The sequence below is a fragment of the Simochromis diagramma genome, unplaced genomic scaffold (genome assembly GCF_900408965.1).
Source record: "Simochromis diagramma unplaced genomic scaffold, fSimDia1.1 OVJJ01000802.1, whole genome shotgun sequence".
NCBI classification, from domain to species: Eukaryota; Metazoa; Chordata; class Actinopteri; order Cichliformes; family Cichlidae; genus Simochromis; species Simochromis diagramma.
Window position 1 is genome coordinate 10,129,300 of NW_024387492.1, and position 62,249 is coordinate 10,191,548.

At 39.4% G+C, this 62,249-nt stretch overlaps 3 protein-coding genes across 5 annotated transcripts; 1 reads left to right on the forward strand and 2 right to left on the reverse strand.

Annotated features, from left to right (window-relative positions):
• The first annotated feature begins 9,037 nt into the window (after positions 1 to 9,037).
• si:ch211-225h24.2 lies at positions 9,038 to 23,564 on the forward strand. Its single transcript, XM_040017344.1, has 4 exons — positions 9,038 to 9,482; positions 15,770 to 15,826; positions 20,303 to 20,418; positions 21,681 to 23,564. Exons 1-4 carry the CDS (start codon positions 9,396 to 9,398, stop codon positions 22,132 to 22,134), a joined length of 714 nt encoding a protein of 237 aa, XP_039873278.1. The 5' UTR covers positions 9,038 to 9,395; the 3' UTR covers positions 22,135 to 23,564.
• A 373-nt stretch (positions 23,565 to 23,937) lies between these two features.
• Positions 23,938 to 40,322, reverse strand: fbxo25 (F-box protein 25). Of its 3 annotated transcripts, none has more exons than XM_040017340.1 (11): positions 40,196 to 40,322; positions 39,237 to 39,417; positions 31,722 to 31,825; positions 30,986 to 31,035; positions 30,773 to 30,865; positions 30,580 to 30,673; positions 29,822 to 30,003; positions 29,332 to 29,514; positions 28,671 to 28,814; positions 26,996 to 27,022; positions 23,938 to 26,364 (listed from the first exon to the last, which is right to left on the reverse strand). In XM_040017340.1, the coding sequence occupies exons 2-11, from the start codon at positions 39,362 to 39,364 to the stop codon at positions 26,275 to 26,277; spliced, it is 1,095 nt and encodes a 364-aa protein (XP_039873274.1). In that variant the 5' UTR covers positions 39,365 to 39,417; positions 40,196 to 40,322; the 3' UTR covers positions 23,938 to 26,274. The 3 variants fall into 3 exon arrangements, with proteins under 3 accessions (XP_039873274.1, XP_039873275.1, XP_039873276.1); XM_040017341.1 differs by lacking the exon at positions 40,196 to 40,322 and adding an exon at positions 39,989 to 40,167; XM_040017342.1 differs by lacking the exon at positions 26,996 to 27,022.
• A 4,147-nt stretch (positions 40,323 to 44,469) lies between these two features.
• Positions 44,470 to 48,029, reverse strand: fam110c (family with sequence similarity 110 member C). Its single transcript, XM_040017343.1, is given in 2 exon segments — positions 44,470 to 46,730; positions 46,732 to 48,029. Coding segments are annotated over 2 exon segments (1,035 nt in total). The 5' UTR covers positions 47,631 to 48,029; the 3' UTR covers positions 44,470 to 46,594.
• Between the last annotated feature and the right edge of the window lie 14,220 nt (positions 48,030 to 62,249).

Below are 62,249 nucleotides of genomic sequence, written 5' to 3' on the forward strand. Positions count from 1 at the left end.
GTGTGTCCTTCCGGGGTCAGAGGGCGCCCTGTGTGTTGTTGTTGTTGCTGTGCGGTTGCCGCGCTGAGCAGTTAGCTAGCGGCAGTGTTCTTCTGCAGATGTCAATAAACGGCTGTGCTCCCTGGCTAGCTCACGGGAAGCAAGACCAAACGACACCTCCGTCTCCTCCTTGTCTGAGCTCGCCACTTTGGTGTCAGAAGTGGGATGATGGTGGCAGCCCATGTTCTGACCCGCGTGACTTTTCCCCCGCCGGTCGTGACCGGCCGGTGCGCCAAAAGAAGGCACTTGGACATTTGCAGGACTTTGTGTGGGGTAATGGGGTCGTCGGGGACGACTGACCCCTTAGGTGGGGGCTATGTAGCGGGTCAGGGCTGTTCGGGGTTCTGTTTGTACAGTTATGTTTTGTTTATGTTGCCATAGTGACGGGTGACGCCTTCTCGGTGCGACGGTGTGTCCTTCCGGGGTCAGAGGGCGCTCTGTGTGTTGTTGCTGTGCGGTTGCTGCGCTGAGCAGTTAGCTAGCGGCAGTGTTCTTCTGCAGATGTCAATAAACGGCTGTGCTCCCTGGCTAGGGAAGCAAGACCAAACGACACCTCCGTCTCCTCCTTGTCTGAGCTCGCCACAATATTAAACATATCAGGTCCCCATAAGGAGAATCATGTGCTAACGGCTGTCTAAATGACCCGGGTAAAGTTTGTAACATGCATGCTTGTTGTTTTTGTCTGCTTCCACTTGTCTTTGCACTAGGATGATGTCGGCGTAAATGTGTTCCGTCTTTTTGTGTTCCCACTAGTGCTGTCAGCGTTAATCTCGTTGAAATGACGTTAACGCCACAACACGGCAAATCTCCGTTAACCAGCTACCCCTGCGTGGGGCTAGATGGCTAACACGTCAACGAGCTAACTGCGCGCTAACACACTAGTTCCCACCCATGTAATTGAGCATTGCGTGGCACATCCAACATACTGTTTTACTTTAGTCCATGACCAAAATAATTCCAAACGCCAGATCTGAATGAGGGTGGGGGAGGTTCAATTTGCCATGTTGCAAGGAGAGCTTAACTTCTGTCTCGCTAGCTTGCCCTGCTCTCTTCCTTCTGATGATGCTGTCTGTGTTGAGCGCTCAGTGGATCTGCGCTAGACAGTGCAGCCTAGGCGGAGTAGTCGAACGCAGATTCACTGAGCGCTCAACACAGACAGCATCGTCAGAAGGAAAGTTGATAAAATAAATTGCAAATGTTGTATTGTTCGATACATATGGTACCGAACCGAAAGCACTGTATGAACGGTTCAATATCGATACGAGTATCGTTGCACCCCCAGTATTTTCAGAGTTATTTCTCCCTTATAATCACCTAATACAAGCACATGTTAATGAAAAGAGGGAAATTGTAACAAGATGGCCTGACTTAATAATGTGCATTGTACAGCAGCACCTCCAGTGGGCTTTGTAACAAGAAACAGTCTGTCAATGTAGACAACAAAAAATTAAAGAGCCTCTGACCAACAGCAGGCCACAAGAAAAGCAAGCATTCCTCTCGTACTGTATGTCCCTTTCTTATAGCTTATATCCTCTTGTTGAATCAGTTCCACACATTATTAAAGAAAAAAAAGGTGGTTTTGCAAATTTGTGGTGCCAAAACGAGACCCACTAATGTCAGCAGTTATGCAAGGGCTTTCACAAGACATAACCAAACACCAGCACCAGCAGCATCAGCAGGGAGAGACTCCTACGCTTTAACTGTTGCTACTCATAGATATCTAATCTGTCTTTTCCCCTCAAATACACCAAGATAACTAGAATCAAAAATGTAGCTTTTCAAAATATTTTTTATTACATACTTTCCTGTTTCTATTCTGACTTTAGAACTGTCATTCAATTATGACTGGATTTTCATAGATGATTTATAGGCTGAAATGCAACTTTTCAGCAAATAGTTTCATACATCTGTGAAGAATAAAGAGGGAAATAAAGACATATTTCTCACAGATTCCCATGTACACACAGAAGCATAAACAGATTGATGTGAGAAAGCACTTTTCCTTTTTTAACCCTATGAATTTGTATGTTGTACTCACACGTTCTTTCTTCTTTTAAATACCTCATTAACAACAAAAGAGCTTAATTTTTTAAGTTATATTTTTGGCATTTAAAATAAAAAAAAGAACAAAATATAATGCTTTCAGAGTTTTTTCATTCATTCGTTTCATTTGTTTGCTTAAACAGTAAATGACTGGAACTATTAAAAGGAATAAATTGCTAGAAAAATACTAAAAGGAAAGTTTGCACATTTACTAAGTAAAAGAATAAATAGAACAATAAAATATGAACCTTATTAAAATGCAGCAGCTCATTATCTTTTCTACTGCACACCTATGCAAATACAGTCACGTGTTCCCAGATTCATTAGTCAAAAGAAAAAGAAATTCAATCAATGATCTTTAATTCTGTAGAAATGTATTTTTTTTGTCATGTTTTGTCCTTCCTGGGCTTATTTATAGACTTAAAGAGGAAACAGCAGCTTTGTGGGTGCGTGATTGTTCCCAAACACTAAGGGCGAGCTGTATATGCAAAGACACATCTAACCGGTGTTAGGCCTACACTTCAAAATTAACGAGGTGTGATCACGTAAATGTCTCCTCTCTTTGTGCTGAAGCAGTGAGTTACAAGTGTTTGATAACACTTATGTAGAAAATCCTCTGGCATATATAACAGTGCAGCTGAGCAACATTGCTACTGCCAAGTCATCTATCTTAGGGGAAATGCCCTCAGACATACAGCACAATTTGTGCAATTGCCTCTGAGACCAGTGAAAACATGATTTATATTTACGTTTAAAATCCCAAATGCAGGATTGAAAAAGCATGCATTTTCCAAGCTCTGGCCCTGATGGTGTCCAAAACCCCAAAAACCTGCTAAACAGCTTTAAATCATGCTGTTTCACTGACTTACCCTCACGGTTATGGTTTCTGACCTTTCCTTTTGTTTTCTGTCTTCACCTTTCAGTGTTTTACGTGCCCTTCATTGACAGTCCTTGAACATACAGGCAGGGCTTTTGTAAGGAAAGAGAGGAGGAAAACTATAATGACTTTAATGTTTATTGGAATACACAGAAGGAATGGCTGCATTTGAGTGAGAATGGTCTAGGTTTGAATTCTGAAACTTTACTTGATGCGTGAATGTACAACCTCATTTGGTATTTTGATGACGGTGATGGAGAGGGCTGCTGGGCTGAGATCTGATGATTGTTAAGGCCATGACATAAATTCATGTAATATTCATCTTCATGAGATCATTCAGTGCCCCATAAATACAGGCAGCAACACACCCATCAGGCTTTCCTTTAATTTCTCGTCCATTGATACTTTTAGGCACATATTGCCTGATTTTTATGAGTGTTTGGTGGTTTTACTCTTACCTAATGTTTAAATCAAACATATATATAATGTCCTGCAGTGTTCAGAGAGCAAACATTTGAGTTTAAGTCACTCTTTATGTGACAAAAGCACAGCTCAGCTCAGCAGATATTCTCTTAGGAACATCTTGGTGAGTTGGCCTGTGGACATACAGTAATTAAAGCTTTAATCTCTATTCTTGGCTAACATGTTCTGCTGCAGTGACCTGTGGATCTCATCAGATAGTTGCTGAGTCACAGTTAATCTCAGCCCGTCTCCTTCTGTTTGCTGAGCAACCACAGTGAGCATAAATACGGTGTAAAGACAATAAGGTGTTAAAAATAACTTGTTTTCCAACATTTATCAGACCGGGAAAATCTGAAAGATGATTTTAAAAGTTCTCTTTGCAACAACACACTGCTCAAGACAGGCTATAAGCAATCAGCAGTGGTTACAAAGATTTGTAATGTACACACAGCAAAATAAACAAAATAAGTAAACCAAGATAAAGAGTGAAAAGTAAAAAATTCCCAAATATCAACCACAAAGCTAAGGTAACTTAAAACTTTAGGATAAGCAGCAGTCTGTAAGTGAATGGAGCAGCAAATGTGAATGTGTTGTAGACACAAATAGTGCTTCGTAGTGTAGTGGGTTACACACCTTACAGGAGCAGATGCAACTTTGCAAACATGTTGTGGTGTCTCTCTCTTTAAGGGAGTATCTGAAAGTAGTAGATTTACGGATGTTGACAGAGGGAATAACTCTAAGACCCAAACTATTTTGTTGACGTATGTAGGACATTAAGGAAGATTGGAGCAGAATTGCTAAAATTGCTTTGTGGAAATGAATATACAGGTGACTGTGTCACGGCGGGGATCACCGGTGTGTTTATGGTGTGGACCCAAAAACAGACAAGGGAGAGGCAGAACTGAATCCTTACTAAAAAAGCAAGCCGTTTATTTCAGGTTCATGTTAAAAAACAGAAAACAAGACAAGGTGTACTGGGACAAATCAAAACTAGAAACTAAGCTGGGAGCAGCTAAGCTAACTATGAAAACTAAGACGTGAGAGACAGGAACATGGAACTGAACAGGAACATGCAAAACATGAACATGAAGAATCAAAAACATGAACATGAACCTGAGCAGTAGTAAGAAAAAAAAACAGCCAAAAAACTCTGTGACCAGATATGACTCGCTGCGAAGACAACAGACAACCCGACAAAGGACAGAGGAAGACAGAAGAACTAAATGCACAGAAGGATACTGAGGGAAGTGGAAACCCCTGGGGGACACAGCTGACACAAATGATCATGATGTCACAGGGAAAAGTAAAACTAAACACACTGAACATGGAAACACCAGAACTTTCAAAATAAAACAGAATAAAAATGGAGCGACATGAACTGGGACACGCAAGCTTGATACAAGAGGGAGAGGGACACAGAGGAGAGAGACACAAGGGGAACCTACATAGAAGAGGAGATAACACATGACAAACAGAAAAAGATTCAGAAAAAAGGAGACATAGGTGAAACATAAACTAGAGTAAAACTCAACTAAATCCAAGCTGGTAATAACCACACAAGAACTTAACGTATTTCCAATATAAGAATGTAAAATGTAAAATAAACTCAAAACGCTGGGTCGCAGACTCAGCCCTTGATAGACTGAGTCTAAAAGAAGGACTAGCATAACTCAAGCGTAAAATAGGCGGTAACCGTTAAATGCTTTAAGATTTGTGATGAATCTCAGTGCTCAGTAGATAGTGTAGCAGCATAACCATGCACTAATTCAAAAGTGGTAGCAAAAAATCTCCTACCTGCCTCAAATTAAAGGAAGTATTTGATTTAATTACAAAGTTTTAAAACAGAAAACCCAGACTCCAACTTTACTTTTTTTAAACCAGTTGCTGTCTGTGAGTCATAAAATTGACACTTACCAATTATAACTCCACACTATTTGTTGTGGGAAACTAACTCAGTCTTGGAGCCTGGTGCACAGTGATACATAAAAAAAGGAACATTGCATTCTTGACATTCCAGTAGGAGAGGTCCAAGGACTGATCCCTGTGGCACACCCACATCAAATAATTTTCAAACTATCACACATTTCTTCTCTGATATGTTGTGGGTTGTTTTCCCCCTTTAACATTGCATAATCCACAGCCTTTTTTTTTGCTATTTAATATTTTTCTCCTTCTTTCAGCTGCTCCCTTTTAGGGTTTTGCAGCAATGGATCATCCATTGCACCCTATCCCTTGTGTCCTCTTCTGTCCCATCAACCCTCTGTATGTCCTCCTTCACCACATCCATCTGCGGTCATCCTCCCCTCCTCCTGGCTGATCCATCGTGAAGATCTCTCAATGAGTATGAATGACTACAGTAACAGTTTTGGTTTGTTACTTAAATGCTATTAAAAATCAAGAAACTTCAGATTATCAGTATTTTCCTTTTCTTTGTTTAAAGTAAACCCAGAATGTTGAATTTTGACCACATGATGGTAGCAGAAATAAGTTGCAAAGATGACACTGGCATATTTATTTAAGTCAACAAAGTTTAAGTGTTGCTTATTTAATGATTAAGCATTATGAGGCAACATTGTTGTTCATTTCATGTTTCTATTCTCTGCCAGTTCCTGAGAGAAAAGTTCAGCTCTTTAACTGCAAAATTCTGCATTACACTCACTTAATAGTTGCTGACTTTGTCTATGTGTCATCCTCTGCTGGAAAGAGAGCATGTAATTCACTTTTAAAGCTTTTCCTCTTTGTTGAAGCCAAAATGATGGAGTGAAGGTGGTCAAAGGTAACAAAACCAAAGCTTTCACCTGAATGACACCAAAATGCTCTGCTACAAGACTTCCATTCTCTCAGTAGTACAGAGAGGTTATTAAAACAGCCTTAAAATGACAAGAAGCTGCAACGTCACCGCTGCATCACTTTTTAAACCACATGTAATTGTCTTAGTGTATTAGTGAAGCACAGGTACACAATTAACAGGTTAAGCATGCTTAACAAGCACTACAATGGCCCAAATCTCCTGTTTAAGCTCTGTACGTGTGTGTCCATGTCAGATGTTAAAAGCAGGCCGGATAATCCCCGTTGTGTCCCGCCACGACTGATTATACCTGACCCACTATCTCGTGGGTCAGGTATGATCAGTCGTGACTATGTACAGCAGCAGTTAGTCCACTAATGGGTATTGTTACCACAACATGAGTAATTAGTTTCTAGTAACTATGATACTTGACCTTCAAGCACTTCTCAAAGAATGAATTGTAAATATGTCAGTTAAACAGTATTATTGCTGTCATGTTTCCTGTCAGTGACCACAGTGAATAACATTCACTGATATTTTTGCTGAAACATTAAAAGTCTATTAGATATTAGACACTCAGTATTAGTAAACACTGTAGGTGCTTTCTAAAGCCTTGGGGGAAATTCATTAAATACAGGATTGTAATTCAGTAAGGATGCATTATGTTTCCCATTAGTTTGTACTCCAGCCTCGACATGTTAAAAACAAGAACTTCACTGTCTGAATTAAAATTATGTCATAAATGTCTAAATGAGAAAACACCACTGAGAATAAAAAGAACTCTTTCGAATGGGTTTCAATTTAAAAATGCTGTTTTTTTAAATGGTAAAACATAATTTTTCCCGTAAATAAAGGGAACACAAAAATGTACAGACGTCAATCAGGAGGTCCCAGTAAAGTATAAAAGAACACACGTCACTCCATCCTTTGAATTTCTAATTTGGGGGGCTGGTAATTGTGTGTGGGTAAAGACAATTAAGGGGATTGATTAGTGATGTGCCTGTTTGCATCAGAGCCACCTCGCCCGTAAATAACCTCTGTGTTGATACAGTAAGAATGTGTTGATGCATTTCCAAGAAATGGTCTCAGGTGAACAGTTGACCCTGTGATTAACTTTATTATCAAAGGTCACCGACCTGACTGAAGATGGATCCTGACGGCCAGTCGTGGCTTACGTCAGCTGACACTAAACTTTATATACGAGCAATAGAATAAACCGAAACAGGTTATTGGGGACATTTGTCTGTGATGTAACCCTGTTTTCGGTGTCGGCCGTGTAATGATTCTGTTTTGCACCTTATTGTGGCGTAAGTAGTAAAATTACCCCACTAATGAATTCAGAACACAACCTTAGTGAAGTGTTGCACAACAACTTGTTTGGGTTAAAACACCTGTGACCAAAAACATACACTATTCCAGGCGTTAGAAACACCCATAAAACCCACAAAAACACTCACTCTATGTGTGTGTGTGTGCTTTTCTAAAAAAAATAAATAAATCTGATAACATTTGTTTTTTCTCTCTTACATGTCTTACAACCTGGCTTGCATTTCCAGCTGGCTTACTGTATAATGAGGCATTGAGACAGGAATTTAAGGATCTTTGAATCAGGTGAATGGTCTTAAGCTACAGCTAAGCTAAACTGCAGCTATTTTAAGAGGCCAGCCCACCAGGATAATGTGTCATTTGTTTCCCCGAGCACCAGAGGTCTTTGAAAAAGAGATTTTTAAATGAATACACAGTGGCTCATGCTTAACCCAGCAGTCGCTGTCTATAGTAAACATGAGATCAGACTGTTAAAGATTTTGAGCATGTTTTTTTCTTGTTAATGAGTGACTCAGCAGCTTTTTATTGAAGTTTGAAGTTTAACTGCTAATAGTCAAGAGGAAAAAAACCCTTTGAACAGTTCAACACATCTTAAGAGACACTCTGATCTGAAACTGAGTAGCTAAAAATATTTAAACAATGGCTGTGAGAAAAAACAAAAATCAAACAGGGTCTGGATCACAGCTATGCCCCCAGAAGTACATTGTTGTTGTTATTTAATTTTTCTTTCTTCTGTGTGGTCATCAGAATTAAAATACTTTATGGATCCCAGGGGGGAAAATTGCTTTGTTACAGAAGCTCAGTTAAAATATAAAAACAAAAGTTTGGGACAGCGCAGTAGTCTGGTGGTTATCGGTGTTGCCGCTTAGCAAGAAGAAGTTTTTGGGTTCAAATGCAGGCTGGGGTCTCTCTGTGAGGAGTTTGCATGTCTGCGTGTGTTCCTTCCTGGTAATATGGATTTCCTCTACAGTCCAAAGACATGTGAGAGATTAGGTCAATTGGTGATTCTCCAAACTTTCTTTAAAAAGATAAATAAAGTGCAATGTTAAACTAAATATTTAAAAATTAAAGAATACTGTGTGCTCTTAAGGGTGAAAATAGCGTGTTGGTGCGTCTTTATACGAAACACATACACATAGAAATGTTAGTCTTGGTTATTTTCAAGACCAATAACATGTTATAAATTAATGTCCCCAATGACAAATAAATTATGACTGGTGCCACTTCAGAATAAACAACGCAGCAACATACTAATAAGAGCATGTTGAAGCTAATAGTTTTGACACTGTAGTTTTTCTTCTGCGCCTTTAATTCAAATACAAAACAGACTGATGTCGCTATTTATACATGTTGACTCCCTGGTAAGAGATAAAAAAAAAAGAGGGGGAGAGAGTGACAACAGCTATTCTTGGCGTATACTTGTATACTTCCTCTTCATTTATAGGTGAGTTGCGTTGTTATTGGCTGGAGATGAAACGTGTGACCTCTTCCTCTGTCTTCCATGGCAACTTCAAGCAGTCGGAGGAGCAGGGGGATATGGGAGGAGCGAGCGCTTGAGCTCCAGGTGGTCGCGCAGACTGCGTAAAAACGCACGACAAACTATTACGAAACGAATCGCGATCGTCACCTAGCTTCTGACACGTCTATGAATGAGCCGCTAACGGAGAAAGCGGTCTCGATTCTCGGCTGGAGAAACCACCGAGAGAGTTCAAAGGCTAGGGTGATGCGTCGCTGAAAGAGTTATCAAGAAAAGACGGACAAAGCGACGCAGGACAGTGCGGGGTCGACTTCAGAGTTTCTCATACAACTTTTTTTTTCTCTATAGGACCGACACGGTCCATTTCAGCGACAAGTGGAGATATGTTTAAGAAAACCAAGAGTAAAGTGCTGGTGGATTACGCGTCAGAGGAGGACGACATGTCCTGGCACTATCATCACTCCTACAAGGTAATGACACGGATAAAAAGCAAACAGAGGCATTCACTGCTAATAATGGTACGCTTATACTCTGATGAACTCGGGAAGCTGTAAAATTGTAGCAATACAAACATCGAAAACTGTATCAAAATGATTGATTTCACCTGTTCAGGCTTTTTAAAAATTACTTTAATAAACACAAATAAGAATATAAAGTAGCCTGAATAATTATACATCTGTTTAAATAATGACAAATCATAATTCTTCTATTTCTTATGTTTTCTTCTCATAAAAGTTGCCAAATAGACTTCAAACAAAGAAATGGAGGAGGTGCACAAGTGCTGAAACTCAGGTTAGAAAATGCAGCTTGGAGGTCAAAGAAGGGAGCCTGAATCTAAGAGCTAGAGTGTGTGGACTAATTTTGGCACAATACTGCTCAAGTATAAGAAATATAATTTAAATTAAAACGTAATAAAATAAAATACAGGAGGGTAAATTCAGCATGTTATTATAGAGATGGATATGATTTAATGTACAGTAGGTTAGGTTTTACATGCAACTTTGAATCTATTTGCAGTTTTCGTAAAGGTCAGAGGTGTGATTGGTACTTAAGAAGGCATGGTTCACAAATGCCTGTTTGTTGTGGGTTGTGTTTTTTTTCTTCTTCTTTTTTTGTTACCCATATTTTCCAGGTAAACAATAAGAGTGTGAGAGGTCTAAAGAACCTCCGTATCAGCACTTGTAAGCAGCTGGGCTCTGTCATGCTGATGGGAGCATGGGGGAGGATGCATACGCACCCACAGACACACAAGGATAGCCAGCCACGACTCATTGCTCATAAGAAATAGCAAGGTGACATGTTTATCAGTTGAGATTCTTGTGGTGGTGTTTTTAACCACTTGGATCAGGTTTTGAGTAAAAACCTACGTTGAGTGAGCATAAGGTGCTCACATCTAGTTGAATAGTGAAGCTCCAGTGAAAGAGGAGGAGGACGGGCGGCTTCCAAATCTCTGGATACATAGATAAATCTGTTAAAACTCATGGGATATTTTATTCCTCATAAAGGTTGGAGTCACAAAATAATGTGCTTTTGTCATGCTTGCGGTATGTAATCAGCTTACTGTATGCATGATCAAAGCTTCTTTAAAAGGCCAGCCATGATTTTAGGTTTCTTTTTGGTAGAGCGAGTAGTGAATCACATGTTTAAGGACATTTGCAACACCAATTACATAAAAATGCTCTCCTTAATCATAACAGTGTCATATTTTACTCACTGCCTGCACCTCCATCCCTGTATACACCTCAGACTACATGTATACATTTGTCATGCAGTACACAATTGGAAAAATCCACCAACACCATTTCCCAACATTTTTCATCTGCTGTTGTGACAGTGCTGATATCTGTGACCCTTGGCTTAGTTTTATCGACCTCCAGTTGGGAAATAACGCATGTTTCCCTTACATGTGTAGGGGACAGAGCTGCTCTGAGTTCACTTTGTGTCTCTGTCGCCAGTGGTCACAAAAAAAAAAACCTATAAACTGACCTAGGATCAGAGCAGCAGCTGCTCTTTAGAGCTCCTGGGAAAGCAATCAAGGAGGAGGTGGGTGGAGGGGGGGGTCTTGTCCCGTCTGCATGGCAGTAAAGTACATAAAAGGGTCAGGGGTCAGATCATAAAATGCTGTAAACACAGCAAAGACCCAACAGGATGAAGTCAGGATTAAAGTTATGATAACAAAGTCTGCAAAGGAAAGATTTTTTTCCTTCCAGTTATTCAAACTGACGTAGCTGCACTGTCTGATTTACCACATGCAGAGCAACCGAAGAGGAGAGCGAAGCGAATCTGCAGCATTTTTGTATCACAATGAAATTGCAGGGATAGCCTTTTGAATTCTTCTGTACTTTTTAAACAAAAAACAAGAAAGACCCCCCCCAAAAAGGATTAATCCACTTTAAAGCTACAAAAAGTACCAAATCTACTAATTATCTTGACAAATCGAGGACAGAAAATAGACGAGATGACAGCCTGTAAGCATAACATGGGAAAAACACATGACTACTTAAGTGATAATCATGAAGAAAACTAAAATGGTCTTGTTGAGGCTGTCGATTGAGCTCTGTCCTGAACTTTGTGCTGAGTCACACTGTATGGAGTTTTTTTTTTTTTTCTGTACCATTTTTCGGTATTAAGTGTAGCTTTCCTGAAAAAGAGAACATTGCTGGAAACTACTCAAAACAACAATAGTCTGATCTGTTGGCTACTGTGCGCCTACACTCAAACCATCAGGAGTCAAGTTTCTGCTTAGGAGAATCTGAAATCCTGCTCTTTAGCTTTCTCCACCCACATATATCCAGGTGGCCCAAGAGTCAGCCAGCGACCTTCATTGTGTTATATCTCACACCTCTTCCTCTGTTATTTTGTCTGACAAATATACTTCCACGTATTTAAATCTCCTGATCAAAATCTTATTTTTGCTTATCGTCATCACAAGACAGCAGATCTCTTTGGGTGTAATAGTGGAGAGACCTGCAGTCGGACAGATACGGACAAGTAAAACACAGAGACAGGGGAGGGAGAAAAGAGCAAGAGCAGAGAAATGCATAGCCTGAAGTTACTATCATTCCTTTTGTCTATGAACAGTGCACCGGGGTGACAGCAGGCCCTGTGCCTGCTTGCTTTTGCCACTCACTTCTATTGAAGTTCAACAAGTTGCAAGCAGCTGTCAGCTTGCAGAAGGTGTGTTTGCCTGTTTGTCTGTGGCTTACTGCAGTAACACTCCTAAATGCTTATATAAAACCACCATCACTGTGAAGTGGGGTAATAAGAGTATACATCACGTCTAGCGAACCTTTGAAGGCCTCACTTCTAAATCATTGAGTCATAAAGAGGATAGTAAAGGTAAAGGAAATGTGATCCCCTGCTGAAGGGAAGAGAGTTGAGTTCCTGGACCTCAGACACTTGTTTTGTCTCACAAGTTTGCCTCAGTCCAACACTAAAAATGTCATAAATAGGATCTGTCTGAATGCTTTCTACATTTAGCTGTTCAATACAGGGACCAGGAGATGGCTTGTTTAACTTGGGATGAAGAATGGGAACAGTGGGGGAGTCTATCGTATGAAGCCGTTTAGTATAAGGATATTAGTTGAATGGTTATTTAGTTTTTTTTGATGAATCTAGAAAGAAGGAGAGCCAGCAGAGAAAATATGGGGATTGCAAAAACAACCTGATAAAGACTACACGGATGGATAACAAGGAACAGGTGAGTTTAATCCGACACTTGGGAGAGTGGGAAACGATCAAAGGAGGGAAGTAAAAGCCACAAAAGGATCAAACCTTCAAAATAAAACAGGAAATAAACTGAAAGAGGTACATGTTAAGGAATCAACAGCACAAACAAAGAGAAAAGTAGGGGTAATGACAACTGGGATAAAATGCAGATGATGATAAGCCCAAAAAATGTAGGTATACATCAATTCAAATGATGTGGCTAGAGTGTTAATAGTGGTGCTCTGTTCATTCTGCTTCCATGAACAAGCATGTGGCCTTTCTCCCCATTTACAGGCTTTCTTTTAAGCCGCGCAAACTTGCTTGGTATTCAGTCTACAGGCGTGATACTGGCATGCATGCTCTCATTTAACCTTTGGCAAAAATGTAAATAAGCACATTTCCCAAGACATTAAAGTGTTTCCTTAAATGCTTTCTTTGTCCCTGGGTTTGGAGAATGTGGAGTATAAATACTGCTTCTTTGGTATTGGAATTCAGAGTGGTTCTTTATCGCCCGGCAAGCTCGGTTGTGAAACACTGCGCTTAAATTTACACACTTGTGTGCAGACACAAAGAGGGAAAGTGAGAATGCAAAAAAGGCCGCCCTGGGGGTGCGAAATAAGAACTCCTGATCTCTGTTGTTAGGAGGATTTTTTTCCAAAACACTACTCCCCCTTGCCCCGAATCTCCTCCCCCCCCTCACACTCTCTGTTCTGAAGTTGTTAATGCTTTTTACGCTCAAACAGTAGTCAGCGATTGTGTGAGACTGTATCTTTGATCAGCTCAGGTGGCGGAGACCCAGCAGACTTTGCTCAGACATGTCCAACCACCATCTCTCCTCCTCTGTCCCATAGAGTTTGGAGATGTTAAAAGTTAATGCAGCTTTGATCATTTAGCAGGAATTCTGGCGCCGCTCCTATAGAGGCTTGGCTGCACAATTAATGACTTCAATCCACCTACTTATCATGATTTAATATCCTTAAGTCTTCTGGGGCAAGTTAAGTAATAAAACTGCAAGATATGGATGATGGGATGTGTCATTTAAAATTCTGAAGGAGTCTGAAGTTTATCAAACTGTAAAGTATTTTCAAGTGCAAATATCGCTTTTGAAAAATGCTTTTGCTTATTTTCACATTTGGCATCTTGGTGTAGAAGTTGAGACAGTTAGAATCTAAGAAGAGATACAAGTTAGATGTAAATACAGCTGAAATAAAACGATGGCGTGAAATAACACTGACGATCTGTAAGCCGAAATAATGGCTGGTATAAATACTATGCCATGATTTGGAAGAGATGACAGAGGTGTCAGGTGACTGAAACTGGTGGGCAGGTGGTAAAAGAAAAGGACCTGGAAATGTCCACAAGAATTCCAGGAAAAAGTGAGGTGGAAAAAGTGTCGTAAGGGAATGACTGAGGTAGTGACAAAGATAATGATCCTCAATATATTTTGTAGTGGTTTGTATTTAGGTGTGATGTTTTACTAGGAGTGTACTTCCACAAAAAACATAAAAAAGTGTATTTCAAATTTAATATGAAAGAATGCAGATTTTATTTACCCACCTCTGTTTGAATACATTAAACTATACTTGTTCATTCAGTTATTGTGGTAATTTTATGACGCTAACAAATGAAAACACTCTTGTAGCATGTAACTAAATGATTACTGTTCTGATAAAAACTCCATTAGGTTTACAGTAAACTTTAGTACTTCTACTTTCAGAGCAAGTGCTTTCTTACTGCAGGCCTAATTCATCCATTTCACACAAATGCCCTTTTTAAGCACTTTTAAGCTAATGTTCACGCATCAGGGGCAACTCTGGGTTTGGGATGATTGCCATGGATACTTCAAATTGTAGACTAGAGGAGCTTTGTGGAAGTGCAAATATAACTGTCTTGGAAAAAAAATTAAAATTTAGTGAACTGTTATTGTTTGCTTCTTTCTGTTCCTTGCATATTTCTTGTGGGTGTGCAACTATAGTTAAACCCTACAATAATAAAGTGAAAACAGAGAAAACCCCTGACAATCAGATGAACCCCTATGAGCAAGCGACTTGGCAACAATGGAAAGGAAAAAACTCCCTTTTAACAGGAAGAAACCTCCAGCATGCTGGAGGTTTCAGGGAGCCTGGTTCTGCATCCCAGTCTGCTTTTAAATACTCTAGAAAACATGTATGCTATGCCTTCTAAGGATGCTGCCTAAGGGAAGCATATGTAATGTAAACAGAATTGGTCCTAGGAAAGAACCCTGTGGAACTCCATAGTTAAAGTATTTGAAGAAGCCTCCCCATTTACATGAAGAAATTGGAGTCTATTAGATAGATATGAGTCAAACCATTGCAGCGCAGTGCTTTTATTACCTACAGCTTGCTCTAATCACTATAATATTCCTTTAACAATGTATATAACCTACTACAGTCTTGAGGAGTCACTGTGGAATAAAAGTGGATAAACATGCAAGTATTAAAGCAGACCATAAAAATTGCTTATATAAATAATAAGAGGTAGAATATTGGTGAATGGAGTTATTTACATGGTTAAACAAAATGCACAAGCCCATTGGCAATTATATAAAAGCCAAAACAAAGGGTGTCACATAATAACACAAATAACCCAAATATTATACAACGTCTATATTAAAAACAAAGTCTGCAGACTGAAACACAATGAGACCAAAATAGCTCTGTTCAGTCCACATATTGTTGAGGACCATTAAGGGAAGAGGTCATGGGTTTGTTTTCTCTCCCTTTTGTTTAAATCTGCCCTCAGAGCTTAGTGGTTTCCCCCCGTCTCTCCCAGCTCTCTATCCATCCATCCATCCATTCTTCCCTCCATCCCTCTATCTCGCACTCCAAATACGGTGTGTTTGTGTTAGCACTTGAAAACGGTTGCCTCCCTTTTTTTTTTTTTTTTTTTTTTTTTTTTTTTTTTACAGGAAGACATGCGCACAGTCCGCAAACACACAATCCCTGCTTTAAAATGTGAGAGTTTCTGTTTTGGGGCGGGGAAAGGTTGCTATTTGTCTTAACTCACTGCGGGTGTATGTGTGTCCTAGGACAAAGACATACAAGGAGAGGAAGAGGATGAGGAAGCCGTCACTGCAGTCTCCAAGGTAAACAGCACCTTCACAGCTATTCAGACAGAACACAGACGCAAACACACTATCTGCTTCCAAACATACATCAGCTTACACAGTTGACACGTGATGGTTGTCCGCTCAAAGATATGCACTCAGGCGACCCACGCTTATCTTTCTGTGCACACGCTCAGAACATCGCAGGAATCGACCCTGAAAGAGTCAATCTTATGTCGCCCAAAACATCCAGATGCTTTAAATGGCCAATGCTCTGTCAGTTCACACACGCACGCATGCACAAGCTCAGTGTCACTGCACTGTTTATCTGTAAACACACCAGCTGTCAGCCATCATCCCCTGTCTTATCCTTAACCTTATCGCTGGAAAACTGTCTGGGTTGTTTTGTCACTGTGTGTGTTTGTTTTGTCAGCCTTATCCGAAGAAAGAAAAAAATTGGTCATTTTGATCTTTCAGTGGACTGTTTCCTTTATTTAAATCACTTCAGTTCAGTCATCTAAGGTATCGGTTTTTATTTTGTAGAAACCTCTGATGTCATATCACAACATGCTTTTGTAAATAGTTTGAGCAAAGCAAAATTACAAATTGGAATATTTTCCATTCAAAATCATGATGCAGGTGCATTTGTAGCTGAAGACAAGTACAAGGCCACTTTTCTGGGAATCCTGTTTTTCAGCAGGTACTTGAGGGTCACCAGCATTTTGCCCCTTAACTTGTATGCCTTGCCTCAGTGGATCAGAGAAGATAAAGTTAGTCTTCACTTGCAGAAGGCTTCAACCTGCGAGTTTTCATCAACCATAACCATATTGGGCTTGCTAACTCTCTAGTGGCACTCTTTAATGCTTTACTTTCCTAGATGATCTTCTGCAGGAAATCGTGCACTGTTCACAGCCAACTTTGACAGGAAATGACACTGCGTGCCATTCTTTGACAAAGGCCTCATCAGCCAGATTTTACTACGTGGCTTTCTTCAGATCATGAAAAATGGACAGCGTGTCCTCCTGGAGCACAACAAGTTTGACTAGCAAGATGGTTTTTGCGCACCTACATAGGAGAATCACATCTGGGTGGAGTGCGGGAAGACTTTCTGAGATCTGGTTGCATCTCCTAGTTAGAGGTGTGGTGCAAAATGTGGGGCAGGCAGTTGTTGTTGCCTTTGAAACAACATCCCCTTCCCTTTGGAGGCTGATAGCCTCAAGTGGTGACGGCCTGGTGTTTATTAGCTTTGACCGTCCATTTGGTGATTTCTCTTACGGCTTTATTATGCCTCAGCCTGTAGCAGACATCTCTCGGTGCTTTGGGACATCCAATTAAGATGTGTTTCAGGGTTCAACCAGGCCTGCGCCACACTGCATACAGGTTGTGTAATCATAGTGATGTTCATTAAGACCATGCATTTAAAACCCCTAAAATTAACCAAACATGTTCATGAGAAAGAAACAATGATTGAAATGTATTACTGTGACTGTGTGTAAGCATCCATCACAGTTTGCACACAGCCTTCCTGGTTCATTTGAAACTTCTAGTGTGTGTGTGTGTACATTTTTTCTGTTTAATAAGCAAGCATCTTAAAACCTGTCTGACTGCTTATATTTGACTTTGTCCAGGCACTGATACATGTAGCACTAATTATGTCAGTCAGTACTGCATCCTCACAGCTCTTAGAAACAATGACCAAAATATTTAATATAAGATTTAAGGAGTCACAAATTAGCTGAGCTGAAAGTGAGTCTGCTGGAGGAAAGCTCATACCTGATCAGCTAAATCAGCTTGGTCATCACTGCTGTAAATATAATAAACAGTGGTTTTATTATGAGGGTTTGAGGACACGTGTCCTTTGTCTGTGGAGGTGAGTTTTATCTCAGCGCTCTGTTCATCTTATAATCTGTGCTGACGGCGGTCCTTTACTCAAAGGCGTGCTGTGTGTGAACTTGTTAAGTCTGATTTGAAACCGCACACAGGTGATTCATTGTCTTTCAACCCCGGCTGGTCGCTCGCTTTATTGTATAGCCACTGTATTCGACGACTCAGTTCACAGGACATATTTCATACACCGTCCTGTTTGTGAGGACGGGGTGGCCGAGCTGGAGAAGGGAAGGAAACTGAGCATTCTTTCGAGGAGCTGGGCTTTTTGGAGTGGAACAATCAGTGTGGAAGGAAAAACAAGGCTGAAAATAACCACAGACACTGTGGAAGGCTGCAATTCTTTCACCCTCTGTTGTTCCATGCTCATATTAGGACTCACTAAGTACACAGGGAGCCCTGAAAGTGGAGGTTACCTGTTGCTGTTTCACTCTATGATGCTTCAACAATGTTCATTAAGCTTAATGAACATGCTTTTGTACTTAAAAATAGGCTTTCATGGGCAGATGCTTCTTTACTTTCAGAACTACCACTCTGTTCTATACATTTTATCTAATGCTAAAAATAATGAATTGAATAATTAATTGGTTAACGAGTCAAACTGCAAATTAATGGACAATAAATATACCCCATTGACTACCACATGAGGCCCCTAAAACCACTTGTGTGCTTTCAGTCCAAAGCTAAGTTAAAACAACTAGCTGCTGGCTTCAATTTCATGTTATTATTCAGTTTAACAAATTCAGACAAGCATATATCATAAATATTGTTGTTGTTGTTGTTGTTTTGTTAAATTATTATTTAAAGCTGTTTTTGGTGTCATTAGAAAAAGCAAATCCACTAGAACTTTTCAAGGTATTGCAATTGACCCATAGTCCTGTGTTTTCTCTGGGCTCTGTAAATTATGCATAAAAACAAGATTGGGTTAAGATATGGGCTAAGAAGACAACTCTCACCTTGCAGAGGAGAGGTAGCACAGGGCGTAGAGTGGGTTGTTTATTAATTGGAGGGTCAATGGTTTGATTCCTGCATATGGAAGTTCAGTATCTTGGTTTGTTTGTGGTTCTACCCCTTTAAACTGTTGCTTTTGGTGCACTGGACAGTTTTTAGATCAATTATGAAATTAATTGGTGATATAAATAATGTTCATAATAACCAAGGCCTGATCGTGAGCTTAAACCCCCCCTGAATTTATCCCCAATGTGTGCAATTCATGCAGCAATCCCTCGGCTTCAACGTCAGAGGTATGGAAAGAAGAATTTGGTCCATAACACCTCCATTGTTCTGCCAAGCGTGAATAACACAGAGAGCCAGCGAGCCATTTGCTTTACCTTCTTGGCCAGTCACTGAGCTGCTTTGGATCTAGAGGCCCAGAGGTTAGAGCACAGTGGCAGAATAGGCAGGCCTCTATTTGTGCAGGCATGCATGCAAGCACATACACTCATATACGTCCATTCAGAAAGGCTCCAAGTCTTTCGGGATCTCCGGTTTCTTTGCTGGACAGCTTGAACTGCTTCTGCAAACCGTATGCAGTTTACACTCGATGGCACTCGGAGAACAAGAGCTGGGCAGTCAAGAGTTGAGACAGGGTGCTGAAACAGCTGAGATTAGGTTTTGTAAATGTTTTTTGATGATAATAAACAACAGGAAACTGGTAGGGGGGCAGTTTGCCTGCAGGCATGTTCAGGATGAGAAGTGAGTGGAGGATATTTGGGATTTTTTTTTTTCTACTTATAATCAAAGAGACTTCCTCTGAGTGAGATGCACAGGGAGATATGATGCATTTTCACTGAGTAAAGTGTTTAAAGATCCATCACAGATATGAGCTGTATCTTAAGTATTTGCATGTGTATGGCTGGTGGAGCCTATGTAGTGGTAGTTTTGTAAAGTTTGTTTTATCTGTTGGTGACAGATCTTATCATACGTGTTCCTGTTAGGCTTTGGGAGACAGCTGATTTCATATCCAGCTCATTGTTTGTTTGTTGTAGCTGCTGGTGGCATCCTCTGGTCAGAGATCTGTGCAGGTACTGCACACAGAGCCCTGAACTAAAGTCCTTCATAGGTATGAGAACAATAAAAGCAGTTGAAAGGTCATGTCAGGGTTAAGCTCATTAATCATGTAATATTGTGTATACTGAGAATGCACACTCAAGCAAAGGCGAGCACGGATGTGAGTAGGAGTCAAGACCTTGATAGCTGACCTTGGGAATTCTTCCCAGGCGAGAAACAAAGCCAAAACTTTGTTCCGCGGTCGCTAAGGGCGGCTGCGTCAGTGCTCGGCGGAAATCTGCGAGGGCATGGCAGGGAGGAATTCTGATGTGACGGGGAGGCTGGGATTTTCAGAGGGAGTGGAGGATCTCCCGGTGGAATGTGCTCTATGCCAGTGAGGCCCATAACAGAAATTCCCCCCTCCCCAATCCAAAAAAATAAATAAAGATTGCACGTTCATCAGTGTGAACATGCTGCTCCTCTCAATTCCTGCAAAGCCAACTTTGTGAAATCCTCGTCTTCAGGGTGTATCAATCACTCACAAACAGGCATACAGAGATATCAAGCTAACATGCAACAGATGAGTGAAATCGAGTCAGATCGGCATTTCAAAAACACTCTTGTCTTGCTGGTGTCTCTCAGGAGGCCAAAGTGAAGAAGATCATGTCCAAGAAAGACAGGAGGGAGAAGAAGATGTTCTCATCTAAAGATGACGAGCGTTTCTTGCTCACTGGAGAGAAGCTGGCTGACCGCAAAGGGTGAGGTTATGCGCTTATTACCTTTATCATATTCCAAATATTTCTCTTACTAGGGGGAAAAACTGAGCTAACACAAAGTAGAATATGTGACAGAAAATAACTCCAAATGAATAATAAGAATAAGAAGCCGCTCCACTGTTTTCGCTTCTATCATGGTGTAGAAGGCAATGTTGTAAGAAATGGTCTTTCTGAAATTATTGATTACCGATCAGCAGTTCTATATAGACATATTGGTTAATAGCATGCAGTAAATGCACAGTCACATCACAGCTACCCACAACATTTCTGGTTTCCATCATGTTTATACAGAGGCACTCAGTAGCCATTACTGGTCAAGTGTGTGAAGTACAAACATTTACACTCCTCACTAAATATAATGGATCCATGTCAAAACCACGTGTGTGTGTGTGTATTTAGTCATGTCACAGCTACCCACAATAAATAAATAAATAAATATATATATATATGCATGCATGCCAAAGCTTTATTGTCCAGCTGTTGCTAACTTTCAGACCCCTTGAGGAAGTGGAACATGTATGAAGGTGGAAATCTTAATCAGTTCACTTGCTTTAATAAACAACAGGAATTCCTATATAATAGCTCACTGTAAGTGTTTCCCACCCAGACACTCCTGTTTATGTAGGACAGGGGGGAGGAGGGAGGATGGAGGGGTGGTTCTTAGTAAGTGGCTGTTATATATCAAGATGTTTAAGACTACAGTTATGGTTATAAGTTTACAGGCACTCATCGTTGGAATGTATGTCATGGTGATTTTGTACTTTGAATGATTTCTTTTAACTTTTCTTCTACCAGGAATGATTGTACAGCAAACATCTGCAATGACTTTAAAAATCAAGAATTGGGTGAATGTATTTTTTTTTTCTAATCCACATAGGCTCACATATCTGCATACACTCATTTAAATCTCTCCAGTTGTTTGAAATCATCAGTTCAAACAACTGCGCGTAATCAGATGTTTTTCAGATGTGGCACAACTTTTCCAAGGTTTGGAAGAAACCCCAAACTGTCACGCTCATATGAAAGAAAATTGCTTAAATGTTCAGCATTCAAAAAGTTCAAATCTGCTATAAACTGGAATGTGCTTTTTTAAAAAGTAATCAAAGATGTATGCTGTACAATCATTCCACCCAGAAAAAAAAAATCAAAGAAATGATTTAAAAAAATCCAAAATTGCCTTGATATTAAAATGTCAGTGAATGCAAATTTCTGACCACAACTGTATATTTATTTCCTGCTCAAAGGTCTCACAAGAAAATCAAGGATGAGGAGAAGGAGAAAGAGAAGAAGGACAAGCCAGAGAAGGCCAACTGCTTCTGGGAGAGTGTTACGATGACGATGAGGCAAATCTCCCCTGCCAAAAAACTGGAGAAGATAGAAGGTTGGGAACCACCACACTTGGAGAACTTCGCTGAGACTGCTCCTGATGAAGTGCCGGTAGGCAAGAGCCAAAATGGGGACGTGGCAGAGTCATCCCCCAGCTCCCTGAGCATCCCGGCGACGGCGTTAGAGCTCCCCTCCTGGTGTGGACGGGGTCAAGAGGAGGACTCCTCCCGCTACGCTAACCTGTTGGACTCCAATGATTCAACAGCTGCCGTCAAGTGGACGGCCCGTGCTAAAGTCAAGCTGGCCGGCATCAGCAGGATGAGCAGAGGGATTGTATCAGAGAGTGCAAGTGTATGGGAGGGGTTTAAATAGCAGCACTTTATACCTCTGTACTATCAATAAATCTGACAATCTGAACCAAATATTTCTTTCTATCTAGCTCTGGACACAACCGATGTTAATGTCAACATCATGCTGACATGTTGTAGTGAATCAGAATATAAGACAAAGTATTCTGACTGAATTTGTGACTTTTAAATCACAAAAACTACAACTGAACAAAGGAAAACCTTCAACTGCTGTACATTTTTATCTGCAATACTCACTGGCATGGCAATTACATAAATAATGTTGCCAAGAAATAAGAAAAGTGATTTTTATTTAATCTTTGGGGCGTCACTGGTAGAGACTCAATGAAGAATATCCTGCTGAAGACGTTTTTGTTGGCTCTCACTTCCTTCCTGTCTATGCAGTCGCAGTATGTGAGCGATGAATGTCTTAAGCCTTAACTTGTATATTAATTATGGGCTGTGCAATCACGAAACAGCTTATGACATAGCATTTACGTGTAAAATACCCGTGTGTGTTTGAGAGTGACAGAAGATGACTTTGTGGGAAGACAGCTGGCATCACGGCTCTGAGATCTGAATCTCTGCTGTTGTATTGGGGCTGATGCTGCACTTGTGCCATATCAGACTTATAATAAGGATTTCTGATCAAAATTCATGTCAAAATCTACATTAAAACGGAGAAAACTACATTTCTGGCATGTAATAATTGAAAAGTGATTAAAAACTCAATGGATTTTGTAATATGCTGACAATACATTGCATTTTAATCTGCAAATGACCAACTTTGTGATCAACTCACCATCTTTATGACATGAACATTTGTAAGATCTCATCTGTAGCATCTATCCCATATGATGGCAAAGCAGCTCTGCTGGTGGTTTCATGGACTGATGTTTTTAAATCTGATGCTGGATATTTGTAATTTTGCTAATGATGGAAAAAGTAAACGCCAAACTAATACTAGGACCATTTCTCATGAGAAGCAGTAGCTCTGTGCACTTGTGCCTTGTCATTAAAATGACATCATGTGTTTGCTGTAAACGACCAATCCGCTGAGCTCATTGATGCACCTGTATGTGTTCGACCACACTTCCTGTCTCCAGTTACAAACCAGTGTCTCGGGATGCTATAAGCTTCACCAGCAGGAGCAGCGGAAGTGTTTTTATTTTTGTTAATTCTTAAATGCTGTGTGATATATTATGTATATTGGCTATAACACATACAATGAAGATTCTTCTTTTCCTACGATGATTTTTGTTTTCGTGCTTTCCATTGATATGTACTCATCTTTTCTTCTTTTTAAATGGGTTATTTGTTTGATACTGAAATCTGCTTCATCACAACCAGAGATCTACACCTATGCAGCTCCACTGGCCGGGATGCCTGTGACTTGTATTTATTCACTAAAAGGCTGGGACTCATTTTTCTCCAGAATAAAGATCTAGACTGACACGCTGCCTCTGCTTCTTTCAACATTTTGCGAGTGAAGTGAACACACTGGACTTTGCTTTTGGAAACTATCTGGACTAATTCAGTGATCCAAACAGAAATGGTCTACTCTGATCCCCCCGCCCCCCTCTCTCTCACACACACACACACACACACACACACACACACACACACACACACACACACACACACCCAGATAAATAGAAAGAATACTGCAAATATATTGTTCTGTTAATAATTAAAAACATAATCTAACCCTTACAAATAGGCAAAATGTGATCTTTCACTTCTTGTTTTCCAGTCTCCTTTTTAACTTGATTACATGGCTTCAGAAAATTGAGTCTCATCAATCAAGTAATAACAGAGTACAAACAGGTTTTTAGAAATATTTATTACTGAATAGCTACTTCCTGCCCCGGAAAAATCATGACAGTACCATCAAGAGTATGGGAACAGTAGAGGGGTATTACAAAAGTTGGAAGGATACAAAATGTTCTTTTTTTTCCATAAATAATGCTTTACAATTTACCTGTCACATGACAGTTCTGACAAAAGTAGAACAACTTGATCAGCTGATGGGGTTTTACTTCTTTTGTGTGTGTGCGTGACGCATTGACGCTTTTGATGTACACAGAGCACGGCAGGTATTCACAGAGGACAACATAACAGAGACGCAAACATGGCATGCAGTTATTGTAGGAAAATGCCACCAAAATGAAACGGAACAAAAAGCTGTTGAACCCCATTAAAAATAAAAGATTAACACAAGTCATCTTTTTCTGCCACACAATAAATGTTAAACTTTCTTTTTAAACACATTACCATTACTTACATACTGAGCCCCCTAAAGATCACTCAACAGAATAGTTCGCCAGGCTACATTTACCTCGCAATAACCTTTTATCTGGCTGATGAATTTAAGGTTGAGCTGTATCATACAAAAGAAACAGACTGGATCTCTGAAAACGACTGCAGACAGCTTTATGTCACTTTAGTGGCAACCGTGCCTTCACTGCAGCAATAATGGCTGGAACATGGTTGCTTTTAATGGGAGTAAAACTTGCACTGGGTCAGGAATGCGTTGATGCTACTTCATGTTGCTGATACATAAATCAGAAGCACCACAAATATCAAAAGTACCAGGCCTGCTACAGCTGGACATCCATAGCACCACAGACTGAAACACAGCAGTGGGCAAAGCTGGGAGGTTACAATAACTCTCTAAAGGCGATAACTGTGGCTTGTCTTTTTGTATAGTTATGGTAACTGATTTTAATATATTCAAAAAACAAAACCGCACAAAAAAAACTAAATTAGAAATGAATTTGACTGATAGCATTATTGCTACAAAAGTCAAATGCATCTCAAATATTTTAATATATATAGTGTGCCTATAGAGCAGATAGTAGTAGTACAATAATATCAATATTGTGAAGTGCTATTATGTCAGGCCTGGTGCAATAACATTAACTAAACATACAGCAACAGCTAATGGAAGAAGAAATGCTTCCAACCAGTTCAGAGATCTTTTTCCAATCAGTTTTAAAGAGTAACTGAACTGGACCGACGCCTGCAATCACAGGGAATGGAGGGCAGACTGCTTTTGATACTGACAGAACACAAATCATATTATGGTCGTAGATCGCTTTGTTGTAATGATGCAATCATATCCTTTCATTTTCCCGCTTGTGAGGGGAAAGGAAGTTCATATCAATGTGACTATTTTATGGTTCGTTAGAAACGCATCTTTGTGATTTAAAAAAATAAAAATACATGTCTGCAGTTAGGTTCAAAATTTGTGCAGACTTTCAGCTTTGATTTAAGCAGTTTTAGAGAAATTTTGCTTTAACTGTTTGGGGATTACAGCCATTTTTATACACAGTTCCTCAAATTCAGAGGATCAAAAACGACTGGACAAGTTAACATAATTTCAGGTACGAGGATAGTTTTTAATACTTGGATGAAAATTCTTTGAGCTTTTTCCCTGGACCTGCTCTCTCAGGCCTTTACCGCAGCCACCTTCAATGGCTTCTTGACTGTAGGTCAAGAAGCCATTGAGTTTTGTATTTAATAACTGTAAAGCATGCTCTGATGGGTTGAGATCAGGTGACTGACTTGCCCATTGAAGAATATCCCATTTCCTTGCCTTGAGAAACTCTTTTTTTGTTTACTTTTACAGTATGGTTTGGATGACTATCAATTTTCACAAAGAAGTGGTGTCCAATTAAGGTTTACAGCATTTGTTAAACCCCTTAAGGCTGAAAGTCATATCTTCAATGTTTGATTTAAATTTAAATTCCACATGAAAAGAACTCCAGTCATGATCTTTAGGGGGCTTTGTACTTAACATAAACATGCTAAGATTTGCTCTACATATAATTCCTTTCAAAATATTCACATTGCATTTACATCATATTTTATTCCCTGTGTAAGGAGCAACCTTTCTTGTCTTAAAAGACAAACATGTATGCGAAAGGAGAAAGCCTTGCTTATATATCACCTTCTATCAACATTCTGAGAAATCCTCTCATTTAATTTTTCCTCAATTTACGGAAATAATTGTGCATAAGGAAGTAAAGACGTAAACGAAATAAAGAAAACATTTCTTTGAAGCCCTTTGTATTTGGGTTAAAGACATCAAGTTCTTGTACACACCTCTTGGCGTGGGAGTGATGCTAAACGGATGCTTCAGGTGAAAAACAGCATGGAGGGTTTAAAACTTGAACAGGTCGATAAAGTGCTGCGGGGAGATGGGCATCAGGCAGCTGTCTGGATCGTTGGCTGTGCACGGGTGGCCAAAGTCCTGGAAGGAAGTCAACAGCTTAATCATTAGAACGAAGGCAGACTGGGAAACCTCCGAGTTGGCGCAGTCATGATTCTAGCATTTACTTAGAGTAGAATTAAAACTGATTACAGCACAGAAGCGAGCTCTTACTCTTAGGGTGATTTAGTAATTATGTCATAAACTGTGAACATAACAGCACTGGTTATGGCAGTTTTAATTAAAAGTTCTCAGGGCCATGTGTCACTGTTTGCTCGTGGTAAAAACACACGGCCTATTTAAGTGCATATAAAAGATAAAATGCGATGTGACACTTGATAGATAAGCTTGTGAAAACTAAACAGAACTTAGGAAGGATTTTACAAAAATGTGGTGAGCAAGTTCTGGATGAAAGCACATGGAAGTGTCCAAATATTTATGTTGGACAAAGTGACAGCTGACATTCAGGGGGAAAAAAAAAAATATTTTAACCGGAGCAGGTTAAAGGAGAAGTCAGCGGAAACAATGTCAGAGTTTACAAAACACGATGACAGGACAGCAAAAGACAAAACTCAATACAGGGAAATGAAATCGGACCATCGGGGCAATCATCGGGGAAATGAGACAAGATGGCAATCTAAGAAATAGAAAAGCATTATGGGACATAAAGTACCTTCAATAACAAAGCCAGATGGCAATCCTTAAGGTATCAGGGACAAGGGGAACCAGGAGAAGAGGCAGGAAGGATGGGTGCCAAGCAAGGAGAAGGATGCAGAGAAGGCAGTAGGTTAAATAATTTAGGTACCCAGGAAAGGATAATAACGAGTTTGTGGCAAGTAAATAAAGAAACAAACAGAGGAAACTGAATGTATAGGAATACTTTTTAATAAAAGTGCTGCACTGTTCAGTTTCTGTATCTCTAGAAGTTCCCTGATCTTGCTATAACATGATCTCTGTCTTAGTTAGTTAGTTAAAAGATCAGATTTTCTGTGCTGCTGAAAGCAAACCGGTCGGTTAATTTGCTTGACACTATTAATTTTTTTTAATTATTGTACTGTAATCATGAACAAGGATCTGCACTACAGGCAGTGCTCTGCGGTTCTTTTTGATTCAGCAAACCTTTTTATTGCTGGCTTTAAGAATTTAGAGTAAACTGAATATTAAATAATTAGAGTTAAAAATACAAAAGCAATACCAAGGAAGGTAAACTATTCAAAATATAAAGATATGACTTCACGGTGTTTGAGATTTTTCCTTTGTATCAAACTTCTGTAAAGACTTTTCTGTCTCTTCGCCATAGGAGACAAATTTTTAAAATAAGATAACCAACTGGTTGGCCAGAGGTTAAGTGTGCGACATCCTCAAGGCTACTGCACCAGCTGCCTCATGGGAGGCAATCTGTGTCCAAACTATTCTGACTCAGACTGCCTGCAACCACCCTCACACAAACTGGCAAAGGTTTGCAAATAACTGCTGTAGTAGGCAGATGACCAACACGTTGGCATCAATCTGAGTTGATGCATTTCATTTTAAAAGGGTTTGTTTGTATTCTGGCTATCTTACTATATAAAACCAAGGTCGCAGAGTACCTATAGTACACTTTGCAGTTAAATTGTCATCCTGCAGAAACTGGATGGCAAATATTTCCCCCAAATATCTGTGGTGGAATTTCTGTTTCAAATTCTTTCTGGACTCTGAATGTAAGCACTCAATGAGAATTTCTGTTTTAATTTCAGTGTATGTAGCAATAAGGGATTTGAGATTTTCACCAACTTATCAGTTGACACATTATCAAAAGCAGATTGTATGGAACTTTCAAGTAGACCCCATTCAATTTTCAAACTGTTAGCAGACTAACTAATCATATTGCCATTTTATCATCGCCTCGATACAAGTTGGTTTAAAATCTGGTTGCAGATCTAGTCCCCGTCTTTAACTTCACTGGACATGATTGCAATAATTTTAGTCGTGCAGTTGTTAAAGGCTGCTGTTTCTGTGTGTCTGTAGCATTAAGCAGTCCAGGTTTAATTTAGAGTAAACACCAAGCTGTGGTTATTCAGGGATTCAGGTTATTCATTGCTGAAAGGGGATACAAGCAAAAGCTACAGCAAGCAGTTAAACTTGGACTAAACCTGTTAGGTTATTTCAGAATAGCAGTCTGGTGAACTAAATTTATAATATAATAGTCATATTACTATTACATGACTACAAGTTATGTTAGATTTTATTCATTACATATGTGCCTACAGGTTTTGATTATCTTGATCCCCACCAAATCTCCCACCACAATCAATAAATCAGTATAAGGAAACGTGCTTAGACTGTTGCTGCTGCATTGTCTCGTTTACCTTCCAGAAGAGGATGCTACAGTGTTTGCAAAAGTGCAACGTGTCGCCGTACTGCTCCTTCATGGGGTAGTGTTTCTGCAAGGTGAAATACATCAGCTTCCAGTCCACATTGTCATTCCTGGTTATGGCTAAAGTCCTGCAGAACTGCAAAAATGCAGTGGGCACACACACACACACACACACACACACACACACACACACACACACACACACACACACACACACACACACACACACACACACACACACACAATGGATGGAAAGAAACTTTTACCAGCTATTTAAAACACTCTGGGGATAGATGCAATTAAAACAAGAACAGTGCGTATTTAGATATAATCAAGAACAATTCCTCATTAACATCAATCCTGAAAGAGTGTGAAAGGTCTAAGATAGTGTGCTTGGGTGTGTGTGTGTGTGTGTGTGTGTGTGTGTGTGTGTGTGTGTGTGTGTGTGTGTGTGTGTGTGTGTGTGTAAGAGCTAGAGGATAAGCTCATTTGCGAGCTGTGAATAAATTGTGCCAACTCTACCCTCTAGTGGTTAACATGGGCTCTACTTCTAGTTCTGAAGCAATCCAGTTTTACAACACTCAACTATATATGTATGACTAAAAGTAATAAAATCTTAGATCCAAGCTCAAATGATTAAGTGTAATACTCACTGGTCTGTCCGAAAAGTGAAAGAGGCAGAGTTTCTTCCACAGTGTGTTGTTCTCACTTAGGATGTGCAATGTCGGTGTGGCCTGTCCCAAGTTAATGATGTCACAGGCATCAGAGAACTTATAGAGGATCTTGTTTTGCATGTGCAGGGGCAAATCACTGAATGTCATGCCAGTGCACATTTGCTGAGGAAACAAGAATCACCAAAAATAAATAGTGGACTAACAACACTTCTGTATTTCACATTTCTCCCACGTTAAATTCAGCTTGTAAATTGGACCAGCTTGTCAATAAGTCATAATTCATAAGCAGGTACAAATGGAGCTACATGTATAGCACTGTAAATAAAAAGGCAGATTTTTAGCCTACTTCTTATTTTAAACAGCACTCTTATGACAAGTCAGCGCAGACAGATTTCCAGCATGGCTGCTATTTTAGATTGCTGCCTGGAAGTTCTGCGGTCCACCTACTCTGCGATTTCAATAAAAATACCTTGGGGATCTGGAGGTTGTTCAGCTCCTGCTGCCATTTAACAATGGTTTCCAGACGGCACAACCAGATGTTGACGTTTCCCACGAGGACACACCTGCCATGGATGGTCAGACTGTGCAGGGTGGAGCTCAGGTCTTGTAGAAGCTCTTTGACGAGGCGTGGGTTATAGTGGTCCTCCAGAACTGGAATAAAAACACAAGCAAAAGAGAAACATGAAGGAAAACACCAGGGCTATTGAGGAATTTTTTTTAAGGATCATAACACATTTTTTGTTGTTGTGCGGGCTCCTGCCGTAAACCACCCCATATACATAACAAAAAGACAAATGGAAAACTAATATTTCTTTTTACAAAAAAGCTTCAAGTTTGCAAAAGAACTAAAATGTGTTTACCAGAAATATACACACCACTGAAGGATGAAAAAAATAAAATACAGTCCTGGTCTGTCCTTTGTAACCCTGTAATGATGGAGCATGCTAGCCCTATTGGTTTTGCGGTTAAACATGAGACTGCAACGACTGAACAGCAGGATGAGAGAAAGCATGTTCTGATTGCTCAAAGGCTTCACATTCACACACGCACACACACACACAAAAAATCTATTAACATAAAAAGCTACTTTTCCCAACACAAAACGCTCTGAAAATAAATAAATTAGAGTTTAGACACTGAAAGCCGCTGACACCAAAAGTAATAATGAAAATAAAGAGTCTGTCTGTGCAATTTATCCCTCAGACACCCCATGTCAGGTCTTCTCACCCTTTCGTACAATCTTCTCCAAGATATTGAAATAGTTTTTCTGGGCAGCTCCACTCAAAGACGTCAGCTGTGATCTGGCTATTAGCTGAAAAAGCTGTGGGTGGCAGAAAAAAAAGGAGGAGCTTAAGATGCGCTATATAAGTCATACAATTAAAAGGTTTCTTTAACAACATGTACGAGCATCAATGCTCACTTTTGCAACGTAATTAAATCTTCTCAAGTCCTGAATAGCGCTGGAAAAGTCTAGCCGGTTGAGAGCTTCGCCAAGTGTGCAGTATCCATGTCGCTGTAGGTACACATCAGAAAAAAACATGTGCACACAAGCTCTGTTAATTAAAGAACTGACTAATGTGTATTTTCCATTAAAAGACAATCGCTCCTTTGTGTGAAAAGCCTCAGTACTCACTTCTTTTGTGCTCCCTTTCTGAATGTAGATCCATTTATCTGTGAAAACAACTAAAAAAAAATGCAAAAACAAACATTTTAATGAAAGCTTTCTTACAGTTGTGCATCATTGAATTTTACATATTTTAATGACAAGAGAGGGACAAGATATTTCACCTGAAACTTCATGACTTTTTAAAAATGTATTTATTTGCAAAAGTTTGAGTCAACATTGAACATTATAACATTTCCAAAGTCTGAAATTGTTTAAGGGTTTCTGTATGGATTACATTACAAGTCTTACTGATACAGTAGGATAATGATATAATCCAATCAATTTGTGCTCTCTAGAAGAACTGATAGTTATGAAAGTTTCAAGATCATTTAAGGGCAAATTATTATTAAAAGTATAAAAAGTTACTTCACTTCAGATTTTCTATGTAAATCTTAGCTATAAAATGCAGAATTTCTTTCAAATAAATGTAGGCAAAGTACTTAGGTAAGCTAGACAACCTCAAAAGGTGCACAAGAGCTGCTGATGTGCTTATTAATATTATAATGGATGCACTGCATCTGGAGACGGAGGACACTACAAATTGTTAAAAAAGACAACATTTGCAGCACAACCTTATTCCAAATCCCTGAGAGTTTTATTTCTGTCTCACTGACTTTTGCACTTTTGTACACATTGCTTTTAATCTTCATGCCACAAAAAGTTCCCCGAGCCAAAACAGTGATTATGTGCAGCTGAAACTCACACTGGGATTTAGTGTTATTGTTGTAGAAGTCCTTTTTCCTCTTTGTGGTGGAGAGCTCACAGACATCTCCAACAAACAGATTTTCATTGTTGCCATTGCAGAGCCTGTTCGGACAGAGGAAACATGTGCGTAATGCATTAATAACACTTCCACGCAAGTCTGAAAACACCATGTAATTACAAACCACTGAACCACTGTGGCGTCGCCCTGAAGCAAATCAGTGACTTTTTACTGATAGCCTGTGTGTCACAGTTGCACGGCAAGATGGCTCATAGCCAAGTTAGGTGATGTAGTGTTACTGAACTTACAGGGAAAACCAGTGTGAGAAATATATAATTAAAGATCAGAGGAAAAAAAGAAACTGAAGGAAACCTGTTGTATTACTGCTACACTGATATGCAGGCCAAGGTCAAACATGTCAGACAGAGGTCTCAGAACATTAAGCGTGCTGTATCTAATCTTTGTTGTTTCTTGCCTCAGGGCTGTGTTATTTTTGATAACACAGAACTTAGCATTTTCGTTGTTGACCTCAACTTCACATTGCTGTCGGAGAACACTCAAAAAGGCCGAGCTCCAACAGAAATACGAATTAAAACATGTCACATTCAAGACAACATAGCGAATACAGATGTTCCCAGGGTTTGTGAAGACGTTTCTTACCATTTTTACTGCATAAAAAGGCTAAAAATTCAGATTACAGTCCTGTGTTGTGCGAGAGAATTGTTGCTTACTTTGTGCCTGTTCTCTACTCTTTCAATCTACTTCCACAAAATTAAACCACCAATTAGGTAAATTATTACTATGTCTTTACTAAATTCAGGTCAAAATATTAACTAATACTCGCAAAACAAATTACTTGTTGAGTACAAACAAATTAAAACAACTACAAAGACAAAAAGCTGCGATCTCTGTGGCATAAAAGATATACTCAGTGGTGTCTGTATGTGTCTGTTATTTGAGCCTGTCCTTACACATGGCAGAAAATCAAACGGCTTTCTGAATCTATAAGTGACAAAATGCTACCAAACTGCAACAAATAAATCTATGTGAAAAAACAATAAAAAACAAAAACAAGCTGCAAAACTTCAATCATGAATAAGAGTGTGATCATGGAGTTCTGGTTCGCTGATTTTCTAATGAGCGTTGTGAGACAGATCAAATTACTGAACTAAGCTGGTATCTGATACACTGCATTAATAATCCATTGGTTAAATTAAGTGGCAACACTGCCAGCTAAGAGAGAATTCTTGGTAAGCTAACCCCTCCCTGGGTGTCACAGGGTGAGACGTGAGTTCTTAATCAGCCATGTCACCAGCCTGTCATGACTGACAAGACAGACATGCTTATATTTACATCTAAAACCAATTCACAATCACTGGTTAACCTAACATGCATCTACACAGGTACAAGGAGAACTTGCAAACTATACACAGAAAGGTAGCATCTACCGAGTCCGCTCAGGCTCGGGATTAGAACCCAGAACCTTCTTTCTATGAGGCAATAGTACATTGTACCATGGTGCACCCATAGCCCTTGAGTAAGTCAGAGTCCTGTCAGTGGGGGTTTCCAACTCAGGGTCATCATATGGGTCATGTAGTCTTTAAATAGTTCCCAACAGTGCTCAGCGAGCAGTTGGAAAGTCTGCTGATAACACACAGACTTGTTTTTTAATCTCATACCTTTTAAAAATGTGTTTCCAACTTCTGTGCTGCTATATCTCTATGATGTGACTAGCATATGCGGCTAACCTTTGGAACTAGTGGATGCTTTTTTCCTTTTTTTTTTTACCCGATTGCTTTCTAGAGGTCGAAGAACTTGTATATTTGGTGCATTGACAAAAATGTCCAGTGCGGTTGGTCCCATGCGGCTTTATTTGACATGTTTTGTGACTTTTTCCTCTCTTTTTCCTGCTCTTAAGCACTGGATTTTCTTCTTTTGCAAAACAAGTTGGTTTGGACCAATCCTGTCTACCCCAATGTAGAATAAGATCTTGCGAGTGGGGCCTCGCAGAAGCACAAAGATAGCGGGGGTGGACTAGTGAAGACGGAGGGGTCAGGACAGGGACAACTTTGCATATTCATTGATCTGTCCATGCTAACAATCAAAAAAAAAAAAAAATCAGGAAAAGAGGTAGAGTTACATTTAATACATGTTAAGGCACGAAGGGAATTTTTTCATGGAAAACATCTTCGAGGAGAGCTCCAAATAAGACCCTAGGGCAAATGGATGGTATTTATACAGTCCTTTCTTTTGAACTTATCAAAACACTAACAGTGCAAGCCACATTTCACCATTCACACGTATATTCACACCATTAAGTCCATTATTCTGTGGACTTTATTGATCAAATAAACCAGTGGACGTACTGGGTATGCAGTCTCCTGGTCAAGGACACTTCAACGTGTAAAACAGTCAAACCAGGGATCAAACCACCAGGCTTCTGATTAATGAACAATCTAATCAACTCCTGAGCCACAGCTGTTCTACATTACACTGGTTATCAATTCTAATATACTTCCAGAAGCATATTTAAGTTGGTCTTATGGAATAAGAGACCAACTTAAATTTTCTCCAGCATAAGTAAAGACATGGCTTTGCTTGTCTGACTACAGAGTCAGCTGATCAGAGTGAATGAGCTCCACAGTAATCCCTTGTCTCTATCCATTTATCCAGTTGCACAGGCATAAACACAAACACACTTGCAAGTGCAGTAATCTGTCAAAGTGAATTATAAAAAGGTGGAATTCAATAGGGTGACTTTCTTACACAGGCTGCACATGGAATAACCGTCTCCAAGGAACCAATAAAAACATCACACAGGAACAACTTATTCAAAAGGATTTGTGGACATTTTAAAATCCTCAAATAAAAGATAAACAGGGCCCTGAAGGGAGCACGTAGTTCCAAAGGAAATTAACCGAATACAAAATATAGTATGAAGACTTTTAGATGATGTTCTAGTCTCTTAGTAGACAAACACATTTGATTAAGTTCAATCAATTTACACAATTACTTGTAAGAGAAATGAGCATTAAACTGAGGTTCAAACACTCAACTGACACTCGACAGCATGAAGATCAGCGACCAATTTGTTTTAGATTTACACACGCACTGTGATCTGAAGTACTTCTGTAACACTGTGTACCATTCTAGTACACACCCAGTGTATTGTCTCCTTTCTTTCTGGCCTACATGTGGTCGCCTGGCAAACGTACCTCGGTTGCCATGAGGTCACTGGCTTTGTGGAGGGAGACTGCATCTGAAGAGCAGCCAATTTGCCTAAATGATGTAATTAGTTATTGTCTGATGACAGGCTAAAGACTGCTGACGAGTCACTGTGGTACCGGGAAGTACTGTTAGTTAGACAGAAAATTCCCCTGGCCTGAAGGGGACGTCACCAACTGCTACTGAGATGCCACCAATTCCACCCTGTCAGTACCAGCGTGACACGAACCAAACCCTGCGTGTGTGTTTACGTTTTATGAGGCTTGCTCATGAACTATTGTCCACCATATCAACAGTCTCTGGTCCTCACAATGATCAGAGATGTCACCAGTTGGCTTGAGAAGATCACTTTTCAGTAAACTCTAATGAAAATGCAACAAAATAAACAACAAATTTCTAAACAACAGAGGCGAGGGAGTCAGATAAATTCAAGATGTAGAAGGACGTGCCAACATATAAATGCCTAGTCATATACAATGAGGCAATTAATAATCCTCCATCCAGTAAAACTCCAAAACACAAGCAGAACAAGAAGCTGGAGCAGAAAAAAATACATACAAAAAGAAATGAATAAATACAGAAAATCCCCTCTTGTCTCCTCATTTTTACAACTGCTCACTGCCAGTTGGCACATGTCAAAACAATACAAGTTTCCTGTGGAGAACAACATGAGCTCTGCTGTGGGAGGCCACACGAGCTGCAGACAGGGGCAGTGTGTAATATAAACCAGAAAGACGAAAAACAGAAGATGTTTTTTTGGTTTAGCTGATCTCAACAAGCTGTTGCCATTAAAGTCTTTAATCCACTAAGCCCCATTATTTGAACACACAACAGCCAGCGTGTTTGAAATTGGAGGTTATCATTATGCACTGTTATCATAAAAGCCAAGGATTGTAAAATAGTTATGATGTCAATTCTGAGAGGGAACCTAAGGTGTAACCTGTAGTTTTCCGTGATTAGGCTCAGTCATGGCAACTTATGCTTCAAACCTAACCTGCTCACAAGCACATTAACTTCAACTCATTTTGTTACAATCTAACAGCATGCACGATGAACGTGTGTGAAAAAGAAGTGTCATATGCACAGAGGTTTAGGATTAGCTGTATATACTGCACACAGGTCACATTCAGAAGTTGTTTGTATGATATTACTATGTAGTCAGAAAGAAAAAAAGTTGAACTGTGGGATGTAAATCACCTCATAAAAGCCTAGATGTTATGGCACCAATTCTAAGCGATTTAATGGTTCGTGAGCACTTCTGGTCTTATTCTTGTAATTTCACCAAGAAAAATCCACTGTGTCCTGGTGGTTTGAGACGGACCATGTAATTGGAAACATTAAGCTTTTGTTTTATATTCCTATCATTTAATTTCCTGTCAACTCTCCACTGTTTTCTGTTTAATAATGGAAAAAAAAATGTTTACTTGAAAACCTTCTGAGAATGCTCTGCGGATGCTGGACAGTGTCTGACAGTCATGTCAACATTTAGAGAGAGACTTGGCAGTCGATCAGTTGTAGTCAGTCCACCTTTATACTAAGAGTTGCAGCGACATTAAGATTTAAGGCACTATTGGAAACATTGGTTTAGTAAGAAACACCAAGCCAAAACACCCTAATAAAGTTTAATATGCTTAAGTGAAGAAGTTATGACCCTGTAATACTTTATGCCCTGAGAGAGAAGCACGACTATACTTGCTGTGATTAAAACCTTGAAAACTTGCCAGAAAATCGAAAACAAAAAACTTTGACACTTTAAAATAAATAAACAAACAAAAACACACATGCTTAGACTATTCTAAAACTTCACCACATTCATAAGACGGCAACCTGAGACATAACTACTTGTAGAGGTAGCATAAATCAATCTGATCAAAGACCTTCATACATACACACATAACAATTTGGTTATTTCATTAGGAATGTAGTAGGATTTCAAAACCCCGATTGAGGGCTCTGTGAGAAAATGGAGTAACACTTCCCAGTATTAAATTGAGCAAATCAAATTCCCACTACCTGATACATTATGCAGTCAGCATAATTACCCTTCTACAATCCAAAATTCTTCTAACCAAAATTCCAAGGTTTCCCAAACGGTAACAGCCTTCTCTACCTGAGGTTGGCTGTGAACTCTCTGTCATTATTACCACATGGTTGTTTCATTATTCCAGACCTAAACTGACCTTCTGCTGGAATTTTGTGTCTTTAAAGAGGTTTTTTTAGCTAAAATTGTTAACCACAGAGCAAAGCAACTGAACTCTGAACTCATAGTAGTGGAGCTTTTTCACACGAGTCACATCCAAGCCTTTACCCGAAGTCTCCACACTGTGTTCAGACTGAGAGATGATTAAGGAAAAGGTGAAATTACGCTGAAAGCTCAAGTAGGCCTACTTTCTTTTAACACGGAAAACTGGAAGAATCACAAGAATAATCAATAAAGAATGTGACTTATACGCAGAACCAGATGAAAATCGAATCTAATCAATATTCGCTCCACTCTCAAAGCGAGCTGTTTGTGTGTTTTGTCACTTGCTGTGCAAGTAGTCTGCAGCATTAAGAAACCTTGATGAGATATCACATTCAGATTTGTCACAATTAAATAATTGGTCATAATTAGGAGACTCTTTTTCACATAAACACAACTACAAACACTCTTTGCTCTTACAGAACTACAGGATTCACTGCCAAATCAATGTCATTGAAAACTATGTTAAAATATGTCGACTTATACCTCAACGCTCAATTATTTTTTCTGTAACAACACTCTTTGGCAAAACCAAGCTGAAATTATGGGAATGTACAGTATAATCACCTCATAAAAGGTCAAAAGTTTACATACAGTCATCGTGAGGACCAATGTCATTGCTGATGGTGGCTGTGGCTCAGAAGGAAAAGCAGGTAACCTACAAAATTGAAAGGTTCAATCCCTGCTCCAGTTTGCATCCAAGATACTGAACCTGAGTTGCTCCCGATGTGTTCATCAGAGTCTGGATGGGTGTGAATGTTGGACAGAAAAAGCTTTGAGCATCACTGTTGCCTCAAAGCAAAAACAGAGGAAGCTGGGCCAGATAGCAAAAGCATCTGCATGAGATGGGACACTGAACCAAATATTAGTGGGCGCATATGTATACTTTTGACCCTGTGCAACTTAAAACTCCTCATAAATTCAATTTGTGTAAAAGTCCTGCTGTTTTTAAAGTCATTAAAGATGTATGCTGTACAATCATTCCACCCCTGAAAAAGAACAGTTCAAAGAAATCATTAAAAAACCCAAATTACCACAACATTCATCCCCATAATGAGTGTATGTAAACCTCTGAGCACAACTGTATGTGCTATGACCCTCATAATAAGTGGTTGAATGATTAGTGAATAGTGAATTGTTGCCTTATGTACCCTTTAACCCTGGGCTATTAGGTATCTCTATAACAGACTTGTGTAAACAGGTCATTTTACACCAGTTCCCCTTTAGCTTCATTAAGCCAGGTATTACATGTAATTAGCCTACTGTTGTGGTTACATTTTTTTATTTTACACATATAAAAGAAACCTGAAAGAGTTTGTAGGTCTTACAAAGTTTAAAAATGTGAAAAATATCCAGAGAAATGTTGTTCAGCGGATATCTGTCCACTCATGTATCCTTATTAAATCATTCACCACTGCTCCTTTTACTTTTTTCCCCTTTTCTATTTTCTAAGAAATCTGTGATTCTGTAATCCAATTTAGAGTATCCACTGAAGACCTAGATTGGCCTCTAAAGGCACAGTTGGATTATACAATAAAAGCAACCTGTTTTGATTACTACACTTTTAATATAACTCATAAAATTTTACAGCACTCCAAAATGTCATCAGCAAACTAAAAATGGTCAAAGTAATGTACATACAAGCTACTACAAACATATTGCCATATAAGGCAATGAATGTAAGCCAATAAACTATGATCTACTTTTACTCAAAACTGATTAAACTCCTTGTTTTTTTTAAGGAAGATGACCAGCAATTTCGGGTTTTTTTCCATTCCATTTTAGGCTGTATCAATATTTTGAGCAGCACAACTTTAAATATACTACTGTTATGCATTCTCTTTTGCACGCCCTTATGAGAGTCTCAGGGAGGTTGAAGCCTATCCTAGAGGTGGGGTACACCCTGGACAGGTCACCAATGTGAAACAGAGCTAAAGTGCTCTTTAATTGGGCGAATTTTTGACTACTTAAATATGTAGAGCTCAGACAGAGATGATACTAAACCAAAGAAATTTGATTAAAGGTAGATAAAGGTGAAGGCAACTTACTCTTTCAAATCAATCTCTCCGTTGTTGTCCTCCAAAACATCTCCGAACAAGATGATCCTCTTCCAGCCATCTTCCGTCTTTGTCCAGCTCCACCCCGGCGATCTCCAATCCTTACCCAAGAAAGGCATCTTGTCTGGCAGGTGTGAGACTGTGAGCAGAGAGGGCCGCTGCTACTTCACACCTGGAGGTTTAACCAGCTTTTGTTAGAAAAAGATTTTTTTATTCTTGATGCCACCATGCAAAGAAGAGAGAAATTTTGAGATCTAATTTGTCCTTGTTAAATATAGCATGCTACAATAAAATTTCACAAACAGTTTTAAGCATTTAACCGGTTATATTCACATTATGTTCACATTAGGCTCTACTGAAAAAAACAACAAATTTTAAATGAAAAGGTGAACAAGTTATAAATATCACCAATTTAATGGCAGTTCTAAAACACTGAGATGATTTTTTTTTTTAAAGCTTACAAATTGAAACTGATTGTTTTTAAACAAATCCCACCACACATGGATTCTTATATTTTATGCCAGCATTGGTTAAAAAAGGTGAAAACAAAAAGTATTATTATGGTTTCTCTTAGTGTTCACAGAGACACTGTAGCCTGCAGCTACCTTTCAACTGCATATCACATAAAGCAGAGGGCCATCAGCCATTCTCAATTACCCTGTTACAGCGCGTTTACAGATTTAACACTCGTATGTAAAGGGCCAGACTAAGCCACAGTGTTTTAATATACTTAAATAACATACCTTGCAATATCCGTGACGCAATTATATATTTTTCTACCTTCAGAATTTGGACAATGACAGCGTCAGCGGGCGCTGTTAAAGTCGTTTTAGCTATCAAACACGAAGCTGTCAGTCGACCCAAAACAAATAATGACGACAAGAAGAAAATAATGAATCTCCGCTACGCTGGTATAAGACTGTGAATTTCTGAAAAACGGCCAAACAAACCGTTAAAGAGAAGCAGCTCTTCTGTAGTGTTGCCCGTCTCTGCTTCCGTCTCTAGCCTTCCCCTCCTGCGGAGCTGGAAATATTGACGGAAGTAAGCGCGAGAATTCGTCAATTCACGCCCCCTACTGCTCTCTGATTGGTCAAAAGGTCTGTATTTATCTTGTTGCTACCCAGATTCGGGAGGCCGATTGGATAATCACTCCTGTCACTCAACAGCTTTTTTTTTTTAATCCCATTTGTTTTGTTGGGGGCTTTCTTCGACACGTGACAGCGGACTGCACACATGTACTTGTGTTTTGATTTTGAGATGGGGGATGGTAACTGGTCTGCTGGAGCTTTGAGTGACTGACTGATGCTGAAAAATGTTATGAAACGCTTTAAAGACTTAACTTGAATAAATAACTATTTTCTCACCCCACCCACTGTTTTTTCACACCAGTTGTATGGTTTAAGTTTAAGCCGTATATTTTATGACACGTTATCTAGGTCACAGTTTTATTACTCTGGGACCTTCCTGCTTTGATGTGCATGGCGTAAAGCTGCAAACTGGATGTAAAAAGATAAATTTACTTTTGATTGTTTCAAATGACGTTATTCTCTTCAGTTTAAGTCGCAAGTCGTTCAGAGCAAGGTCAATTGAATACTGTGCCTGTATATGCAAATTTAAAAAATGCAGCTATTTCGGATGTCCAAAAACGACACCCCGTTTGAACATGTTTCTTTCAAAGTTTTGTACGTATTCAACAGCCCTGACTCATTGTACACCGGCTCTCAAAAATTTTATTGTTATTGTCACGTCACCTGTTTGAGCTTAAAAATACAGTCTAATGTCCTATATGGTTTGCAGTGGGAGTTCTTTGTGGTTAAAATATGAATTTAATAGGTATTCATTTATGTATTTTGTGTGTGTAATTTAGTGTCATCTAGTGGTAAAGGTTGGAGAATGCAACCAACTGAACAACCCCTTCGTACCCAATGTTGCAGGACCTATTTGGCCATCACGTCAATGTAAAATCATGTAACAGTGCTAGTGGCAGGAGTGAAAGCACCCACCCATTCACCCAGCTCTACCCTCTCCTTGAAAAAAATCAATGAATATTCACAATATTCATTGTGAATATTAACCATAAGGGTTAAAAGGCAGTAAAGTACAATGTGAAAGTGAGCTGATGTCATCAAATATTCTACTGTCTCACTGTGAGATGTTCCCATGCTCAGAAGTCCTGACTTCTGAGTGTACTTGCAAAGTAGGAACTAGAAGCATGCAAGTTCAAACTCTGTGTACTTGTATTGAGCAGTGTTCACTGAAAGAACTGACTTCAGACCAAAGCAATGGTTTTGATTAAATCAGTGTTAGACATAGTTCTTGATTTTGATCAGTGAGATTTACATGGAAAATAAATTCATAGACTGCAGCACAGGAAATAATTAATTAATTAAATATTGGAATAATTAAATATGTCTTAAAATGAAATCAATTATCATTTTATTTAATTTATGATAAAGCAATAACAATGAGTGACATGAGAGTACTGACTAGGAATTTTATATCACTAGTAAAACAGGTACTGACAATTTGGTCTTGTTGTTGGATACTGCCTCCCATAAGCTGGATACAATAAGCTCAAACATTATCCAGAATCTATATATACCCACTCATATCTGCTGGCATTGTTGCTACTTATATACATCCTCTTTATTATATTTACCTGTTAATCAGTCACATTGGAAAAACTGGTCTGAGTATTTCAGAAACTGCTGATCTACTGGAATTTTCTCACAGAAATATCTCTAGGGTTTACAAAGATTGGTTTGAAAAAGAAAAACTATCTAGTGAGAGTTTCCTGGGTGTAAATACTTTATTTATATTAGAGGTCAGAGGAAGAACTTGTCTTAAATGTTGGTATGACATGAACTGAAGGCTTACTGTGGAGCCTGATTAGCTCAAGACTATGAGATTATTAATCTCAGGGTTGTGGGTTAGACCCAATGTGTTGAACCCCACACATTTGTTTGCCCAAACAAATCTCTTCTGATTGTTGCTTTCCCTTAGTAGTGGTTTCTTAGCACCTATTTGACCATAAAGGCCCGATTTGCACAGTCTCCTTTGAACAGCTGATGTAGGGATGTGTGTGCTACTGGAACTCTGTATGGCATTTATCTGAGCTCTGATCTGAGCCAATTGAGTCTAACAACAGATTAAATGCCGTGTTGAGGCTGTCATTTTTGTATTTCTGTAAGGCAAAATAAATCGATTTGTTGAATAATTATTAACTCATGAAGTAACAGAGACTTGGAAGAGAGAGAGACCTAATGTTCAACAATCCACATTTCACTGTTTTAGTCTTTGGTGCTGTTGATGATACTGTATTGTTCTTTCTTTGTGTTTTTTTTTATGTTTCAGTTGTTTTTTGCCGGTTTTTAGTTTTGTTTTTTTTTGTCTGTTTGGGAGCTGACACAGACCTTAAGGGGATGGGGTTTTGGGGGGATAATGGGAGGAGAGAAGCTGCAGAGAGGTGCGTAAGACTGCAACTCTGTTTCCTGGTCCCAACTCTGGATCGTCACGTTTTGGGGGGCTTAATATATTTGGCCAGATTCCTAGAAATGAGAGCTTCTCCATCCAAAGTGGAATGGATGGCGTCTCTCTTAACAAGCCCAGGTTTCCTCCAGAAAGTTTCTTAATTATCTTTAAAGCCCACATTGTTTATGTATCTACAATGTAGAAAGTAGCAAAAATAAAAACAAAACATTGAATGAGAAGGTGTGTCCAAACTTTAGACTGGTAGTGTCAGTGATGTTCCATTAGGACAAGCAAAGCAAGTAGCGCGCCTTGTCAAATCTAAAAATAAACGTAAATTATAACGTAGCAAAGTAAAGTGATCCCTCATCATAAAGCTCCTCCTGTCAGTTAATCTGTCCTTTACATTACTGCTATTTTGTGACTGCAGTTGGCTATTGTCGCTGAAAGCTGTGCTTATTTCATCTCACAGAAAAATGTAGCTGTTTCCATCTCTGAAGGCGTGTCTGTCTCCTATTAACAATAACTGGAGCTAGGAGGCCAGCAGTTTGTTTCAGGTGATTTGTGCATGTCCTTTTTGGATAAACCACTGGTCTTTCATGGTAAGCTGAGGGGAGCTTTCATTGCTCTGTGATCAGTAATATGCTTCGTATGGAAACACAACTAGTTGTCTTACCGGCCACCTTGGAGAACATTTGTGATGTAGAAAAGATGGGCAACGAACAAATGATTTTTTTTTTCATAGATATGCGGTCCTCACAGGACAGCCACGACAAATGTGTGATTTATAGAATTTGATGCTGAAAATTAAACAGAAATACAGTGTTTAAAATGTGATCAACCTTAAACATATGGAGCAGTGATAAAATAATATTTAACACTGATTAGTGACATTTTTCTGCAGAATAGTTTTAGTTTTGATACTTTATACACAATTTTTCAATAATACAGTTTTATGTAAAGTAAGGTTTTTTATTGCTTTTTGGTTTGAAAAGTTCCTCCACCACTTGTCATTGTCAGTTAACAATACAAAAAAGTGGGGGGAATATGGTAGATATTTATTTAACTAAGTTATTAGAAATATTTTACATCTCTTCAGCCAGGAAGGAGTGTAGAAACGTGAAGATGTGCAGATGGACAGCACAAATGGCATGTTTTAATCTGATCCAGTTTATCTTGTTAAATTGGTGTTTTTGAAGAAGGTGTGTTTGTTTGTGTGTGTAGTGGGTGTGAGGGGTGACGATTGTCTCTGCTTGCCTTTCTGTAAAAGTCACGGCATGCCACTGATGAATGTGTGTTTGTATATAAAGCAGTTGGAGGGCTCAAGTACAGTGGAAAAACAGAATATAAGAAACAGTTAATAGACACCTAGAGTACCTTTGGCATGTGGTGGAGGAGGAGATTCTCATAATTTATCTTCAGCTGAAAAATCAGCAGCAATGTAATGTAATGATATGATAATAATAATGATATCACATCACCAAGAAGAATTAAGGCAGCCCTGAAGGTAACCCAGTGTTAGCAATGTGTAACTGATGAAGTGGCAGTGTATAGGTAATTGATAATTCTCATAACCAACAGAACAACTAATAAAAGAGTAACTAGTTTAACATCAATCCATCCGTCCATCCATTCCCTTCCGCTTATCATGGTCGCAGGGGAGTAATTCAAAGACAATATATTCGCCCTGGGTTAAAACTTTTCAAACTTTAGCAAACATTTCCATTCCACCCACTGTGAGTATATTCATGCAACATTTTACTTGTAAAAACAGTTTTATTTGTGTTTTACGTTTTCAGTAGCAGTAAAACTGGGCAAAAGGTGGTAAAGATATACAAATTATCTAGGAGTACAAAAATTTTAAGTTTTACATATAAAAAAACAAAATTAAATGCAAACTTGTAGCAATAGTGAGTTCACATTCACAATCAATGATCACATATTGATGACTATCATTATCAACAGGTAACCTCTACTTTTGGCAACCAACAAGTGGAGGCTTGTACTAAACAGTCAGTCAGGCATTTGGAGAAGTGAAAGGTGTGTCTGCACCAGCTAACTACTTTGTGCCCACTCACATAAACTTATAACGTATATTGTTTGTTTCTTTCTCTGTAAGAAGACAATGAGTGAAACTGAATAGGTGGTAATACGTTTAACATACTGCGTCAAGCACAGTCTTTCCATTGCTTTCCCCCAGCTCATGTTCAGCCACTGATCTTCAAAGAATAAAAAAAAAACTTGGCTAAAAGACAAAAAGAGAGAGAAAGCAATGAAGAGACAAAGCAGACGGAGCTTGGGAGAGAGATACAACAACAACGGGTCACTGGACATAAGCCGATCAGATTATTAAGCGCATTCCCCTAACAGATCTAAGGGAAAGTTTGCGAGGAAAATAACCACTCCCTCAAATGTTTTTTCATACATCTGTTAAATATAAGCAGATCTTCCATACGTAAATTTTTTTGTATCAGTTGCTGTGGTTTGTATTTGAGTGTCTGTGGGGTGGCAGGTATTACACTTGTTGTGGTGACCTAAATTTATTTACACACATACATGCACATTTTTTTTTGTATGTGGACAAGGGAACAAATCCTCATGATCTAAATCATTCAAATTTATATATTAAAGCTATCTTTTAACATTAGGATAAGTTATGGTCAGAGTTTGGCAGGCAGTAGTTATGGGTAAACTCAGAGTAAGTCTCCAGGTTGTGTGTGGGTGTGTGTGTCTTCATGTGTGTTGGTGTGATGGAATGTATACCTTTCACCCCGAGAGAAATGGGAGTGCACATTATTGGATTATAAACTTAAAAGGCAGGTTGTACAAATTCTGATTTAGGGATGCTTTCATGTTTGAGGTGGCCTAAAGGTATTCGCAGAGGAGCAGAATTTATGAGCATCAGTGTGAGACTCCTTTTAATGTTCCTGGGAAGAATCAAAAGGCCATGAGCTGTGAGCCTTTTATCTTAAAATAATAGTACCACTCTTTACAAATAGTACATTTTATAAGTGATCGTATAAAATAATTGCATGTTAATGAATAATAAATAAACACACTAATGTTTTGTAGATGAATTATGTAACATTGATGACAACTCATCAAAAAGCTACAGCTAGAATTGCTGCAGCATTGTTAGACGTTGATTTATCATTAGCAGGAAGTATGTCATGTTGACAAATTTTGTACATTTTCAAAAGCTTTAAATTATAGTCGCATAAAAATACAGTATAGCTTTTATAAACAATGTAAGTCTATATGACTGCGGCCCATTTACTTTAAAAAGGCTCACAACCAAAATCACTGAACTTAAAAGTATTTTATTTTTATGGAAAAAGAAAATAATCCCAAACTAGTTCATACTAGTATGTTTTTGCTTCATATCACAGCACTTCACTGAATTCTTTTGAATTACTGCTTGCCTTCTTGTATGCACGTTTGACCATATTTAATACAGAAATGTTTTTTTATAGAGTCTGAATAGAACGCAAAAGTATTATATTAAATAAGCCAGTAATCCTAAAAGTGTTGAAGCTGAATAATGTAAATACTTTTTGTTTTTGTATAGCTTTTATGACATTGTATTTTATCTGTTTCCAGTGTAACTGAGATCATAGATGGTCCTGTGCAAGTAAAAAAAAGAAGAAGAAAAAAATAAGAAATCACTCAGTCATCATTTGCTCTCAGAAAAGTCATCAGTAAAGGACACACACACACACACACATGCAGCATACACAATACATAACCTAAGATTTAGGTACAGTTGGACAAGTAGGGTATCATTCAGTGTTTTCTAAGGCCAAAAACAAGAAACTACTTCCATCTTTGTCCTCAAAATATAACTTTTATGTAACATCACTTGGTAAAAAGAAAAAGCGCAATCAGTGAAGATCTCGTAACTTTTTTCCAGTGTCACTAGCATTTTTACAGCTGTACAGCCACTTGATAATCCGTGCGTTGCGCTCAATAACTGAGGTCTCTTGACGTATCTTCTCGTGCAGCTTTTCCTCCATGAGCTGCATCGCTGTCACTACTGTTCCTGGAAAAGCCATCATCTGACGTGGAAACACTGACACTCCGAACCATTATTGCAATTTCATCTGAGCGAGCCGAGAAGTTGTCCTTCCCCAAAGAGTCAATGACCTCACCGTCCAGCCCGCAGTACTTGAAAAAAACATCAAAGTCTGCAAAGTTTTTGGAATACCTGGAGCTGATATCAGAGTGAGAACGACTGACTCCTTTGCCAGACCTCCTTTCAACCTCAGGAACTGTCAGGAGACCACTAGATGCATTTACAACTCCAGCCTTAGGTTTTGTACCAGAGTCACTGTTCTTGATTCTGCACTCTTCTGTCACTCCATTGCTCTCCGGTTTAGAGATAACTACATGTGGATTCCATTCCTTTGCTGTTTCCTTAGGCGTGGTGATTTTTCCCCCGTTGCCCTGAGACTCACATTCCTTATCTGTCCCCTCGGATAATGGGGCATTTTTATTCACAGGGTTGAGCAACAACTTACGGGTTATATGGTGTTTCCGTTCATTTGCTGGCCCTCTCAATAACTCACATTTCTGTCTGTAAATTAGAAGAGAGTCTGGTCGTTTTTTGGCGCTGGAGCGATGTGCCTGCACTGGTGAAGAGATTTGCACAGTGAGTGTATTCCCTGTAGGAAGATTCCCATCCCGGTGTGAGCTTCGGTTAGAGGACCCAGTGCTACTCACAGAGGCCGATCCAAGGCTAATCACTGGCTCCTGAGTTGAGTTAACCACCTGTTGGCTTTTGACGTATTTTGGTTTACTTGCGGCGAGCCTCTCCACGGCACTCATGCGTCCTTTTGTCTCACTCTCTAAATCCATTTGTTTACGAAGGTATTCAGGACCTTTCCCCAGGATTTTTGTGGTATCATTAGTTGTCTCCATTGTGGTTTCGACGGGCACTGAAGTCTCGTTGTAGATTTTCAGTGTACAGTTTCCCCAGAGCTACAGGTAAAGGATTCCATTCAAGCCCGATCTTTGCCTGAGCACGTATTGTGACGGGGGACCTTACCTTGTCTGTTTAAACACACACCACATTACCCCACCCATCCTGCGCAAGGGTAGTTTTAGCCACACACAAGCCTGTTCAAAGTACACCTGATACCATCGCAAGTGAGAACAATGAAAGGTGACACTTCTGCAGAGTGTGTTTCCCAGTCCTTCAGGTGAAAATGTGGATCTTTAGCCTTGTTGCACAAGGTAGGATGTTTCATACTGTCAACATTCAGGAAAACTGGCTTCTGAATCATTAACAGTTTATAGTTTTTAATGACTTTAAATCTGAGTCATCATATGGGCTTGGTGCTCATTATAGTGAAAAAGTTGTGCAATAAGTGTTTACCCTCAACTAGTCATCCTTAAATTCTGGAGAATGTGTATGAAATATAACAGTTGGATTGTTGGAGGTAGGTATGAAACAGTGATGCTTTTTTAAAGCATGGTGGCACTAATCCATAAACATAAAAAAATAGTTTGTTGAATGTAAGTTTCAATTTAGAACTTTTTATACTTCGGGGAAAAAAAACTCCATTTCTCCACTGTGTTCAGTGTGGTGACTGTGACTGTGCAATTTGACGAGTGTTGACAAAAAAAAATTGTGAACAAACTGGTTTCTTTCCTCAGGCTTGAAAAGTGTCTGTTTTCATACGAAGAAATGAACTTTAACACAAAATTCAGGTCTATTTGAAACAGAAGTTGATGTTCTTGCTCTCTCTGCAAGTTTGAGGGCTGTGGTGAAACCAGATGCTGTCTACATATCTGAGAAGATGACCTTGCGTGGGAGATCACCTAAATATAAATGAGGTATTTGAATGACTGATTGATTCCCAAAGTTGATAAAATTATAAACATCCTGTCTCAGAGTGGTGATAAAAACTAGTTCGTGCATTTATTACTTGTAGATTGGACTATTTTGATTCTTTATTATGTGACGGTTCTAAAAATTCCCCATAAAGCCTTAAGTTGAACTAAAACACGGCAGTGAAAGTACTGCCTGGGACAAGAAAGAGAGATCATGTTTCTAACATATTATCTTCTCTTCACTGGCTACCTGCTAGACCCAGAATTTACTTTCCAATTCTTCTCCTCACATACAAGGTCTTGAATAATCAGGCCTCATCATATGTCAGAGACCTCACAGTACCATATTATCCAAACAGTGCACCTCACTCTCAGACTGCTGGCTTACCTGTGGTTCCCAGTAGTAAGTATAATGGGAGGGAGAGATTTCAGCTGTCAGACCCCTGTGGAACCAGCTTCCAGACAGACGACCTGTCTCCATTGAGGATTTGACTTTAAACTTTACTTCCAGATAAAGCTTATAGTGTGAGCTAGATCAGGTGATCCTCTGCAATAGGCTCAGGTTGCTGGGGGACTTCCCATGATGCACTGGACTTCTCCACTAACCTCTCTTTACTTACCAGGTGTTTATATACAACTACTATATTTAATTTTGCCTTCTCTCCCATCATTTGTGTCTTGTCTTGCTTTATGGTCTTCTTTATCTCTTCTTGAAGAAGGTACAATTAGCAGAAAAAATTATAGTTGTAACATGCATATTTTAAATATATTAGAAGATTTTTGGGTGTATATTGGTCTTCATGCAGTTTGTTTTTTTATGTTCCCATTCACTTCCCTCCTGTTGTTCCAAACCCACCATTCCCACCTGCCCTGCTTTCCTTCCAGCTTCTTTGCTCACCTGCATCCACTTCACCAACTGGTCCCCTTAGTCATTACGGCACACGTTCACGGCTGATTTCCACCCCCCTCGGCTGTCTTCCTGTATTAGTCTGTTTTTTCTCTGCCTGCTTTTGAACCCTGCCTGAATCTTTGCCTTCTTTGAAGGTAATGTTTTGATATTGGTTCAAGTAAACTTTGATCTTATTTTTACACACCTGCTTTATGTCATGATTTTGGGTTTCTGACACTATATATCTCTGTGTTATGTGCCAGAACTTTTCATCCATGCATTAATGTAGCCAAAAATAAATCACGGAATGTCCACTGAAACATAAGTATTTAAGCAATCATTGAGGCCAGTGTAAAATAGCCAAAATAAAATACATATACATAACAAAGTCATTTAAAAATCAGATTTTTCATTTATGGTGAATCTACACAGGAATTTTGGAAACAGACTTGTTGCAGGAGTGGAGAAATCAGCAAACCTCTGCTCAGCACTGCAGATTCACACACTTTCCACCAAGTGTTATTAGTCAGTGTATGAGGAAGTGACTGTGTTTGGCAACTTACTGACAGGCTTACAGGCAGCAAAATAAGTGGCACCTAGAGGCAATGGTGCTACTGAAACAAAATGTTCTGAACCATAGTTTGAAGAATAATCGATCAAGTGCCAACCATAGAGCGCTTCTCATTCGCTTTTTTATTTTAAAATATGCTGGGGCCATGTCTTTCAAAGGACATGGGAAGATTGTAGACTGTATACAAAAGATGGACACAACCGCATGACATTACCTAGTGATTAGTGAAATTTTGAAATGAGTGAGTGGGTCTGACTAATGAACCGAGGGACTGTACATGCTCATAAAATAGCAGATTGTCAATCACAAAATATGGTGTCCCTAAAGCGTACACTTCTTTATAGTCCTTTTTAAACTATAATGAGTACCATGCTTTACAAAATAAACTTTGTGATGTATTTGGTTATACTGAGCCCGTAAACTCATCTCATTAAAAGTGTTTACTGCAGTCAGATATCAAGTGTACCACGTAGTGCTGTATAACAGGCAGGTTGCAGACCCAAATGCAGAACTTAGGATTGTGAAGTGGAATGAATGAATGAATATTGCTGGCTGTTTAACATGTTCAAAGACAAGCCACTGTAAAACACTAGTGAGCACACAGGTATGACGATAGGACGTGACAATGACCAAAGGGTGACACAGACAATAAATACTCAAATGATGACAAGAGGATGGGCAACAGGTAAGGACACAGCTGACAACAATCAAGGGAGACACGACAAAGGAAGCAAAATAAAAAAGGAATTTACTAAACATGGCATCACGGACAGACAAAAACTAGACAACGCATGGCAACACTGGACAAGCATGATAATTGAAACAAGGGATAGAATAAAAACAAACTTAACTGAGAGCAGAAACCAGATAGGTAAAACTAAGGTGGTCTAAACTAGAAACACTGACGTAAAGAAAACTAAGAACAACAAGAACCAAAGGCTAACCACTGAGGAATTACATTCGCCCTAACATAAGGGACTCACCCAATAAAACAAACTGAAATAAAGAAACCAGGAAACACTAAAAGTTAAAGAAAATCAAAACACTGGGTCCTAAATCCCAAACAAAGTGACTTGTAGAGTTATTTTCTCATAGATTTATATATGTCGGTGTCACGGTCTGGCTGGCAGACCGTGGGGATGTGTGGGGAAGGAGGACCCAGGCGCGGTGCTCTATGTATAAACAGTGTGTTTATTTACAGTGTGCAACAAAGTAACAATAAATCCCCGTGTTTTCCCAGACTCCCGTGTTGTGTCTCTCCGTGAATAGTCCGTGTCTTTGTGCTCTCCGCTCCCGTGTCAGCACCCCCCGGTGCTCGCTGCTCTCGTGTCTTCCACGCTCCTCCTGTGGGGAAACAATAGACGCAGCCGTCAGGACACATACAACTGCGGGCATACACGCACACTAACTTAACTGAACAGAAGACTAACGTGGAGTCTCATGCAATGATCCCGCGTCGGTGGGAGCTCCAAGACTCTCCTAAGTAGCTCCCCCGACGAGCCCTGATCAGCGGCAGGTGTGTGGCCAGTCCCTCCGCAGGGCCACACCCCTCAGGCCTGCAGGTGGCCGAGCTCCATCCTCCAGGCACACCCGCAGACATACACACCCATACCTCGCCTAAACATATGAGTGGGACACAGACTAACACAGCACAGAGAAACACACATATGTACATGCACAGAGAAGGGGAAACGACACCAAAAATACATAATAATACACAGGTCCATGACTGCCCAGGGATCCTGGGTCGCCCAGTCCCAGGACCCTGACAGTCGGACATCTTTTTCCAACAAGATGCCTCCTGTTGGTCATTTGAAAGATTTGCAGGTTTGTGGCCCTTCTGCATTTACTTTACCTCTTAGACCTGGAAACTATTCCCATTCTTTATATGCAGTCTGTGTGGTAGATACACTTGCTCAGACATGAAAATCTATGCAAGCTTGTTTCTCATCTCTGATATCTGATAAAATTAAACACAACAACACTCAGCTGTCCTCTCTAAGCTTATAATAGCTGCAAGATCAAGTTTTGAACGTATACAGAAACATTGCAATTCTTATTACAAAACCTGGAATGATATCCTACTCCCTGTTTTCTCCTTCCTCATGGAAATGAAAACAGTAATTGAAGTAGAAGGTGAAGCATGCGTCTACAAACTGAACCTGAAAGATAACAGTTCTCCAGGATTATTTGTTCAAAAGGCAGAGGGCAGCACTGGAATGGATAGCATGGAAGCCATTAGCCTCAAGTCTACCACGCAGTTAGCTTAGAAGACTGTATCTGATTCATATCCTCACTTCAAGACTTTCTTTCAAGAGCAAAGACCACATGCAGCATCGCTTATTGCATCCATTAAACATCAAAAAGAGGAAGATGCTATTTTACTGCATGTTAGATTGACTAACGGAAACCAAAGCTGTAATTCAGATAATTTAAACTGACATCTCAATGTTTGTACATAATCTTCATACCACATCTGTTTCCATGTTGACATTTACATTTCTTAGCCATGCAATTTTTAGCTTTGTTTACTTGCATTTTATACTTTCTTGACCCCCGTTTCAAATGAATGTCAACTTCAGAGGTATCCAAGACACGTCATTATGATTAATGACACGATTAACTGGGAGTATGAGGCTAACACACATGTTGCAGAAAGGTTTTGTTTGTATATCATTATCACAGACATGCAGGCTGTAATAAATAGTTTTTATATCAACAATGACTCTGCCCAATTTTGTACAAAGTTTTATCTTATGAGGATACACCTCACTTGTTTCTGTTGTCTCTAAAGCAAAGAAGATGGAAAAGTTGCATATTCTATGGCACATATTCAGTTAGGTGGTGAAGACAAAAACAGAGCAAACAATGAGTAAATATTAGATGTACATTACTCAGTTTGCAGAGATGTAAAAGGCTCTGTATTAATATAAGATTAAATTGTAAAATAAATCAGTATGCTCTGTGAAAAATATAATATTGTGGTTTTGAGCCACTCCTCCTTTCTTCATATTTTGCTTCCAAGGAGCCGTAGATTTCTCATTTTTAAAGCAGTCTTATGCAATAGTTCTCCAGGCTTTCTGAAGGTTTTTCAAAGTTTTTCTTTGGACATTGGCTGCTTTTTCACTCATTTCCAGTCTAGTCCTTTTCATTTAATTATTATTTGTATTTTTTGATGAAGCCACTTAACTTATGAATCATTCAAACAAAAAAGGCACCTAACTCAAAGGATGAACTAATGTTGTGTCTACACATAACGGATAACAATAAACCAGTTGCATCTTTAGGTACCCATTGCAACGTATAACAACACATGATTTAGTCCCATCTTATTCTTTAGTCGAACAAAAAACAAACATAATTAAAGCTGCAAGCAGCGTTATGAGGGCCCTCGCACCCCCGGCGCGTCGAGCCACGCCCAACACCTAAAACCAGCACCTCCGATCTGATGTGACATTGATGGATTTCATGCATTTAACCACCAGCTAACATTTCATCTTATTCAACCAGGATTATAGTCGTCCCACTAGGTGGCGCTCTAACCATTATGTACAAATGGCATAACAAACATTTCCGAGCTCGAGTCTAATCATGCCTGCGACCTTTGGGAGAGATTGGGCATTGTGTTTTGGAGTGACAGCAGATTACTGCTTTTTGGCGAATGATTGAAACTCCACGTGCCGCCATGACCACCCCGTTTCCCTGAACGTGAAAAGCTTCGCAATTTAACATCACAAAGGTCTTTAGATTCCACACACTGGAGAATGATTCAATATGATGAAATCCCTTGGAGGAGTTCGTCAAAGAACGGTGCCTGAAAAAAGGGGAAAATGTCGTTCAAATTACACATTCATTTTAAAATGGCTGACTTCCTGTTGGATTTGGGATATTGCTCCAAGAGACTTTTTTGTACATCTTGATATCTTGTATAAGTTTACCAGGTTTCAGACTGATAAATAAAACACAGAGCTGGGGCTGATGTTTTGAAATTTTGTAGGGGGCGCTGTGGAGCAATTTCGCGCTATTCAATGAAAATGATCACATGACAACAAAGCCTTCATCCATTTGGAGGTGTGTGCCAAATTTCAAGCCTCTATAAACTTTCCAAGCCCCTCAAAAGCCACTTCATCTTTCATGGTGAACCGCATTGCCACCAGGGTGCGCCGTTCAGTTTAAAGTCACAATTTTTGCACTGAAGCATCACGAGGGACTGATGGTTATATTCACCGCTTTTGAGGTGGCCACGATCAACCTGTGAAAATCAGTACAACAAAATTAAAGCCATGACATTTCCTGTTGCCACTAGGTGGCGCTGTCCGTTTTTCCGACAATGGGCACATCAATCTGTTCAGGGCGGGTCTGACATCATGCCTGTAAAGTCTGGTACTGATCAGACTGGATTTCATTGAGTTATACTAATTTGTTTCTTCATGGCGTGACATCAAAGTTCGCCATGCTGCTGGGGTCACACCCTTTCGCGAAAAGTCACAGTTTTCACTGTAACCCAAGACCAACTCCTTAAGGCTTTTCTGGAGAAATTTGAGGCTGCAGATGTCACCCATCACTATACTGTACCCCAAAGTGTAAAACATGACATTTCCTGTTCCCACTAGGTGGCGCTGTCCTTGATGTCAAATATGGCAGTTGAAATATGTTCAGGGGTGGAGCCTTATCATATGTGTTCACTTTGGTCAAGGTCAGAAAATGTATGACAAAATGAGAGGCAATAAGATTTTCATGGCGAGTCATCGAAATTCGCCATGGCGCCACGGCCTCATAGTATTGTGAAAACTCAAAAGCTCCGCAATTTAACATGGCACAAGGGTGTAGTTGACACTGTCCAAATTTGAAGTTTATAGGACCAAATCCCAAGGAGGAGTTCGTTAAAGTACAAGGCATGGAAACGGTAAAATCAGAGCCAAAATGTCACCTTCAATCCAAAATGGCGGACTTCCTGTTGGGTTTGCGTCAATGGGCCCACAGACTTTTTTGTTCGTCTTGGCATGATACACATGTGTGCCAAATTTCATACATGTAGCTCAAACCATGTGGTCGTAGGGCTGCATTTAACAAGGCATAGGTGGCGCTCTAGAGCCATTTCCCAGTGCTCATATGTAAAACCATTAAAATACAAAATTTTTCACCAGACCTGGCATGTGTGCAAAATTTCATGAGTTTTTGAGCATGTTTAGGCCCTCAAAAAGGCCCTTGTTTGGGGTGAATAATAATAATAAGAAACGGAGCAGATACAATAGGGCCTTCGCACTCTCAGTGCTCGGGCCCTAATAAAGGTTGATAAGCATAAAATTACATTTTGGCACCAACAAATGATTCCCAAAGAGCTGTTACCTGAAAACATGGCATGTCTTGGCATGGTGAGCAGTGCATCCTTAAATAACTAAAGAAACTAGACTGGTGGGTAACAAAAATGGCAAATTACTCAACAGCTCTACTGAAAATCTGTGGCAACAGGTCTTATGGACTGATGAATACAAATTTGAAAATTTTGAGTTTAACTTTCAGCAGCATGAAGCTGCTGAAAGTTAAACTCAAAAATTTCAAAGGAATTCAGGAAAAACACCCAACAATGAATGCCTATGCCAATCAGAAAACAATCAGGGGCTCTGTTATGGTTTTGGGCTCCATTTCAGTGGTGTTGGGGATCTTGTCAAAAATTGGTGGAATTAAAGTACCATCATGTTTTAATCCACCACGCAATACCCATCTGGAAAGCATCTGATTGGTAACAACTTGCCCTGGCCCTCACTGTAATTGAAGCAGTGTGCGATCATCTTGACAGAGAACAGAACAAATGGCAGCTAACATCCAAAGAAGGGCTCTGAGTGTCCTTCAAGAATCCTGGAGAACTACTCCTGAAGACTACTTAAAGAAATGACAAGAAAGCTTGCATAACAGAGTTCAGGTTGTGTTGAAGAATAAAGGTAGTCACACCAAATATTGACTTTCAAGGTCATTAAAATGTTACAAACTCTGTTTCTGTATGCTCTGTATGCTTGATATCCATTTATGTTTGGACATTTTCCAATAAATTACAACACTTATTTCACGTTTTCTGTGCAAAATATAAAGAAATGGTGCTGCTTGAGACTTTTGCACATCACCTCCACACAAAGCTAATTCATCCTCAGTCAGCCCCCTGGGGGCACCCTCGATGGTTAGGGCTTTAAAGTCTGTGTTGTAAGTCGTTTCCCACCTCTTTTTTCCTCCCTTTCATTTCGTGCCATTTCTACAATAAACACAAAAAAGGAGGAAAATAGAAAAATGCTTAAAAACTAGCCCTCTTTTGAAGGTTCGGCCAAAGTGACTATCGGCCAAAATGAATTACAAAGACAGATGTACGTCAGCACATCTGTCCTTTGGCTCAGGGTTGCAAGTGGATGACTTCAAACATACCTGTGCCACATCTTTTGATATAAGGATTAGTGCTAAAACTAATTGCAGGCAACAGTGTTTATGATCATTTAACATATCGTCTGAGTGATTGCTGAAATCTGTTTCTCATTCGAAAAACTGAGGGTGGGATGAAAGGAAGCAAAGTAAACATGAGGACTGACACCATTAGTCACTTCTCCCCCGAGTCCTCTCACATTTATTTAATTCTAAACTTATGCCGCTTGTTGAAAACCCCCCCCACACATTTTGCATTTTAATGTGACACTGTATCGTCTGCTAAATGTGTTTTTATTAAGCCATTCACAATTACCATCCATCCTGAGACGTGAATGAAACTTGTTGACTCAATTAAAAACGACTCGCAAATTGTCAAATATTATTGCCGCAGCCATCTTTTGCTTGCAGTTCTTGTCAGAGGGTTATGTAAAGTAACTGATAATTGCTAATTATGCATACAGCGTTAATTGTCATCAATATAAGGTCACCTCCCTCTCAATTATTCAGCGTCTGTTAATCAAAGGCTCATCTTACAATTCTTCAGAAAACAACCGTTCAGGGGATTAATGATGCAATGGTTTTTTTCCTCATTAAATGATTTTTTCCCCCCCTTTTACCTAATATTTTTTCTTTGGGCTAAGATGAATAACAGACTCGCTTTACGTCTAACAAGGGGTGGAAAATACACTCTCTGGACACATTATTATTAGTTAAACCTGTTCAGCTACTTGTTAGCGGAATATCCAATAAGCTGTTTACATGGCAAGAACCTAATGTATTTAGGCTCGTAGACTAGGTCACGATGACCTTCTAAAGTTCAAACTGAGCACCAGAGAGAGCGAGAAAAGCAACTAAAGTGAGTTTGAATGTGGCATGGCTGTTGGTATCAGAGTATTTCAGAAACTGCTAATCTACTGGGATTTTCATGCACAAACATTTTTAGTGTTTACAGTGAAATAAAGAAAATTATTGAGTTTTTTTGTGTAAAAATGCCTTGCTGGTCAAGCTGCTTTGAACTGATAGATTTAAACTCAAATAACCAATGTATGCAGAACAGTATCTCTGAATGCACAACAAAATACTGTGCAATAGATATTTTGGCTGCTGCACTGGTTATTCTTACATGTTGTATTTATAGATGCATGTATATATGTTATATTTATGCTTATATATTGATATTCATTTTTCCCCTTTATTTTTTATTTTAATTTTTATTACTAGGCAAATTTTTGTCTGTGTTTTGCTACTGGAACCTGAATTTCCTGGACCTACCCGATGGATTACAATTTTTCTCCATTGGTTTGGCTCATTTCTTGAAACAGAAATTACATTCTCAAAATAACATGGGCAAACCTCCAAACCTCTTGGCAAATGTTCACAACAGAATGGCATTTCTCATTCATTTTATCAAATGGTAAATGCCTTAGTACATGTCTCAATTGTCTCAGTGCATCTTTGCAAATGATTAAGTACAAGTAGTCTACAGTTATACAGTTAGCCCACATTTAGCACATTTTCCAAATGAATAGATCTTGTAGATCTAAACTGATTAGTTGATTCTCAGTCTAATGATCATTCCCTCCAAAACATGTCAGCATGATTTCATTGTATAAGTACTCGCATGCACAACTGTCTGTTCAATTGTCAAAATTGGTCAAGAACATAATACCAATACCATGAATACCATATATGAATTTCTTTGAATATTTGATAAATTGATGACAGTCATTGACAGTCAGGTGAAACTAGACTAACGAAGAGGGAGTGTCACACACAGGTGTGTTCCATGATTGTGTGCTGCCAAACACAGATATATAGAGCTTGATCAGGACCAGTCCGATCTCTGAACATGGATAGACAAGGCCAAGCAAACGGACAAGGGGAAGTTCTTCCTCGAGGAGGAGGAGGAGGAGGAGGAGGAGGAGGAGGAGGAGGAGGAGGAAGAGAAGGAGGAGGAGGAGGAGGAGGAGGAGGAGGAGGAGGAGACGACGACGAAGAAGGAGGAGGAGGAGACGACGAAGAAGAAGAAGAAGGAGGAGACAACGAAGAAGAAGAAGAAGAAGAAGAAGAAGAAGGAGGAGACGACGACGACGGAGAAGGAGGAGGAGGAGGAGGAGAATGCGTGGTGGAGGAATAGGGGGAAGAGGCCGAGGTGCGCGAAGACACTGTGCTGTCCGAATGAAATTCAGGCCACAATTATAGACCATGTCATAAACCATTGCCTCACAATGGCAGAGGCAGGTCGTCGAGTGCAGCCTAATATGCCTCACTCTACAGTCTCCTCCATCATCCAAACCTTTCGCAGGGAAAACAGGTATGGATTCTATGTAATCTATGATGGAATTATATGTTGTATAGGACAGGGCACTGTGCGTGAGGCAAAAAATGTATAACTTACTGTAGAGATTTTGTGTGCATCTGCCTACAGTAGTAGGTCTATACTAGCAGGTGGAGAGGACTAGTGGAATGTTTTGATACTAAATATGACAAGAAATATATTGAACAAATTACTGTAACCTATGGAATTACATAATTTATACAGTTTAGAGTAGTATTCCAGTCACTGTGCAATGTTGCATTAGGATTGTGGTGAAGTTACTGTGAGTAAAACAATAATACAATTACACTGGTAACTTACTGTATTCTGTTCTTTTTGTAGGATTGGACGACAACCTCATGTGGGTGGCAGAGGAAAACTGCTCAATGAACAACAGGAAAGAGAGATTTGTAACATGCTGATGGCAAATAATGCCATCACATTGAGACAGATCCGTGATGCCATCCTTCAGGACAATCATATATTCCAGAATATAAACACAATAAGCATCTCCACAATAGACCGGGTTTTGAAGAAGCATCAGATGACAATGAAACAAATCTACAGGGTACCGTTTGAGAGGAACTCTGACAGAGTGAAGGAGCTGCGCTACCAGTATGTAAATGTAAGTCAGTTACTGGTTGTCTCTTATTATAACCTTACCTGTAATCACAGTAAGCAGTAGTTCTCTTATTTGGTTTCAATACCTCCATTATTCCCACTCCCCTTTCTATCAAATACCCCTGCAGTACTTCCTCATAGGCCTATCACTAGTTTAGAACCACTGGAGTAGTGGCCTGTAGTATATTGAACCTGTGGGGGAGAACATGTAATTGTCTAACTGTAGTATATGACTCTTCTGTATGACTGATTTTATGTACTTTACTCTATTTTAGAGAATAATGGTATTGGAAGGACATGAGACCCCTCACATCCTGGCCAAGGGCCGAAGACGTGGCCATAATATTATTGGCCACCGGGCCACAGTGGATGTCCCAGGTCAGCGAGGGGGCAATATAACTATGTGTGCTGCCATTTCTGAAAATGGTGTGGCCACTCACATCCCCAGTCTTGACCCATACAACACACACAAGCTCCTCATCTTCTTGGATCGCCTTTATACCGATTTTATCCCTGAAAATGAGAGAGGTCTCATAGGGCCTCACCTACCTATTTATGTAATTGTGTGGGACAATGTCAATTTCCACCATAGCCCACTCATTAGGGGCTGGTTTGCAACGCATCCAAGGATGGTCATGGGGTTCCTACCACCTTACTCTCCTTTCCTCAATCCGATAGAGGAGTTTTTCTCTGCTTGGAGGTGGAGAGTGTATGAGCATCATGCTCAGGATCAGCCGTCCCTGCTCCATGCTATGGACACAGCGTGTGACGACATTACAGGAGATCAATGCAGGGGATGGTTGCGGCATGCACGCCGTTTCTTCCCTCGTTGCATTGCAAGAGAACTTGGCATAAGAACTTTCTTTGCGTGTGAATAAAAAATGGTTATAATTTCCTTGGTAGTGTGAGTGCAAAATGTGATGTCAAACCTTGGAGGCTACTCTTTTCTGTTGTATATTGTTGGTCCTCTGCCATAGTGACAAAACATCTAAACATTTTGTATGACAGTACTCACACAATGCCAAAGGGACGATGCATTTTGGGGGCACTGACTATTCAGATTAGAAAGAAATGTAGTTTTGACACATGAGTGAACTGTTTTAGGAGAGATATGAGCTTTTGCAGGTGGACCATGTTGTTGTGATCAACCATCCTGGTTTATTTTGACAAAAGCACCAAGAATGATGAGAATGTCCGATCTGTGTCGAGAAATGAGCCAAAGCTATTGAGAAGGATCGTCGCCATTTTGGAGACACTGACTGCTTTAAATGTGAAAGGGATTTAGATTGACGCCTGAGTGAACAGTTTTGGAAGAGATATGAGCTTTTGCAGGTGAGCTATAGTGTTGTGCTAAACTGTAAGAGTGTTTTGCCAAATGATCTTAGAGTTTTGAGAATGTAATTTCTGTTTCAAGAAATGAGCCAAACCAATGGAGAAAAACTGTAGTAAAGTTGAAAATGATGCTGTTATACTAACAAAAGATGAGATGAAATAAAAGGCTTGCAGACAGTGGGCAGACTGGCCCTCACAGTGTCTGAATTGGGAAAAGGAATTTAATTTCTGGGAAAAACCATTTCCTTTTGGTTTGTATTATGCACATAACAGCAGCTTTTTTAAAATTTCTAGAATCATCTGACACGAACATGTAATTTACACAAAGGATGGATGGGCGACTCGCTTTGTTGCACCTGTAAGAATCGGTGATGTCACAGTTTGCTGGCAAACCTTGGAGTACTCATACCTGCGTTGTGCTTTCAGACGCCGCAGCTTAGCATGAAACTGTAAAAATAAACAAATCAAAGGCAAAAAACCCTTATGAAGACAAAACAAATGACATTTATTTGAATGTAGTCATACAGTCTGGTTTAGTCAACACTAGCTAATAATTTTCTAGTCAATTCAAGTCCCCAAACATTGTAAATCCTTCTTTTTTATTTTTGCACATGTGGACTTCTCTTTGAAAAAAATGTCAGTGCATTTCTTTCTGCCACATTCATACTGAAGTGATTATGAGCATCAACTGTGACAAGAAATTGCAGCACACAAGGGGTATAAGCTCGTTACATAACTTTGAAAGTAAGTAGTGCCACAGATGGTTTTTGTTTTAAAATGAAAATTTGATTTTCATAATGTCTTTATTACGAACACCAATAAAATTTAACATCTTAAATCATGTAGTTAACAAGAAATTAAACTGTAATTGGTAACATATCTCTTGGATCCTAGCTCTTTAGATCTCATAACTGCGAAATGGATTCATACAATTTCTAACATATTCAAGTTTTAATGATTGCTTTAAAGAAAAGCAATAATTACATTGCTAATACACCTCCATTCACATGTAAATATGTTATATAACACATTCTCCTGTAGCTAATGACCGAATACGCTGATAAACCTGTAATAACAATACAATGATGTGCATCCTTTAAATCCCCAGTGTGGAGCAGATGAAAAGCAATATGTTGGATGACAAGTTAAAATGTCAGAAGGCCACATTGTTTTCACTGTGAACAAATATTGAATTTCAGTGTGCACACGGATATTGCACAATGTTTTGTGTTGTTGAAAAAGCAAGAAAAAAAAAGTCTTCTTTCAACATAGTATATGATGTATACTATATATCATGATCCAGCAGCCCTGCCAGATGCTGCAAACCAAATCATAGTATTTCAGTCAGAATCATTTTAGTCAAGGAAAATTATTTCCATCTGCAGTCATTTATATTTGGCTGTATGGCCCTGCCCTTCTCCCTGCTCTTCAGTGTGTATACATAGAAAGGATAAGGCAGGGAGAGCAGCAACCTAAACTCCATAGGGCACAGAACAGAGCTGGCTTCAGTGACAGCTGATTAAGTCAGGCATAGCTTGAAGAGGATGAGCAGGGGTGGAGGCG

What these genes read in the sequence shown, in the direction of transcription:
- fbxo25 (XM_040017340.1), bottom strand. Translation starts at nt 39,364, where the DNA reads ATGCCTTTCTTGGGTAAGGATTGGAGATCGCCGGGGTGGAGCTGGACA. An exon ending in GGAGAGATTGATTTGAAAGA is followed by an intron (nt 31,826 to 39,236) that starts GTAAGTTGCCTT and finishes CTGTCCGAACAG; the next exon opens with GCTCTGCAATGGCAACAATG. An exon ending in GGAGAAGATTGTACGAAAGG is followed by an intron (nt 30,004 to 30,579) that starts GTGAGAAGACCT and finishes TTTTTATTCCAG; the next exon opens with TTCTGGAGGACCACTATAAC.
- si:ch211-225h24.2 (XM_040017344.1), top strand. Translation starts at nt 9,396, where the DNA reads ATGTTTAAGAAAACCAAGAGTAAAGTGCTGGTGGATTACGCGTCAGAG. An exon ending in ACTATCATCACTCCTACAAG is followed by an intron (nt 9,483 to 15,769) that starts GTAATGACACGG and finishes TGTGTGTCCTAG; the next exon opens with GACAAAGACATACAAGGAGA. An exon ending in CCGTCACTGCAGTCTCCAAG is followed by an intron (nt 15,827 to 20,302) that starts GTAAACAGCACC and finishes GGTGTCTCTCAG; the next exon opens with GAGGCCAAAGTGAAGAAGAT.